Genomic DNA, 72089 nt, shown 5'->3' with positions numbered 1-72089 from the left:
CCTGTTTTATCCTAACACCTATAAAATTATAAAATTAATTATCTATTTAAATATACAACTAAAAGAAAGCCCAGCAGCCCTGTCCCTCACCTGCCCCCAGAAAATCGAACATTTGCTCGGTTAAGTTAAATAATTAAAAACCTATCCAAGGTAAAGCCAAAACATTGTTCAATAAGTCTGATCACAATCTTCCGTCATGAAGGGGTTAAGAGTATATAGTATTGTCAGCACATAGGATTATTACACATTTAAGTTATATGTTTTATAGTTCTCCCATAATTATAAGTATTATGTTCTTCTTCTCTATACATCTTGTACTGTAGTTTTGTAGATGATATCCACTAGAAAATAATGCAATTATCACCTTCAATCCTATTTTGTTTATGTCGTATATTAAGTTAAATCAGTAAGTATTTCTCTTCCAGATTTACTACTTAAAAACTGAATTGATGAATGTCACAAATCAAACTATGATGATCTACTTCATTATAAAGGGGATTTCTGACGCTCCGGAGCTGCAGGCTTTGATCTTCGTCCTGGTCCTTTTCATGTATCTCTTCATTCTTGGTGGGAATATGACTATTGTTCTATTAGTCTGTCTGGACCCTCAGCTCCACACTCCCATGTACTTCTTTCTGTGTAACCTGTCCATCTTGGACATGTCCTCAAGCACAGTCACACTGCATAAGATCCTTATTAGCTTCTTAACAGGGGATAACACAGTTTCTTTATATGCGTGTATGACTCAGATGTTCATCTTCATATCTCTAGTGTGCAATGAACTGTTGATGCTGACGGCCATGAGTTATGATCGTTTTGTTGCTGTCTGTAACCCATTGCATTATGCCACAGTCATGAGCCCTGGCTTATGTGCTTCTCTGGCCAGTGTCTGTTGGGCTTCAGGTTTCGTAGAATCTTTACCTCTTTTTGTTTTAATTTCCAGGTTCTCTTGTTATAAATCCAAGGAAATAAACCACTTTTTCTGTGATATTATGCCCATCATAACACTGACTTGCAGTGACACTACGCTCTCCAACCTCTTGATTTTTATCTGTGGCCTTTTCCTTTCCATTTTCCCCTTTCTACTCACCTTCATCCCTTACATCTTCATTATCCAGACCATACTGAGCATTCGTTCAAGTGCTGGAAAACATAAAGCTTTCTACACGTGTTCCTCACACCTCACAGTGGTCATTCTACTCTATGTGACTCTCATCTGTCAATACATGAGACCGACCTCGATGGACACTTTGGAATCTAGCAAGCTTTTCTCTTTGTTTAACACAGCTGCTGTCCCCATGCTTAACCCACTGATCTACAGCTTGAAAAATAAAGACGTAAAATCTGCATTGAAACGTCGGTGGTTTCAGATGACCACGTAACTCAACACAGATGGAAACATTTGTTTTAGTAGTCATTTATAACCTATACTGACCAGTTAGATATTAGCTTTGTTCAATCTAGGCTAAGTTAAATTCATTAAGGGTAATATCTGACTGCTAACAGTTACAGCCATTTGTTATTAAATCATACTTGCCAAATTTTCACCTCTGCCCTCTGGGAGTTCACAGAGGGGAAGTGAAGTTTGAGTACGGAGGGGAGCAGGCTGAAGTGAATCGTGTCATCACTAGGAAGTTGGCAGGATGCGGGAGAAAGGCCTGCTCTCCCAGGAGAGATGTACTAAATAAATAAGTAATTTAAATTATCGATATTTGTAAATTTCTGGCATCACCAACACAAGCATATCTTAATCTCTACAAGATATAGAACACATTGGTGTTAGTTTCTTAAGTTTATCTGAGACACATCGGAATTCATGAAAAATAGAACAGTGGGATCTCTGTGAGATCATACACACAAAGCAAGATACAAGTGTGCTCACAGTGCAGTACACTACATTTCTGTGACCTTAGTCCTGTATTATCTCAGAGAACTGCTCAGAGCGTTGGGAGATCACACACATGGTATGTACTTATTCAGTTGCATTCAACCTGCATCTGTGTGTATGTAAACATAGAAACACACTTTGATCTCACCTGCACTAATACAGATCTAAAGGCTTGGAACACTCGTAAGATAGACATCCTCCCTTTAGATCAGTAGGACAACAACTCTCTGGCTGCAGTCTATGAAAGTAGATATATAGTTGTTCTTGGAGGTGGTACTGTCACAAGAGTAGGTATTAAGTTGAAGACTGGTGGACAATTAAGAAGAAGCTCAGTAATACACTTGGTGTCCAGTAAAATACTCATGTAGAGTTGGGCGTAAGACTGTTTTGTTTGTGTAAAATATGCATTTTGGTATTGTGCATGAGAACCAAATAAACATACACATACATCCATATGCAGATTTTCTGGCATCTTACACTTACAACTCTTCAAGACTCAAGGGATAAAATGGGGTAGTAAGGGGCGGGCGGTGTAGGCCGAGTACAATAAGGACATGTTTACATAATAGCGACTGTGGTAGACCTGAATGCAGATCCATACACACCTATCAGGAGCCAAATCACTTGGAAGGCTGGTGCAGCAACATGCAATGATGTTGACAATGAGCAGAACTAGCTAGCTACTCCTGATTGGATGATTGTGAATTGATCCCTCCAGCTGTTGGTACATAATTTATTAGTGTGGATGCAATATTATTGTATTTATTGTTTTTTGGTGATTTTTTTTGCAAAAACAAATAAGCAAATCATCATCACCATTTATTTATATAGCACCACTGATTCCGCAGTGCTGTACTCAATCACATCAGTCCGTGCCCCATTGGAGCTTACAGTCTAAATTCCCTAACATACACACACACACAGAGAAAGAGAGACCAGGGTCAATTTTAATAGCAGCCAATTAACCTACTAGTATGTTTTTTGGAGTGTGCGAGAAAACCAGAGCACCTGGAGGAAAGCCATGCAAACACAGGGAGAACATACAAACTCCACACAGATAAGGCCATGGGAGGGGATTGAACTTATGAGCCCAGTGCTGTGAGGCAGAAGTGTTAACCACTTAGCCCCCGTGCTGCCAAACACCAAAACTAAACCCACACAGGAGCAATTAACAAGTGTCATATATACTAACATTGTAAAAACATAAAGAACTGTAGATGTAATAACGTCTCCTACATAAGAAATGTACATGCACATCGTGAGAGCATCATGAAAAACAGATAATGCAGATTACATCATGCAGGCAAGGTAATATATCACAATGAAAAATGGAAACATTTGAAATACACATAGGCAGGCAGTGACTGGGTGTCTGCCTGGCACGGATCACAGCAAGCAATTGCACCAGGCAGCTGACCCATCCATATGCTGTAGCTTACCCAGTCATTATTAAGCCAAAGGGGAGCTTCCAAATCATATCCAGAGTCAGAAGTAAGCTTGCAGCTCCTACAAAGGGTGATATTCTCTATTTGTACCAAATCTTTTCATACTTTTCCAACATATTTTGACTTGTATACATTAACCTTTCATGACCAACAGTGTCATTAACAAGGCTGACCCAGTCACAGAGATTCGGCTACTAATGTGCCATTCTCTTCCTAGATATAATAACTGTGGCCAACATGAACAAAGTGGACAGTAGCTGTCTAATAAGTTTATCCATCTTGCCTCCCAGAGCTAGGTCAAAGAGGCATACTCTAGGACTAATTGGGGGTTTACCCACTTCGAGTTTTAATATGCAGTCCATGACATCACTTCAGAAGTCAAACACCATCGGACAATCCCATATAAGATGCTAGAAGGTGCTCAGCTGGCTCTCACTCTTGAGACAAGTCATTCCACCAAATTTAGATAGCCATAGAGGAGTGAGATATACCCTATGGAGGATAAAGACCTGGATATGCCTAAATTTCACAGATGCAGTCACCTTATAGGCACTCTTAAGTATTTACCCCAGTCCTTATCACTAACCAGACCTAAATCAGGCGATTTGCAATCCCAGGAGGCTGCTGACACCAAAGCCATCTAAAAGAATCAAGTATATGGACGAGGTAAGGTTTTGGGGACCAAGTCTCACCAACATTAGTCTCAGTGGGTTATCAAGGGGATGGGGAACAGTCCCATCAAACTGTGAATCAAGAGCATGCTTGATTTGTAAATATCTATAAAAATAACCCCTGGGAACACCATGAGACAATCTAACTTGGTCAATGGATCGCAGAACACCTTCTTCATACAAATACCCAAAGTAATGAACCCCAAAATTGCATCAGGCAGCTAACCCATCCATATGCTGTAGCTTACCCAGTCATTATTAAGACAAAGGGGCGCTTCCAAATCATATCCAGAGTCAGAAGTAAGCTTAACCAAAAGGTGTTAGATTTTAATTGCCTGGGATACCAGCACAGTGCGTCTACCTGCCATGAGAATATGTACCCGGGACTGTGGGGATCCTGTGTCATTAAAAAAATAGTCATAAAGATCAGTACAGTCTCTTGACATCAACCACTGTCTAATATGCACCATTTGTGAGGCATAGTAATACAAACGAAGGTTCAGTAGAGCAAGTCCTCTTGTTCTCCTGTATCTACATTAAGTGGTAAACTTAATACGAGCTCGCTTGTCTGCCCATACAAGCAATGAATAATAATGATCTATTTTTTAAAGATATACCGTATATATCCTGGTGCTTGCTTTAAAACATACAAGAACTTTGGCTGCAACATAATTTTGACAAGATTGACTTGACCTGTAACAATGATTGGCAACAGTTTCCAAGCATGCATCCTTCTTTTTAAATAGTAAATTTGAGGCTGAACATTATATTCAATATAACGACCCATATCATTAGAGATCCAAATACCCAGGTACATAAATTTGGAGGGCAATTGCAGGGGTAGTTGGACATCAGGACCGATTGGGCAGGATCCCTTAAGTGGAGAGGTATTAGATTTATCCCAGTTGATCTGTAACCCAGAATATGTCCCAAACTTGGTCACTACAGATAAAGGAATGGCAAAGAGTACTGAGTGTCTGACAAAAATGTTAATAATGCAGGCGACAGAAGGCATATATTGTAATCTTTTTTATTGTTCAATATTTGTCAATTTTGAAAGGGTCATTCAGTGACATCTATATATAAAAAAGGGTGTTTGTGTGTGAGGGACAACGCAGCCGTACACCCCACAAAACGCTATATATTCTCATTTTTTTCTATTTTTCATTACTTGTTAATTGTGAAAGGGTCATTCAGTAACATCTATATTTAAAAAAGGGAGTTTGTGTATGAGGGTCAACATAGCTGCATACTCCAAAAAAATGCTATACATTGTAAACTTTTTTCTATTTTTCAATATTTGTAACTTTTGAAAGGGTCAGTCAGTGAATTCTATATTTAAGTTTAAGGAGTTTGCCTGTGAGGATTTTTTTTGTACATTCAGGAACCGCATGTACAACATCGCAGCGACTGCAAGAAATGCCATCTGTCATGTTACCAACTGAAGCAAGCACATTAGATAAATTAAACAGCAAAGGAAAAATAGTGTAAGGTGCAAGAGATAAAACTGTTGATACAATACGCACACACTAAATTTGGAACGTTAGTCAGCATGCATCATGGTTAGTGAAGAGGCAGCAACAATCAGATGTCATTAGAGGGACAGAGGCATCAATAGATATTTAGACAAGTAGATATCCAATTGGAAAGAGCTACCTAATTTGCTGTATATAAATAAATGTTGATGCTCATAGACAAAGGTGGCCTGCAAACATACTACAAAACTTCAAAGATTATGCACACAATACATTTTGAATATTACAGGGCATGCATCATAGATAGTGAAGCTACAGTAACAGGCAGAGGTCATTGGATGGACAGTGGTATGAATGAATAGAGTTTGACATTTATAAAAGTAAATCAATGAAGGTTGGCTGCACTCATACCAAAAGCTTCAAACAAAAACATGTCATGATTTACTTTATATATTATCTATAATTTAAATATTTTGCACCTGAATCCTAAAAATTTAACAGAATTATATACTTATAATAATAGTAATATATAGAAATACTAAACATGCTCTTGAATACAATCTCTTTTTTCTCTCTCTCTATTCTAATGTATCCAGTGCAGCTTTGAAACTTGTGCATGGAGACCAGCTTAGTGTCTGATAGGGGAGAATGGTCGCAGATGAGATACAGCAACAGGGGACTTCTGGCAGAAGAGAGGATCAATGTGTTGGTGGGGCCAGTGACAGCATGGGTTGTCTAGCAGCTGGGAGGGCAGTGAAGAAGATGGGGTGTCTGGCAGCAGCAAGGGGGGGTTGGAGCTGTCACAAATGGGTGCCTGGCAACAGGGAATGTGGCTGATGAGATGTTTGACAGCAGTTATGGGGGGGTTGTGGTAGATGGGTTGTCTGACAGCAGGGTGTGGGGGGGTGGTAGAAGGGGTATTTGGCAGTATGGATGGGGTGGAGGGAGTTGTGTAATAATATTGGGGTGTCTTGCATCAGGGAGGGGGAGTATGGCAGAGAGGGTATTTGGCAACATAGCAGGCTGGAGGGGGGTGACAGATGGGGTGTAAGAACACATAAATATAAGAAGGAAAACCGCAATGTACAGTCTGGGTGGGCGAGACATATACATATAAGGGGGAAGCACACTACAATGTAGAGCAGCCAGGGTGGGAGAACATATAGATATAAGGAAGAGCCTGTGGGCTGTGTATTCCCCAAAAGTGATCTCATGGATACAGATGCCCAAACTAACAACTCTATAGTACCTGTCAAACAAAGGTTATCTCTGACACACACACTCACTGTCTTGCACATACTGACAAACAAACACACACATACACACTGACTGCTCAGCTGATGAAGAATTAAGTTAGGTTGGGTGTGATGACATTTGGGGGTGACCTATACTTTGTTGCCAGTGAGTATAAGAGAACCAGCCGGGGTCCCATTGACAGAATGATAGCATCTATTGAAGAATGGAGCATCATCTGTACCCAGTGGATAATCAATATAAAACAAAAAGGTACCCCACACGGCCCTAAAGAGATGAATTATAATAAATCACTGATGAATAGAAATCAATACAAGATAGTACATATATAAAAATCAGCTTTCAACAAACATCAAGAATGACAGCTGTTACGAAATTAGAGCTAGGCCTATATGAATAGAGGGGGATGTGATTGCATAGATACAAGTATGAGTGGTAGATGTTCAAGAGTGCCTACAGTTTACCAAAGACATTCCGCTTGTATTAAGTATTGGCACTATGTTTTTGACACATTTACAGTACACATTTCTCATACACCTGGGAACACAAACACACTCCATCTCTCATATACACACACATACATTTTTCATACACTGACACATTTCTCATTCATACTGACTCACACTTTCTCTCAAACACACTGACACACCAGCTCCCATACACTTACCTCTTCCTGCTGTGCTGCCTCCATCTTCCTCTGTTGCAGTGTAAGTAGGGGGCGTGTCTATACTCCAATTGGTTGAGTGACTGTGCGACATCAGCCAATTGGAGCATAGCAGAGGCAATGAGTAGTTCCTGCATGAGCAGCAAACTGTACTAAAGAGCAGCTCAGACTTCTCCTGAACTTCTTCCATTGTGCACAGCAACAAATGAAAGATTGTGGGGGCCCTGGTGATCGCATTCTGTTCCTCAGCAGTGGGGTCCACCAAGGATCTCCCCGTAGGGCCAGTCTGATGATGTGTCAGTTCCTCATCTGGTCTACACACAACAGACCAGAGTGTGAGACAGTGGTGCTACAGGACACCTCTGATGTAGTATAATGGACAGTGTGCACTACACTTTAGCAGTCAATTTCAGGGGAAACTGTGAGGTTCACATATCAAGGCAAGTATGGGGGAAAGAACATTGCATTTCCTCTATTTCTTCCATATTTGCCATTGGAGGGCTGCTTTATATAGCCGTCCATCAGGGGTGGGGGTCCAGAACAAGAGTAAGGCAGATTATGGAGTGGACTCATGGTATGTGATTAATTATTACCATGCACTAAATCCTTCATCACCTCTGCGGTGGCAGAGATTAGCTCTGTTCCACTTATGGGCAGAGCTGTTATATGTTTTACCCAAGTATTATATATGTTGAAGCTCTTTTTCAAAAATGGAGCACCAGGGACCTATGTATGTTAGGCCTAGGGTTGTACACATAGCTTCTGAGTAAAGGCTTGCACAGCTGGGAGTAGGGGAGCAGGGGTTGTGAAAGGTTTATCACCTTAACGGTGGCTTGAAAAATATATTAAATGTTTCCTGGTCTTTCAAGAAAATGTAAGAGAAGAAATCACTGAGCACTAATACGCAATTGTTATTTACAGATGTTATTACACATATTAAAGTCATTTCATTATTCTAGATAATATCAGCGGGTTTTGTGTACATTCACAATGCGTCTCATAGAAAGAGAGGGTGGGGCTATCAGAACTAGAATGAATAAGGATTGCCCCGAGAGTCACAGTACCCAAACTTAAACCCTAGTTGGTGCTATTGGCTGTAATGTATAAAGTAAAGCTGCAATCACAATGGGTAGTGGGTATACCCGATTTAAATGACATATGAGATTTTGGAGAGGGTGTCTTCGGTAAAAACTAAAAGTAAGAGCGTAAAATATTAAAAATCACATTCCCTATTAAATAAAACAATATACCAAATTTAATAATATATCAATATAATATATTCATAAAAATAAAAATGAAAAATAGAAACATAAACAAAAAAATTATCTGTAAATAATGGCAAATGTATCTAATAATGACAGACAACTTATGCATACAAACTGACATTATTGTCATGTATTGCAAGTGATATACAGCTGGTTGGTTAATTTCTATCACTATGTGTATATTTTTAATGAACATATAGAAACACATGTTTTCTGTCAATATTAGATACACTTGGCATTATTTATTGATAATTTTTTGGTTTGTTTCTATTTTTCATTTTTTATTTTTATTTATGTATTATATTTATATATTATTAAATTTGGTATATTGTTTTATTAAATAGGGAATGTGACTTTTAATATTTTACACTCTTACTGTTATTGTTTACCGCAGACACCCCCTCCAATATCTCTTACAATGCGTCTCTTGTTTACTGGGTACTGAAGTTTAAAATTTACACAGAAACAGAGGTGGAGGAAACTTAGTTTGGCTTCCATGACACCAGATAAAGACCAACCAGACTAGTAATAGAAAGAGTTAAAAGTTAATTATTCTTGATTTATTCATCACCCATAATTCTTCCTTAACTCTATAACACCCCTTATAGTCTAATATTGTTGCATATAATATTATAATCTAAACTGTGTCGTGGAAAACTAAAGGAATTGAAATCATGAGAACCCAGAGAAAAGGTCTAGTACTGCTAGTAAATCTATACATGTGTTACCAAATTTTAATTATTCACTAGTATAGTCAAGTGAACACCCTATGGAAATAAACCAGTAACTGGTGTACTGGTCTCGGCACATGCCAGTAGCTGAGGCTGTTTATTTTTGAATTGTGTTCTACAACATAACGCATCATCCCACCTGAGATATTCAAACTGCCTCAGAGCTGATGAGCATCGTGGAAGTGATCGGACACAGAATCACCAGCTCCTTGTCTATCATCATATATACCGTCCAAAGCTGAATCCTAGTGGTTTTAGTCACAGAATATACAACACCTGTAGCTATATATACTACTTCCTTTGTACCAGTGAAAATACAGGTAAGTCCTAATAAGCATTTTAAGATTTGTCAGTTTAAACAACCTGGTTATTATAGAAAAGTAAAGGTAGGATGCTGGATTGATTTAAAGAAATAACATGAGCGGAAATTGTATTGATATTGTATTGTATTGTATTGAATTGTATTGATAGAGCATATATTGCTGGTACTCTATAATCAACTCTGAGTTACTTACACTATAGGGTGCTTGTTAAAGTGTTATTAAATTATAATTAATTATTAATATTATTAATAATATTATTTTTTTATTATTTTTATAGTGTCCACTACCTTTTGCTCTACTGTTTTACCCATAAATAGAATATTTGGAGGTTTTTTGTTGATACCCCTTTCAGCGCAATCATTCTTATTATAAATTCTTATCAGACCAGTAAATGATGTATAACCTTCTTTGGTTATAAATCTCACACTGCACTTGTGCTCCCCCATTGTGGCATTGCTGGTATTCACAAAGTATCCCTGTACTATTTTCTTACAAATTGGCTTTCCATATATGGCCGTATAGCTTTGCTAGTGTCCACACTGTACAACCAGTCCAGTAATACAAAGAGTTAAAAGTCAAACGTCCTTCATATATTCATCATGTCCACTTATTACTATAGCTCCATAATAACAAGTATTGCATTGTGTTGTATATATAACATTTTCATTTATACTCTGGCTGAGACACTGAAGGAACCAATACCCTAAGAACAACTTAACCCAGAGAAAAGGTCTGCTACTGGTGCGGAAAAGGCTATAATCTATAAATGTATTAATAAAACTTGAATTAATCACTGGTACAGGCAAGGGACAATAAATAACAGTATGATGTTACTAAAAATGTAATTAAGTTAGCAAGTAGCTTTTTTTTATAAAGAGTATGCCGTGACAAATGTAAGGGCTTAAAAAAACCACTTTATATAAGGGTTTAATAAAGGGGGATTATTTTTCCTCTACACACCTGACTTCCTGTCACTAAGCCCATTGAAGGACATTTTAAGGATTCCTTCTGAGGTGAATTCTTTGATATAAGAGGGTAAAAGCTTGTAGTGAGGTATTGGTTACATACAGGTGTCAGACAACTTAAACCTTGACATTAGATGGGAATACTTTCATACACAATGGGAATGCTTTCATACACAATGGGAATGCTTTCATACACAATGGGAATGCTTTCATACACAGTGGGAATGATTTCATACACAATGGGAATGATTTCATACACAATTTGGAATGTTTTCATACACAATGGGAATGATTTCATACACAATGGGAATGATTTCATACACAATGGGAATGATTTCATACACAATGGGAATGCTTTCATACACAATGGGAATGATTTCATACACAATGGGAATGCTTTCATACACAATGGGAATGATTTCATACAAATTTGTGAAAGTTACAAAATGTATTTCTATATTATGCAACTTGTATTCTATGATTATAAAGAAAAATACTGTCACTCCACGTTATTCTGACACAAAGACATTTAAAATTACTTAAGTTCATTGTAACTAAATAGAATATTAATCTCTCAATTTATTAATGCATATTTGCTAATATGGCCTGTTTCATAAAGTATACATTTTGTCTGGTACATTATATCTATAATTAATTCATTTGAAATGTAATGGGCAAATTCTGGGCTTTAGATAATTCGGAATTGCGTTTGGGGTATTTTTGGGGAATGGTTTATTTTGTTCCTATTTTTATTTTCACAATAGTGAGAGGTATGATATACAATGGATGCATCCATTGTGTGACCTGAGCTAACACTAATAATAATATAAACTTCCTATTTACTGACTCCCAGCCATAATCTTTATCAAATGGCTTCTTCCACTAAGTGATGGTGAGGGGCGAAGCTTTAACTTGGGCTCAGTTAGTTAGTTGATGGAACATGACAGCTGATTCCAGATTAATTCAGCCTAAAGTGTGGATACCAGCAAGTCACATATCTCCCAGAAGTAAAGGTTATAAATAATAGGTTGTATCTATATTTTTGAATATGGTGAAAGCTATAGAATACATTTTCCCTTCCTGTTCATAGAATGCATATATCACTATATGTACATGTATTAATATACATCTATAAATTATCGCAGAACTCATGTTATTGATCTATTATTTAGATTTAGATTTTTGATATGCATGTACCATACTGTATCTTCTATTTGACATTTGGATTTAGACCTAGAATTTATGTTATATTATTTATATCCATTTGTATTGGCATTCTATTACTTTATTAATACATTTTATTAAAGCTTAATAAGTTTATTGCAATGAAAATTATGGTCATAAAGGGATAGAAAGTTGGACTTTGATGTAATGTTCACACGTTTGTACAATCTTCACCTCCCTGCAAAACTAGGCACAGTGTAAACGAGTTAGTCATTATCATTAAAGTGCACCTATTAGCTACACACAGAGGAAGCTGCTATTTTGTGGCAGAACCATTATTCATGAGGCTTATCAACTAGATATGGATGAACTTACAGCAAAATTTTACACAAATTGAATTTCACGTTTCAACAGGAGTTTCTGCAAAAGACCAAAGTAACAATGATAAAATCTGTGAGTTTTGTTTTTTTTCCCCTATTCATGGTAAAGTAATGTTACATTGTATTTACAAAGTAACATTTTGCCAAATTTATAGATATATCAGAAAGACAGTTAATTCATTCTGCTGTTTGGTATGATTGGGGTAAAACAAAACATGCTTAAATGCATAGACAGATGTCGGAATGAGACAAATATTTCCTGAATATCAATTCAATTTATAGGAGCCAGTGACAGCACTCTGCACATTATCATAATGGCCGTCTGTAGATGATGGATGCAATTTAAAATGTTTAATTTGTGCATGAACCTCTATACTGAGATGCTGTGTTCAAGAATACAACTGTAGACATAACAATGCATTCAAATTCAACCATATGGGACGCAAGCCTACAGGAAATGTATATATAAAGGTTTCCTTGATGTGGCTTCAATCAGATGTGTATGAAACTCCAGACATCATATTTCATCTGTTCAGCAAATGGCTTGTACCTTTATGGGGAAGTTATAAAACACAGCATCCCTACCCTCCCAGAGGGTACCAGCCCCCTGCTGAACAATGATGGCGCTCCTCCTGATCGCCCTAGGCTATGACCCAAAATGCCAACTATGACATCTCAGTGATCCAACAGAATGGACATGAGTCGCTAAGACCCTTGTCCATTATACCAAAAAAGTTTAAAAAAAATAAAAAGCAGAACTTTTTTTTTTTAGAGATTTTTATTTGCATAAGCATTTGTGGTCTCCCATTCATAGAGGAAATTGGCCCAAGCTGTCTAGCACAGGGGCTAATCCAGGATATTGAGAGGGTGTCCCTTTCTTTATTTTAAAGTGAATGGTCCTTTGTAACCTGGACCAGCAATGATGCCTATTGGGGTGGGGATGGTCCCATTACCATTATCAATATTACAGTATTATAGTTAAAAAATCTACATTTTTCAATAGAATTTAAATATTGGAAAAGTAAAATGCGCAGAGTACTGTCATTCCAAATCTCAATTATTGTACATGGATATTCGCATCAGCTAGAATATGATTACCAGAATCACATGCACCACACTATGGAGTAAATGTATCAAGCTGAGAGTTTTCTGGTGGGTTTGAAAAGTGGAGATGTTGCCTATAGCAACCAATCAGATTCTAGCTGTCATTTTATAGAATGTACTAAATAAATGGTAGCTAGAATCTGATTGGTTTTTCAAACCCGCCGGAAAACTCTCAGCTTGATACATTTACCCATATGTGTCAGTTAGATATTTTAAATATAATATCTACAGCCCCTATGACCCTGCAATTACAAACTGCTAACAATAGTGAAGAACCAATGACAGTGAATCAAAAAACATTTAATTTTAAAGCCCCAAGTGAAAACAGAGATGGGACAGTAAATAAATTGTTTTCTAATCAAATGTCAATTCACATTACAGGTGATGTTTTTGTTCTAGGAACACATGTTTGGAAGGACTACAATGTTTGTATAAATAATATTAAACTAAACTGTAATCTAATTTTATTATTCACAGTCCAGTACTTCGTTCTGTTACGCATCTTCGGCCTGATATGAAGCTAAAGGATTGTGTGCGCTATACTGTAGGAGAAAGGATAAAAACGAGTGAAGCTGATCGTAAGATCTACAAGATGGCTAAGAAGTAAGTTTTTCTCCCTAAACTAGCATAACAATAGAATATCCACTTTATCAGCCCATTTCTGAACTAATTTTGTGTGGTTTAGGTTCATACAATTGGAGAAAGAGGAAGCAATGCAGATAGAGGCATCTATCCAGTGGCAGGCAGAAGCAAGAAAACCATATGACGATGATATGGAGACAGAAGGGTCATCAGAAGCTGGCATACATGAAGAGATAACTGCAAGGACTGAAACTGCAGTACAAGTGGACATCTATGACGAGCAAGCTAAAAACAAAGCACAATTAGTGATGAAAATGAAGATCAATGCAAACTCTGAGAGTCCAGTACAGGCTAGTATAAACAAAATGAGCACTGTGCACACTAATAGACGTGTGCGAGCAGGTATGTAGAAAGAAGAATTCTCTTATCAAGTGTTTGACCTGGGCCCTACAATGAGTTTATATAGACGTGGCTTTTACATCCTGTGTACTGTGACTGTATAGAATTTTATTGACAGGCCTTCACTAATCTGTTTCTAGACCCTCTTCTTCTCCCAACAGGTAACTGGAAAATAAAACATAAAAGACGTCATCTATGCTTTGAAAGACAGAAGAAATTGCTGGAGAGTCAACATCAGAAGATCGCCCCAGGCTACATGGAGACACTAATTTGGCCACGTGGTGTAAAGCTCCCAAAGAGAGTAGAAGAACGTCCATCGGAGGACTCACCTGAAACACCAATGGAGGTGAGTAACTTACACTTAAATGTTTTAAACTTATAACAATTTATTCCCTAATGTGGGCTTGGGAAAACCATGGTTATCTGATTGTTGTAGAACTATAAGTGCCAGCATTCTGATACATGAAATTCTCTATGACTTGTATCACATTTGTATATTTTCATTTTTATTAATCTTGTTATTTGTGGGTATAAAAATGCTCTGTTCTTCATAAAATGTACCCAGTTTCACCAAAAGTCTTTTTGTTGAAAGTACAGGCTGACATCTGTTCCCCACCTCTGCCTATATGTAAATATAATGTCATTTTGAGTGGGCAAAGGGACTCTTCAGCCATCTACTAAAAGTGAAAAACCCCCAGAAGCTCATTTTTACTATTAATCTATACTATCCAGTCTGTTAGGCTGGTATGTTTCCAGCCTATCAGAGACTGGGATCTGTCGCAAAGCTGGGATATTTTTTTAAGTTTAATTCAAAGGGGTGGGCAGGCAGGTCACAGTGGGCTCCCTTGGCAGTCTTGGCCCCTTGTCAGTGCCCCCCGTCCATCAGATCCCCTGATGGTGACCCTGCCCTGACCAAACATACAAAACGCACAGACGTAACATTGAATTTCTGGATCACTCCCGTATTTAATAACAACTTTTACAATGTTTATCTCCTTGAAAACTCATTTCTATCTTAGTAAGATGAGATAATAGTAAGATGATATTGGTTCTTTATTACTATCCATTTAAAGATAGTATTCTGTGATATATATCTGGTTTTACATGTGAGGAGATTGAAGTGCTGTTTTGTACTCAGTCCAAGTTGAAAATGGAACTTCCCAATCCCCCAGCTCCTCATATCAGAAGGAGCACAGTATTACACCCCTGCAGTCACCACCATCTAGTAGCAACAATCCCTAGAAGAACCTGTATAAACAGGCGCAATCATAGGTATATGACATCATAACAGTAATTTCTCTGCAGGGCCGCAGCTTTGCACATACACAAATAATCCTTAATTACTATGTCCAAGATACATTTATGTGCACTCGCACCAGTTAAATCCTGACATTTACACAGTGATTATGAATCTGTTCCTAGGTTGAAGAAATCATTCATCCGGCATTATTAGACACAGATCTGTCCCCAGACATAGATATGGATTTCCAGACCCTCATTGATGAACTGCAACAAGAAGAGGACGTGTTACCGATGGAGGTGAGGAAATGACACTTAAATGATTTTAACTTATAACAATTTATTCCTTATAGTGGGCTTGGGTAAGTCATGGTTATTTGATTGTTGTAAAACTATAAGTGCCAGCATTCAGATACATGTAATTCTCAATGACTTGTATCACATTTGTATATTTTCATTTTTATTAATCTTGTTATTTGTGGCTATAAAAATGTTCTGTTCTTCATAAAATGTACCCAGTTTCACCAAAAGTCTTTTCATTGAAAGTACAGGCTGACATCTGTTCCCCACCTCTGCCTATATGTAAATATAATGTCATTTTGAGTGGGCAAAGGGACTCTTCAACCATCTACTAAAAGTGAAATAACCTAGAAGCTCATTTATACTATTAATCTATACTATCCAGTCATTGATAGGCTGGTATGTTTCCAGCCTATCAGAGACTGGGATCTATCGCAAAGCTGGGGGTTTTTTACTTATTTTTTTTTGTTAAGTTTAATTCAAAGGGGTGGGCAGGCAGGTCACAGTGGGCTCCCTTGGCAGTCTTGGCACCTTGTCAGTGCCCCCATCTAAAGCACCCCCGGTTTTCACCAGGGACCCCCGCAAGGAGGTTTGGTCTTGGCTGCGTGAGGTGCGCAGGTCACAGTTCTCCAAGCTAGTTATCAGAACAGCGGATAGAAAACAGGAATGGTCGTGCAATCTGGTTCAGATACCAAAGGATAGCGTAGTACACAGGGAAAATCCAAAGAGTAGGTCAGAGACGAGCCAAAGGTCAAGATTCAGACAGCATATAGTATCAAATCGTAGGACAAGAGTGTAGTCAGGAACAAGCCAGGAGTCAGGACCAAAGTAGCAAACAACAGGAAGCAGGAAACTGGAGTCAGGAACGCTGGAGCTGGTGAAACCAACACGCTGGCACCAGAATTATGAAAAGTGGTACCTTATATACTAATATGTGGCGCCTGATTGGAAGGACGTGATTTCAGCGGTAAGATGCACCTGACCACCGACATACAGGAGATAGAAGGACTTACTGCGCATGCGCACACAGCGAAAGCCGGAAGTACGTCCCGTTGACTTACGCGGCTCGGCACAGGAGACATCCCCGGCATGTATGGACAGTGTGGGGACAGTGCCTGACACCTTCTTGATTATTGGGCAGCACAGTGGCTTAGTGTTTAGCACTTCTGTCTCACAGAACTGGGGTCATGAGTTTGACTCCCGGCCATGGCCTTATCTATGTAAAGTTTGTATGTTTTCCCCGTGTTTGCGTGGGTTTCCTCCAGGTGATCCGGTTTCCTCCCACACTCCAAAAAACATGCAGGTAGGTTAACTGGCTGCTATTAAATTGCCCTTAGTCTCTCTCGGTCTCTGTGTGTATGTTAGGGGATTTATATTGTAAGTTCCAATTGGGCAGGGACTGAAGTGAGTGAGCTCTCTGTACAGCGCTGCGGAATTAGTGGCGCTATATAAATAAATAGACGATGATGATGATGACTATGTCCTAGATACATTCATATCTACCCAAACCAGTCAAGTCTTGACATTTACACAGTCATTATTAATCTGTTCCTAGGTTGAAGAAAACATCAAACCAGCATTCTTAGACAGAGATCTGTTCGTAGATACATATGAAGATTTCCATACCCTTAATAATAAACCGAAGCGAGTAAACAAATTGTTACCATTGGAGGTGAGGAAAAGACACTTATATTCTTTTAACAGTTTATTCTTAAAGCAGGCTTGGGTAACCTGCGATTCTTCAATTGTTGTAGAATTGTAAAAGTGTCAGCATTATGATACATGTAATTCTGCAACAGTTGGAGAACCACAGGTTGCCTGTTTATGCCTTAAAAATGATTTACAACTTTGAGATGATCAACTTAATTCAAAATCAATGATGGTCTTCTACTGTTTATATATCCGCAGTTCATGGAAATAAGAGAAAACCATTCTAAAGCAAAGAAACCAATTGTGTTGCCAGAGGAGAAAGATGCACCTTCTTCTAAGTTCACTTCTAATTCTCATAAGACCAAACAAACGATTCCTGACATGAAAATACTGGAGATGCCCAACTACACCGCTGGCACCAGGAAAACAAAGGAACTTCCTCAATCAACACAATCCAAAGGCTATACAATCATTAATGATGTTATAGTAATAGATGATGACTGACTAATATAAAAGATAATATAAAAGATATAAATATAATATAAAAGATATTACCAATCAGTCCTAATATAATATTATTTCATAAAACTACCAGTTAAAATATTTGAATAAATAACGTTTTTAGACTTTTACCGCAGCATTGATAGTAGTTTTTTTATTTGTATTTTTATTCCACAGAAAAAACATAAGCAATGAACAGAAATGGTAAAGATAGTTGCCATTGTAACAAGAAAATCAACCTTATTCACTTCACTTTTATTAGTTTAATGTTATGGCTGAATGGTGTATATATACATTCTATTAATTTGTAAAAGTATTTAGTTCTTCAGTAAATATAACCCCAGTCCATAATAATGATCTCCATTAAATTTGTGCTGTATATAGATAGAAAATGAGCAGTTAGGAGCCAGCTGTTGATAATACCATGGTTTGTGTATTTAATGCGCCAAGAAAACAGTGTGTTCTGGCAGTAACGAGGCAGAGTAATACAATACCAGTGTCAGCGATGTCAGGCCGTTCTACACAAACAAGAGACTTCAGAACCATGAGAGGATCCAGATACTACCTGGCTATGTCCCTTTTTTGCTCCTCATGTAAAAGAGCAGATACCCCTCAATTCACTTACCTTGATGTTTCTTTGCCTACGCTCTTCCTCTACAGCTCTCTCCCTCTTTGATGTGATGCAGCAGCAACCATTCACTGATAGACTGGTAGCGCACCGCATGCTAATGAGGTCACTGAGCGGTATGTTTACAGCCTATCAGAGACTGGGATCTGTCGCAAAGCTGAGATTTTTTTTTTTTAAGTTTAATTCAAAGGGGTGGGTAGGCAAGTCAAAGTGGGCACCCTTGGCAGTCTTGGCCCCTTGTCAATGCCTCCTGCCCATCAGATCCCCTGATGGTGAACCTGCCCTGACCAAACATACAAACACCACAGACATAACATGGAATACACACACATAAATTATATATGGCTCCCAGCTATTTTGTCCTACAAAGTTTGTCTTTTCCAAAGTGTCACAATGCTCTTGTCACCCCTGCCCCTTATATTACGAATGACAACACTACACCCATGTCATTAAAATCTGCTACTCCCTTGTCTTATGTCCACCCCCAACCTCCATTTATCTATCCTTCCTTCATTATTTCCTCATGTCTTGTGTCTTTCTAGTGCCCCTCCCTCCTTACCACCTCCTGCTATCTGCCCTCCATGACCACCTATTATTTATTTATTTTACTTCAGTTAACATTATTTTGTGGGGTGTTAGAGGGGGGAGCACTCCCACGTCTTATTCTCCCACCTCCTCTATTTGCCAAAGTGCCACCTTTATGCCTGGCCTGTTCACATTCCTGAGCTGTTGGGGCTGTGGGAGATAGGTGATTGTCATTCTCCCACTTGTGCTGACATCATCTTCATCACTGTCTCCCATACAGTCTTCACCCCAGGAAACAAACAGGCCAAGGCTTCATAAGTGAACCAAGTAGGGAAAATTGTAGAGGAAGGGACAAGGGGCAGAGCAAGTAGTACTACTCCCTACAACTCTCCGTTCCAGACTCCTGTCAGGACCATCTGCCCCTTGAAACAGTTCTGGAGGTGTGAACCTATAATGTAGCAATATAAGACAGCTGCCACTGGCAACCGATTTTGGAAGGGCATACAAAGCAAAGTTTCTTTAAATGTTTAAATAAATAAGTAAATAATTTAAGAAAGAATGAATGTGCCTCCTCCAATCAATGACCAGCATCAGTACTAAAGCCTGAGGCTTGTTCCCACTAAAACAGGAAGACAACCTACACACTACTAGGATGCATCTCTAAAGGGGGTATGCTTGACTTGCCTTTTATGCCTCTACAGTACTGAATGTGCACATGAATGCTCTAATCCACCTCTCCAGGTGCAAGGCGCTGTAAGTGTAAATAAAGTGTAAATCTAATTTTGGTATAAGTTTTGGCTCATGTGCAGTGCATTAAAGAATATTTTAGAAGACACAGACATATTTATGTCCACCTCTAAATCACGTCCATATTGTTCATTTTGAACACTATGGTTAGAGATCAAGGGATAGAAACTTGACAGCAGGAGTAGATGCCGGTGCACTCAAGTAAAGTGCATCTTTAATTAGAAGATATGGGAAAGCTATATATAAATGGCCGTACAGTAAGGGGTACTGTACAAATATAGTGGCATTGTGCCATCACTGCTTACTCTTTACTCTCTAGGAAAAGAGTTTTAATACTTGTGAAACACATCTCATTATTTTATCTGACCATCCAGGAAGTGTTTGTTACATTGTTCCTCTCCCCCTCCTAGTGGCGGAACTACCATTCGTGCGGCAGGTGCTGTGCACCGGGGCCCATAGAGATAATGGGGCCCGCTGCATGGCAGATGCAGAGGGTCGGGCCTGCTGTTGCCTCTTCCCCAGCCATCTGCCCCCTGCACCAGGGCCCACAGCTCGCTAGTTCCGCCTCTGCCCCCTCCCCTAAGTATAAGTAGAGAGCTATCTGACATATTATAATACTGCGGAAGCAGAGATCCTAAAATACTGGAATTTTAAAACTAGTCCACCTATAACGGAGTGGATTTCCAAAATAAACTTTACTATGCAGATAGCAGAAATCACATATGGGGGCAGAGATGTGTACATCAAATGCGCGGATAGTTTTTTTCACTTTGTTAGTTGATAGTGTACATCAAATGCGTCTGGCTACCCTGGTGGGAGTTTAAATACTCTGAGGCAGACAAGGACCTCCTGATACCTCCCAATATACTGTGTAAGAAATAGCTACACAAGTGAATGGCCAGAAAATGTTTGTATTAGAGAACAGTATTAGGAGGTCCTGATTGCTTGGAATGTTAGGAGTTTTGTCCCACTCACTTGTAGCTGTGCAAGGGTGTTATCATGTAAGAGAAGGGGGTTTAGGCAGCCTATCGCTTCAGAGTGATGTCTAAATATGTGACATGTAACAGCATAAAAATACCAAATGCATACATCAACATATAATCAATAAACTAAAAATCAATGATCAATTAAAAGACAGAGGATGTTACAGCAGATCTTGCTGAGCAGACAAACAATGTGGCAACTGAACCCTATATAACTTCCTGATTACTACACAAGTTAAAGTAAGGTAGCTACTAAAGGACAATGTTATCATATAATGCTGGTTTATGGTGAATACCCAGCAGCAAGAGACAAAAATGAATCAATGCAAACAAAGCAATAGGAAATATTCACTAAAGTCATAACAGTTCTTTTCACGCATTTCCCTCTTTCTTATGTACTTTGTGCTATATGTTTATTTGATAATGTGGGGCCAACACACAATGTTTTACAATCCTACTAATAGCTGTGATCTTCTGTCAGGACTCTGGAACACAAAAACATTGAGGACTGTTATAGATAGATGGCTGCATGCGCCTGCTAATGTGTTTTCCACTGATCGGTTCCCATTACAAGTAATGGCCTTTTCATTTATTTTTACTTTAAACAATACTGGCTCTGTCATATTAGCTCTGAAGATGGAAAGGGAGGTATTTTGCTATAATTTTGAAATTCGACCAGCACCTCTATTTATCCAAGAGGTAATCTGACCTCTCCCTCTGGGCAGACAGCCATCGAAGTATATCAGGTTTAAAAATGGGAGGTTATATATACTTCCTCCAAGTGTTGGTCCTCCCGTTCCAATTCCTCACCTTTCAGTCTGGACCCTGGTGTAGAGGAGTTGACACTAGAGATAATGGATCCCCTCAGGAAGGCTTTAAAAGCATCCCAAAGAATGGGGGTACCCACTGTATGTACATTAGTAGCAAAATATTCCTCCCACTGAGACACCAGATCAGATCCATCACCCAGCAGAGTTAGCCAGAAGGGATTCAATTTCCAAAATGTTTGTCCCTTGGAGCTGTGGAGATTGATAGTAAGGGCCAGTGGGGAGAGGTCAGAAATCCCCCGAGGTAAATAAATCACATCAACATTGGCCGGCACCAGCCTTGTGGACAAGAGGCCCTTATTAATGCTGGAGAAGGCATGATAGGAGGCTGTGAAACAGGAGAACTGGTCATCCCTCAGATGTCTTAGATCCCATACATCTTCCAACCCCATTTTACACTCTAATTGGGCATATTTTGTTTTCCCCCCGAGTGACAGACCACAGCCACTCCTGCCATCTAATAGTAATAGTCATCAAAGCAGAGTAATGGAGTTTCAGGGCTTAAGGACATAAAGTTACTACGTTTTTAAAACAAATCACGATTGTAAGGAGGTGGAAAATATATCACCAGCAGAGGCAGCAGGGCAGAGTTAAACATACCCCTTATGTATACAAATTGGCCCAGTGGGTCTGATTGGACTGTATCCAGAATAAAATGAACTTGTTTCCATATGAACAGTGACATTCCCCTAGAGCTAAAGGCATTGATTGCTTCATCTGGCCACCCAAACCACTGTTTTTTAAGTGCGCACAATTTACCACCAAGCAATTGAGTTTCAGTAAGACAAATTACATCTGCATCATACTTTTTTAGTTGAGATATAAGGAACGATCTCTTAACCTTGTAATTGAGGTCCTGACATTCCAAGATAATAAACGAAGGGACCTGCTCCCAGGTGGCCTAGCCACCATAGTAGAAAATAACACATGGGGACACATCAAAGGCTGTGCTACAAGCACTGCTAACCCAAGCCGACACAGACTACTTGACACCCATTTCCAGCAAAAGAAACAGCAGTACATGACACATTACCTAATTCTACAAACAGACATAAAAAATTAAACATCCAAACTGTTTCCCAATACCACCCTGTATACCCAAAACCAACTAAGGCATACCTGGATCCCAAACATTCCAACAAAACATCTTCCAACAAAAACTCTCCTAGGGGGCAGAGTCAAACAAAAAAGAAGAAACCTGAAAAAAAGGGGACTAGAACTAGAAAAAGGGAGTGAAGGAAGGAGGTGGTAGACCCTGACATCATGGTATTCCCAGTAAAATGGTCAAAGTGAAATGATAGAAAGAAAATGATTCAAAATGCTTTGCCGACAGAAAATAAAACACAACAACAGATGGACATAGAGAATATCAGGCATATATAAAACACCATCAGAGCAGAGCTGGATTAAGGCTCTAGGGGGCCCGGGGCTCTTAAGTTGGGGGGCCACTGATGTTATATGGTTATCATTTTAGACAAATTCTATACAAATACACAGGCAATACTGTGTGCACTACTGTTAGAAACACACAGCTCTGCCTTCATGACCAGTACGATGTGAAGCAGGACATACCTCCCAACTGTCCTTGCAGTTGGACAAAATCCTGACTAAGTGAGACAGTCACGCAAATTCAGGACTGCCCCACCAGATCAGGACAGTTGGCAGATTGTCCTGCTCTCTCCTACCTGTTCTTGTCACTTTCCCCACCTGTGGCTGCTGGTGTCTTTAGCTCAGTTCCTTCTTGTCTTGATCCTGGAATATTGGATGCCCTATTTTGAAAACAAAAATGGGTACATGAGATTTAGAAAATTCCAATCAGCCCCGGTGTTAAAACAATAGCACTCATGTTTATAATTAGGCCTCTCTCCCACAATAATAATATTCACATTTAATAAGTAGACCTATTTCCCTCTAACCAGCCCCAACATTAAATTAACAGTATACCTGTTATGACTCGCTGGGCTCTGAGGACTAGTTCAAATTCATTTTTATATTTAGATAATATGACTCCAATTTATAATTTCATTATTTTTAAAATGATTGTTAATGATTTATGGGTTGCCACCATATATATAAAAGAGCTTCGAGAAAGTAGGCAAGTATGCCAGACACGCAGTCCATATCATACAACAAGTTAACCCGTGCATGATACTCATGCATTCTTGTCAAATCAAGCTACTTAAGGTGTTAAAAAGGTTCTTGTCATGCATTTGGGCCTAGCCCAGGCCTCCTCAGGGGAAGAGCGTTACTTCCCGACGCAAGCGCCCTTTTTTAACGTGGTTTTGTCCACATGTCACCACCTCATCATTTTTCTCCATCACCTCATCCTTCATCTTCATCGCCACATTCTTCATCAAGCTACTTAAGGTGTTAAAAACTCCCCACTGTCACCCCCGGCAACCACCAACCACTCCCAACTGTCACTTCTCCTTCAAGAAATATATAGGTCAGTGTATAACTCTGCCCAGCAGGTGGCCCTGCAGCTTGGTTTTTTTTTCTCCCACACACGCCACTAGGCATTTATATAGTAGATAAGTTATCACTTCCTATTTCCTGTGGTGGAAGGTGGTTCCAGCCACAGTGAGTTGCCATTTTCATTTCCTGGCAATTTATATAGTGGTCAGCAATGATAATAAGTTCAGTCAGTGGCTTATTTTGCCATCCTACAGCAAAGGTGTGTATTTGACTCTGTACAATAGTCAGTTTCAGAGTAAGACCTCACAAAAAAAATACACACATGAAAACGGATTAGTAACACACTGATTGGTGGAAGGTGCTGGCCAGTCATTAATCAGAGTAGTGGGTGGTCTCCACACTCTGATTAGTGAATGGCTAGAACTATCCACCAAACAGAGTGCAGGATATTGTCACATGATCTGTACAGAACGAAAGCCAGCGATGGACTACAGCAAGTAAATTAATAAGGTCTCTGAATTTTTATTGCAACAAAGACTACGCTGGTCATCAGGGGTGGACCTAGAAAAGTTAGATCCTCCTATGGTGACCAGCCAAGCCTGGCAAAGCCTTAAAGTGACATGTGAATCTTTGCACATATGACACGCTGGGTGTCAGATTAATGCTTGCTACATCTGTACCTTATTTGTGTAACATTCTGTAGTTTAGGGAAAGTTATATGGACTAAAAATGTTTTTTTCACTACTTTTTAATATTTTTGTTTTCACTTTAATTATTTTCTATTAGAATGTCCCCCTGTAGATCAGACCTTGGGGAACACTACAATTATATTTACAGGTTTACAGGAACTGCTTGATTGCTTTAAGAGGAGCCAACATATTATCTCCAGTTACAGGTGACCTTTTCTTTTCTTTACTATAACAGGCAATCTGGGTCTTCGTAGACCCAGCGGTATATTTACTGAACTGCGGATTTGAAAAAGTGGAGATGTTGCCTATAGCAACCAATCAGATTCTAGTTATCATTCATTTAGTACATTCTACAAAATGACAGATCCATTGGTTGCTATAGGCAACATCTCCACTTTTTCAGACCCGCAGTTTAGTAAATATACCCCCCCTTCCCCAGTGTCTCTCTTTCCAGCATTGAGGGGAACAGTGTGATCATATGATCCCCAGGATACCGGATGCAAAGGTTCCATATCATGCATACACTACACGGTGAAATAACGTGCGGTCTCTCTGCTGTACCATCCAGCTCCAGATGAGCAGCTGCCATTCTATGGCCATTTCCACTTTTGACAGGCGTTTATGGGGTAACTGAGTTCATTTGCAGAATGAAGACTGCAGACAGTACCAAAACAAAACCAGAAGCATGTTGAGATAGAACAACAGGGCGAGATTTAGGGGTATATTTACTAAACTGCGGGTTTGCCTATAGCAACCAATCAGATTTTAGCTATCATTTATTTAGTACATTCTACAAAATGACAGCTAGAATCTGATTGGTTGCTATAGGCAACATCTCCACTTTTTCAAACCAGCAAGTTTAGTAAATATACCCCTTAATGTTGTTTGAGTGACTACACTGGAGAGACAGCAGGTGGCGCTGTTACTAAATGTGGTAACGTGTTACCACTCTGTATTATATAAATGTACTCTGTTGTACAGGAATGTTCTAGAAAAGTTGTTCATGTAAAACCTGTCATGTCTGCGTCTCTCCCAACTGTCCCGATTTGAGGGCTCTGTCTCGCCATCCCGATCAGGACAGATTTGTCCTGATTGGTGGGAAAGGTGGGAGGTATTCTGTTCACTGCTGCTCTGCATGTCAGAGCAGTGGTGAATGGGTGGCGGATATGGTGTTTGGAGGGGAGCACAGGTTACCCTGGCACCAGGGTTGCCAACTTTGAAATGAAAAACAAGCAGCCGCTTAGTGAAAAACAAGCCCAAACCAATCTTAAAAAGACCAAAAAAAAGCCCAACTTACAGGGGACCGTCCTTTTCTATAACCAGGCCCGGCGCTCCCATTAGGCAAGGTTAGGCAGTTGCCTAGGGCGCCGGGCTCTGCAGGGCGCCTCAGAATTAAAAAGCAATTACTATTGTAGTTTAAAACTGTGCGGCGAACGCGGAGCACACCTTAAACGGCTGCCGCACAGCTTGAGATCGATCCATGGGGAGGGGGAGGGGCTATGGAGCACCACTGCCGCCCTCCCCTCCAACAGCTGATGGGGCGCTCCGTCTCCTCCCCTCCAATCACTGACTGTCGGGCGTGACATCATCATCGCGGCCCGACAGTGTCAGTGAGGGACGGGACCCGGCAGAGAGGACCAGCTTTATGGAGCCATGGTAAGGAAAGATGGGGGGGAGTTTTTTACATTGTGCCTAGGGCGCCGAGGACCCTAGCACCGGCCCTGTCTATAACACTAATCTCTACACTGAATCTCCCTTTAGAAAACCTTTATAAACACAAGAGGACACATTTATACACTGATAGGGCAAAAGAAGAAGAAAATGCAGTAAATTAACCTTATGAAATGGGGGAAAGTGACATGGCTGCAGATTTAATAATCATCCCCAAATACACAGAGATTCTTATTAACCATAATTACACCACAGCATTGCCCCAGCAAGTAAAAATCCACAACACAGGTCTGTCTATCCCACACAGCCCCATGATATAACAGTATAAGCAGTCTTCTGACAAGAGCAGCTTACTGAATGGGAGGGGAGGGTGTTATATAGCAGTGTTACCTCTATAAGTGCAGCCATCGTACAGACACAGCACTTATCTCAGCAGGTTGTTGCAGATCCGTCTTCCTGTTGATTTATTCCATGTCCTCCTCTGACTCTGCCCACCCATCAACAAAGCGCCACTTCATTGGAGGAATTAACTGCACAACCCGCCCACGAAAAAAAAAAATTAATGCACTAATCATAAAATGGTAACAGACAGAACCCCCCCCCCCCCCCAAAAAAAAACGATTATACAGCCTGAGAACTTGGAGAACGTGTCCAAGCCCAAAAACAAGCTACCCGCGGCAGTGAAAAAAATCCGCAACTTGACAAAAAATAGAAGCCCGATTCCGCTTGTTATAAGCGGAATTGACAACTATGCTTGGCACCTCAAAATGGCTAGGCATGCCCCGGAGGTATGACCACACCCTATTGTGCCATGGTCACGCCCCCATTGTGCTGTGGTCATGCCCCCATTGTTCAGTGGCCACCCCCCGTCCCGCTGTCAGAGAGACTAATGATAGGTGGTACGTGTATGTATACTTATAACTAAATAGTTTATTATAAATAGTTATACCACAAAGAACTTCCCAATGTGTGCCTACTGTCAGTGTATGAAAGAAGCGTTAATCTGATAAAGTATTGGCTCCTGGGCAGTGGCGGATCCAGGGGGGGGCGATCGGGGCGATCGCCCCCCCTAGCAGGGGCTTGCTGCCGACGGCTGCACACTGTGCAGGTCCGTTCAGCATTGACAGTGTGCTGCCCGGCTGCTCTGATTGTGTTTTAAACACAATCAGAGCAGCGGGACAGCACACTGCCAATGCTGAACGGACCTGCACATACTGTGCAGCCGTCAGCAGCCTTAGAAATTAGAAAGGGGGCGGGGCCTAAATAGCCCCCCCCTAAAATCGCCCCGGGTAGAGCAGTTGCCTAGATCCGCCCCTGCTCCTGGGACATGTAGTTTTGCTCTGGTGGTCACGTTGGCAGCGGTGGTAGTCAGCATATCAATGCTTACTCCGATGCTGCGACCCCGACCGGCTACTTCACGACCTGGCTCCAGGACGACTGCTGTGACCGCCGACTGCCAGGGATCACGACCAATAAAGATTCCGTCCACTCTGCATGACGTCACTGCCGACCGCGACGCTCATCTCCTTGCTCTTAAAGTGGAAATGTAAATATGCGCCCATTGACAATGTACTTTGCTTAGCATTGTACATTGTCTATGGGAGCATACATACATTTCTACCTTAACAGCAAGGAGAAGAGCGTCGCGGTCGCCAGTGACGTCATGCAGAGTGGCCGTATTCTTCATTGGTCATGATCCCTGGCAGTTGGCGGTCACAGCAGTCGCCCTAGAGCCAGGTCGTGAAGTAGCCGTTCAGGGTCGCCGCGCTTGGATTAGTATTGTGGGAATAATGGCAGCCATTATTCCGTACCCCACCCGTTGGCAGTATATGAGCTGTCAAACCACATTTCCCATTAACTTCCTGATATAAGTTCCAAACATCATAATGGCCTCAACCTATCAGTGAACTTAAACTGATCTATTGTCAATATATGGAACATATGGTAATAGAATGTACTGTCCAGTTGAAACTGTGAATTGTTCTGTTTTAATACTAGACTTATATATAGCAGTAACATTGTGATGCACCTAGACAACTGTACAGGACAGGTAGGGAACTTGTGGCTTGCCAATTGTTGTGGAACGTGTAGTTTGCAAGGCATGCTTGAGCTTATAGTTCAACAAAAGCTGTATAGAGCCCCAGCTTGTCGAAATTAGGTAAATATAATTACATGTTAAACACATAGGGCTCTAAGCATATTCATACATAGAATCTGTTTTGGAGCAAAGCAGCAACACATATACGGAGTTATTACATACCTCCCAACTGTCCGGATTTAGGCAGGACAGTCCTGATTTGAGGCCTCTGTCCCGCCATCCCAGCTTTGCCCCGTGGGTAGGAAATATGTGAGGTATGTCTCATTCACTGCTGCCCTACATTATTTTTCTTTGCTTTAAGATTGGTGTTCTCGTACCCCAAGTGAAAAAAAAAGGTAGAAAACAAAAAGAAAGCTTAGGGGGCGACAAAATTCAGGCCCCGTAAAAGAAGAAGGGCCCCCTCTATCCCTAACCCTTGAGACCAAAAGGTCCCTTAGGGGGCAAGAGCTTCGCCACAAGGCTAGGGTGGGTATCTTTACCCTGGGATCTGCTGAAGCTTCACTCAAGGACCAGAACTTGCCTTCCCCCCACACATACCCATCAGAGTTTTCAGGGTAGTGGGAGCATGAGAAGGCTTTCTCTGGAGGGGGCACTTAACAAGGTGCTCGGCCTATATACCCGTCTCTTGTGCGCTCCCCCGGAGTGTATCTTCGGGAGACGTGGTCCGCTCCAGTTCGGGTTCGGGTGACCGGCACGGACTGCCTATTATAGACTTCCTCAGCCAGAGAAATAAAAAGGCGGGCTGACAGTGTGGTTCGACCCCAGTGCTGAGCCACCTGTCTGTTTACCCTGAAAAATGTGCAGCTGGACAAGTACATAACGCCTGGTTAGTAGTCTTATAGGCATAACGCACCTCTTGCTGCTCTGAAGATATATACTGTTCGCTACCTACAGGACCCACAGTGGTGTAAACAACTGTCCGGGACTTTAAAGTGTGTCTGCCACAAAAAGGTACATTCCCTTCAAACCAGCATGCATTCTCTTATTGTTACCTGAACTGACTCTAATACACTGCTGACATCTATTGGCCATTTTGTATATTGCACCTGCAGCCTAACTTTACAGACTCCAGGGGGTAAATGTATCAAGCTGCGCATTCTGACAGTCGCCCATATTCGGCGACTTTGCAGGGCAGATTTAAAACGGCAATGTCTTTACAGGCAAGCTGTTATATGCCAGTATTAAGTGATATAATTACTGTCAGACTCTTACAATTCAGGATACAATCATTGAAATTATCCCAATATAAAACATAGAGTACAGCTTTTTAAATACTTGATGACCTTATTAGATAAACTCTGAATAACAGCTCTACTGTAAGCTAAAATACAATGATTTGATTATTATTATAAAGAGACAACATAAGAATTAATTACGAAATATATAACATAACGAGGCATGGAGGTTAAACTGCCATTTTAATTCACAATTCTATCACGCATCATTCTCATAACTCTTTCACTTTAATTATTTCGCTACTAGTGATATTTAGGAAATTAATGGTAATCTCTTTTCTTCACTTTTAACAAATTTTAATAAAGGTTTAGGTTTTAATATATGAAGTAAGCAATCATAGAGTGTCCCATACATGACATGCTACTTTCCTTTATGAATATGAGTTTACACCACATGTCCTGGGTGCACCACCTGATCCACAATATTGCTTTTACAAATAAAGTTGATGAGAAATTGTGGATGTGATTACTTAGTGCACTGGTAATTTGCATAGTTAAGCTGACACTGTGGTTCTCAGATATGTCTCCTAGGGATCCTCGCTAATTTGACAAATCCAAACTTCTATGTAGTCCCTACATTCAGGCTACAACCATGGTTGCCTAGACCACAAATGGGGGACAGTGGCCAGTGACAATCCCTACAGCCAAAATTGTACTTTTTCTACCTGGGGGAGCGTCTCCTTGCAGCTTAATTTGTTTATTATCCGTGAGCCTAAATGGACAGGGACAGGAAAAGTTCTGCCTAAACTGATTCCAGGAAATCATTGACTACGCACCAACAATCTGATCTATGTGCCTTTCTTGAAATCGTCTTCAGCTACAAACATGAGTGATACCATTTCATTGAGCCAATCCTCCCAACAGAATCTGATCAGCCAGTCACACAGCCTCCGGCCGCAGACCAACCAAACCTGACGCACAATTTACAAATCCCCAGGTCCCTGCTGACTAAACAGGATCTGCCCTCGAAAAAGGACTTTGAGATGCTAAAGGCCAAACTTCAGGAAGTGGTAAGACATGATGTAACTCCACTAAAGGCTGATCTTGCCCATCTGGAACACCGCCCTACAGGAGGGTAAAGAGGTGGCTGAAGAACACCTTACAAGCTCTTCAATGAGATTTTGGAACAAGAACCAGACAACCTAATTACTTTTGATAGGGCTCACTCGGCTTTGTGCCCTAGAGGAGCACCATAATATTGCCCTAGGGATGTTGTCTGCCGGCTGCACGATTTCTCGCAAAACGATGGGATTTTTCAGAAGGTGCGATGCCTTCAGGGCCTTGAATTTGACGGCCATAAGGTTCAGGTGTTTCAAAACCTTTTGTGGCATACTCTTCAATAGCTGAGAATGTTGCGACCCCTCACAGATGAATTAGGAAAGAACAATAAAAAGTACAGCTGGGGTTTCCACTTCCAACTACAGATCACCCCCAACGGGAAATCAGCTGTTCTTCGAGAGCCGTCAGATGTTTCTACCTTTTGTTCCACCTTAGAAATTGAAATGACCCGGCTTCCAGAGTGGCAGGAGTCCTGTTCCTGCTAACTTCCAGCAGCTGTACCCTGTGGGAAGAAAGGTTCCAGCAGGCTAGCGACAAAATACTAAGAACCGGGAAGACACCTGAACTGCTAGGACTGATGTGTCACACACCAGCCCCGCAAACGGGCACCGGTGTCCTTACCCTCTCCCTGCAGTCGGTGATCCCGGCGTTTCGGCCGCATCCTCTGATGGTGACTACCATCTTGCTGTCAGGTCTGGGCAGGTGTAGATCCGCTCTTCCTTCTTCAGACCTCCCACTCGCTCCTCATTGGCCACAGAATCATGGAGGGGTATTTAAACCACCTGGTTTCTCCTGTCAGATGCCTGTTTTTCATGCTCACTCCTGCAGCATTAAGGACCTGGCTTTCTTCTGTCTATATTGAACTACTGCTGTTCCTGTGACTCCATTACTACTACTATCCAGAGTTACCACGATCGTGTCAGCTGCGATTCTACCTCTCCACGCCGCAGTCTATATTAAACTACCGCTGTTCCAGTGACTCCATTACTACTACTATCCAAAGTTACCACCATTGTGTTAACTACGGTTCTACCTCTCCACGTCACGGTCTATATTGAACTATCGCTGTTCCAGTGACTCCATTACTACTACTATCCAGCGTTACCACCATTGTGTAAGCTATGGTTCTACATCTCCATGCCGCAGTCTATATCGAACTACTAGTATTGAACATAAGAGCACTCCGGTCCTTTATTAAGAAGTAGAGATAAAATTAATCTTTATTAATAACTTCTTAAAAAGCACGCATAAGTGTATTATAGATAGGCGAGTTATCTTTAAAACAATATAGGTGAAAAAGAGAAAAGAAATATTGTGTGAAAGAATTAAGGTCTATTGTCTCTATCTGGGATACAAACTTGTGGTCTATTCTGGATGTTTATCCAAGATTAGAGTGCACACACATACACACATGGACACACTAATAAATCGGAGGCTATCTTAATTTACTTTGTTTGTTCCCATTTTGAGCGGCGATGCGCCGTAAACAGTCCCCCCTCACACTTCCAGGTCTATCGTCACATGATATGACGTATAACCCGACGTACACAGGAGCGCTCAGAGAAGAAAGACAAATGTCCTAATTGACATTTCCCATTTAGTCTCTAGGATCTTTCCAAGTCTCAGTGCTTCTCTGAGCTGATCAAGAATTCGTACATTCATAATTTTTGTATGTCCCTTTCAATTGTTTTATTGAAACTTAAGTCAAGTGTTACAATGTTGTGATTACTAGTCCCTAAATGCCCCGTCACTTGGACAATAAACACAATATCTGTTCTATAAGAAAGTACCAAGTCCAGCAGCACTATCCATCTAGTTGACTCTTCTACAACTTGTGAAATGCAGTTGCCTTTTAAAATAGATCAAAATCAATTGACATTTCTCTATGCTGCCCTTTCATTTTGTAATAATAATTTTAATATAACTGTTTATGCTAGTAACAAGCCATTTCTACAGAAATGCTCTGGTCACTGCCAAACAATTATCTTATCTCATCTGCGCTCAGGCTTCTAACCCCAAAAGCAACTTTAAATACATTTAATCCCTTCTCAACCATCCCATACAAACCCCTCCCCCCACCATCACTGCCCAAGAGTTTGCTGGTATTAAATTGACAAAATCTTATTTTCATAAATCATATCTCTTCCCCTGAGCAACAACCGAGCAACGTCCTTTCCTTCACCCTCTGGCACCGTCTTTTCATTTGATCACATAACTGAAGGTGAAGTATCTTCTTCTGTTCCCAGTCTACTTGAGCCTATCCCCTCACAAATCAGTAGATCACTGTCTCCTGATATCATCCCAACCTTAACTAACATCTATAATCTCTCTCTCCATTGATATCCTTCTCTCACCATTCAAGCATGCAGTTATTACTACTATTCTGAAGAAAACAAATTCTGACCTAAACGCTCTCTCAGATCACCGTCTCATCTCTCAACTCCCATGGCCTTTCAAACTTCTTGAGAAGTTTGAGATGATACAAACAAATTACACACAATGACATGAAACAAAAGCTAAGAAAGTCAGTAAGTAGTAGCGCTTTGCGTACCCTTTATAATGCATGTTCATATCAGTACCACTATTAAGTGGGAGCCAAACTTTGCTCTGAAACGCCGTTTGTTTTTTGCCTTTAACAAATCTGTCAACAGCAATTGTTAGTGAGGCTCTTTTCTATATTGTGGTACTTCTGCCATAAGACTAGTGCAACAACGCAAACTATTCCAAAGTTTCTGGGGAACCTGAAAAATACTCATCTGCTGAAAGGCCAAATGTTGTTACACACGAGGGCTGTAATGACTGTATTTTGGGTATAACTAGCTATTATAATTAATTTTATTTTTGGACATGTATAAAGCATTGATGAGATATAGGGAATGCTTATTCGCTATGTGGATAGGGAATGTTATTGGATAGGAGAATCAGTTAAACATAAATTGTTATATGACACCTATTAAACAATGGGCTGTTTTCCTAATACCTTGGCTAATTTTAGCAGTTACCCTCATTTTGTACTTACTGTACTGTAGATGATCTCCAGCTCTGGGCCAGTCAGCTGATCCATGTAGTGCTTCCCACCTGAGCAGGTGATGCTGTGATAGTTACATTGACACTACCAGGTTCTGTGAGGTGACATTGGTATTGTGACATCACATAATCTGTAGGTCATGTGACCAACCTAGCAGTGAGCTCAATACATTAACTTGACAGATATAAACTCAAAAATATAGGCAAATTGGGAGAATTCAAATTTCCTTAGTAACCTCTTAAATAAGACTAATTTGTCAGTAGGAGCCAAATAATATATATTTATTATAAAATATATAAGACTATACGAAGTATGGGTATGTATTAATATAAACAATTAATTCATTACCATGTTACCTAGAAGGAATGTACGCAGAATTATTACAGTACAAATATGTACGTAATTGTTGTTACTAATAATGTTATAAATACAGATATTAATCAGTGCAGAGGTCAGTTAGAAATGAGAAATTAGGTACCAAATTCACAATCTATAGGATGGGTCAGCCCAAAACAGAAGAGAAAACTAGACAGGCAAAGTACAAAAAAAAACAAAAAAACAGAATTGAAAATGCTGGAAAGAAGGATCTTTCAATTACTTCAATCAATAAAACAATGGTAACGGCAGAAGTATCCTTAACAAGGAAAACCAATATTATTTAAAATACAGACAATTTATTAGAAATTAAAATGATCAAATGTAATACTTTAAAATCTCTCTTTGTAATATACAAATGTAAGTAATAAACACATAAAACAGTCTTTCAGTGGACAAATAGTTATCTGATCATTCTTAAACACACATATCAACCACAGCTCATATTCTGTGAGGGGATGAATAAACCCATATAGTTGGGTACACAAAAAATTACCACTACATAATAAATAACTTGATGAACCTTAGAAGACAAACCGCTCCCACCTGATAATCCAAACCCAACAAGTCCATATGTTAATACACAGATAGCGGGTACAGTACACAAATGAAGCTTACAGTGCAATGATGGAAGATAGACCAATAGAAAGGCTATGTAATCCCTTTTAGGAGATAGTTGTCCACTGTAGTCTAGAAAAGGTCAGAGTCTTAGGACTAGATTTACTAAAGGACGGTTTGATGAAACCACCAGATTACAGTTTTAAAACCACTGGATTTACCAAAGGCCAAACCACCAGTAACCACCTAAAAAAACAGCATTACAAAGCACCACTTTACATATCGCCATCCTGATTATTAACATGATAACAATACAAACCATTTACTAAGCAGAGGTTTAACAAATTGCAGGAAAACTGCCAGCAAAACAAAAGAGGGGATTGTGAGAGGCGAGATTGCTCAAATATCATGTTGTTTAAGCTATTTTTCCATTCATAACATAAGAGGAGGCTGCACTAACATCTGAATTATTGTGAAAATCATTATTGATTGATTATGAGCACAAAATTCATTTATAATTACCCTATTGGGCAATTATTATTTTTCATTATATTAAGTGGGCAAGATCATCATCATCATCATCATTTATTTATATAGCGCCAGCAAATTCCGTAGCGCTTTACAAGATTATTGCATTATTATATTATGGGGACAATATGAGTATATAATTATATTAAGGTGTAATAATATTTCATTGCCAACAGGGATGATAATAATTTATGACAGGGCAACACTTATTATATGGCACTACAAGTGCCAGCATACACTTGCACCTATGTGCAATACTGGGATCTGCACTATGTCTGATGGAGATTTTAGGACCAAGGGCTTAAATTAAGAATATTTAAATAAGAAGATCAGCAGTATAAAGCATTGATGAGATATAGGGAATGCCTATTCGCTATGTGGATAGGGAATGTTATTGGATGGGAGAATCAGCAGATTTAAATTGTTATATGACACCTATTAAACAATGGGCTGTTTTCCTAAAACGTTGGCTAATTTTAGCAGTTACCCTCATTTTGTACTTACTGTACTGTAGATCATCTCCAGCTCTGGGCCAGGCAGCTGATCCATGTAGTGCTTCCCACATACTGAGCAGGTCATGCTGTGACAGTTACATTGACACTTACCAGGGTTCTGTGAGGTAACATTGGTATTGTGACATCACATAATCTGTAGGTCATGTGACCAACCTAGCAGTGAGCTGAATACATTAAGTTGACAGATATTAACTCAAAAATATAGGCAAATTGGGAGAATTCAAAGTACAGTTTTAAATAAGTCTCATATGTCTGTAAGAGACAAATAATATATTTATTATATAATATATGAGAATATATGAAGTAGGGATATATATTAATATAAACACTTAATAACGTATAATGATGTCTAGAAGAAAATGTTTGCAGAATTATTACAGTACAAATATGTAAGCCCCTTGTTGTTACTAATGTCATAAACTTAAACTTAATCAAAGTCAGAGCCCGATGGGCTTTGTCTTTAATAAAAGTTACGTTTTAAAACATGCTTTCAAAGGGCCGAGAATCAGCGATTCTATGTAACCACTGCATAGTAAATATACTCCTAAGGCTAAGAGGTAGATTTACTAAGAATTGAGTTTGGTGGTGGTTTGAAACAGCCACACAGCGTCGGCGGTTTAGTGGTCCAAACCACCACATTTACTATAGGGGGATTTGCGGCTGCGATTTAAAATCAATGGCGATGTCTGGCGGATTGAAAAAGCTAAACCGCCAGCGGTTTGGTTAAAACCGCCATCAAAACCGCCACCCAAAAGACAGGACAGGACAGTTTTAATACCTGTTTCTGAATGGCTTGATAGTTCAAACATGCTGTTTGAGCTATTTTGTCATTCAGAACATAAGAGGAAGCAACAATCATATTATTGAGGCAATCATCATTTATTTATTAAGGTGCAAAATTAATTTATGATTTACTTATCAGGGGAAAAGAATGTAAAAAAATTTAAGGTGGCAAAATTATTGAATTATTATATTAATCTGGCACTATGTAATGCCAAATTGTGTAATCAAAACAAACATATTCACTACTAGCAATCACTTAATATTATTAATATTATATTTGTTGCACAATTTGGCATTACATAGTGCCAGAGCAATATAATAATCAATCATTTTGTCCCTTAAAATATTTTACAAAAATGGTTTTCCTAATAAATAAATTATAATTAATTTTGTACCTTAATCAATAAATAGTGATTGCCTCAATCATTTATATATGATTGATGCTTCCTCTTATGTTCTGAATGGCAAAATAGCTCAAACAGCAGCAGTTTGAGCAATCTCACCACTCACAACCACCTCTTTCATTTTGGCAGTGTGGATGGCTGTTTTGCGGCGGTTTTGAAAAAAATAAAACCCCCATCTTAGTAAATCTGGTGGTTTGTATGTTCATCATTGTTAAAATCGGGGTGGTGGTTTGTAAAGTGGTGGTTTTGAAAAATGTCAATTCTGGCCGTTTTAATGGTGGGTTGGGCTTTAGTAAATCCGGCGCTTTCAAAACTGCCAGAAAAATAGCCAAAAACCATACCTCCCTTCAGTAAATCTAGCCCTAAGGGTTTTATTTATTATGTAGACAAAAGTGTTGTCTCCAGTGAAAACAGGTGTTTTTTTCAGGAGATAGTGCTTCTCCCTATTTATCAAAGGCTTGCCCCCACCGGCGAAGAGATTCACCTATTTTTTCCACTGCACATGCAAGACTGCTCGTACCGCTGTCAGCCGTTATCAGCCAGGTAGCTGAGTATCACTCAGCTGCTCCTGCAATATTTTCTTGTTAAATTGTGAAAATTGTGCCGATTCACAGCCAAATAAAATCTTGTTATCGCCACATAATAATAAATATGGGACTAAGGCAAGGATTCCGATATATTAGATACAAAGAAGGCTGGACACAGACGCATGCCACAAAATCAACCTGCTATATGTAGGGGGGAATTCACTTAGCCGCGTTACTTGAAAACCGTTATTACGGCGGCTTAGAATTACCGTAATAACGGTACTAGTTTTAACGCCACGTTACATTTGCAAGTAACGTGGCTAATTGAATTCCCCCCGTAGCGTTTTAGCAGGCCTAATATAGGACTGGAGATTGCTGGAAACTAATTGTTAGGACAGAAACAGAAGGTGGAGACCTACCATAGTACCAGATATTTTTTTCTATTGAGCAGACCTAAAACAGATCTTTTCACTCATGAGGGTTGTGGTAATAATATTTTGACATTTTCCCTCATTAGCAAACAAAATAAAAAAAATCCCAGTTTTGAGCAGTTTTTGTACAATATTTGCTCATTTTTATGACTATGTTTTCCTAAAACTAGCGCAGCTGGCTTTGCCCCTGCAGTTTCAGCTCTTCTAGTAAATTCAGAGGGCCTGATTCATCAAGGCACATATTAGGCGCGTAACACGTGTTTAGTATTAAACGCACGTATTTAGGCTTTCGTACTCATCAAAGCACGGGTCTCAAGAAACGTTGTTGAAATCGGGGACAGGTCCGATGTGCTGTACTACACGGGTGCTGCTGGATACGTCCAATATCTATGTGGATTATAAATTCTTAAAAGAACGCACAGGAAGAAAAAAAATATGGAATTAGTTTCACCTGTTATTACTATAGCCATTAGCAATAAAACAGGGGTGTTTTTAAAAAAAAAGGGGGGTCATTTTTCTTTCTCCATAAAATACATTTATTAGGATGTTGTTAATGTCTACTGAGCAACTGAGCTTAAAATACATTTTCACAGTTGCAGGTGATTGTAAACACATAGCATGTATGTTATAGCATTAATACAAGACTGTCATCACTACTGATCAAGACGTAGACTAGACCTTTAGCTGGAGCAAGAGATACGGCAGAAAAACAAGTAATTTTGAGATACCCAGAGCTTGAATCAGACATGGCTGCGGGCACGTGAGCTTGGCACACCCTCACTGTAAATTGATAAGGCAAAATGCCCCGTCCCCGCCCCGCTCACTCCCATTATAGGCTGTAGTAAGTGTCCTTTGCGTTCCAAGACACAGCGGACAGGGCTGTGTTCAGACAGACAATAATTATTTACCGAATCAACATAATGTTGATTTCAGGACAGATATATTAAAAGTATGTATATATTCTTAAGTATACTTTGCAATTTTTGTTGTGCAAACAATATATGAGTTTAGTTGTTTACAATGCAAACCTAGCTGTTATACTTAGAAAAGAATCTACTGCCCATATTACATAAGGATTCATTTTAATGTAAGGAAAACGATTATATAGGTTTGGCAATGATCCTCTTTATACATTTCTGGTGAAATATGAAGATTAGGTTCACATTGAACCCAAGCATTGCTGTGTCTGGTATGGAAGACTAATAAAGTAATTGAGGAGTATTCTGGAGTGCCGCTGTCTTTTTGTTATTAAGTGATTATATATCATCACTAGTTCTTACTTGAATCTGCTGTACATAGGTTAACAATTTATTAACGTAGGCGTCAGAACCAAAACAAGCTATTTATAATGGTTCCTTAGCATTCTCTCTCTGTAATAGCATCTAATAAACTATTTGTTTGAGTCTCACATTTCCTATTCAATATCTTTTTAACAATCATATATTTATTTTTAGATAACAGTACAGTGACTAAAGGAAATAGATAGGGCAGCTTGTTAATAACTTCAATAGTGTGGTAAAAAAATGAATGATGCATAATTATTGGGTCTTTGAAATGTAATTAAATCTCCTGATTGAAGCTGTGGAGAAACAATGTAATTTAAGACCGCTTTTTAGAGTGGAATCAGCTTTTAATAAAAATCTGGGGTACAAGGCTGATTTACAAATATAGCTTGCTTCACAACTGCAAAATACTTCTGAACTTTGCACAGAATCACCAGTAAATGAACTTAAAGACAAAAAGTAATCTAAAATAGCAATCTGTTTATTATATTTTGTTCATATGATTTACATTAGTACTTGAACAATACATGCATTCCCCTTTTAATCATGCCCATTTGTTTCTTTGTAAAATGAGACTTAAACAACATGGGGCTTTGCAGCTGCTGTGCAACTACAAGTCCCAGCAGACACTGCCAGCTAGGAGTCATGTATATATATACACATTTACAAGTAAAATGCACTTAATATTAACATATAATGTATGTGGGTTGGTGATGAATTAATGGATACACCTTAATACATGCAAAGCATAAAGCCAGCTGCTTTCTGGTGTCTCATTCACATTATCTGTTTGTACATCTGAAACAAAGATGCAGTTTTATTAAATTATTTAAAGCAACATCCTTTCAGGAAGTATAAGCTAGAAGCAAGACAAAGGTCTGATTGGTAGGATCTTATGATATGTCATCAAAGCAGCAGTTCTGCTGAGAAGTCTGGGAGATGTAGTTCTCTGGTGAGCCGCATGTGTTCAGACAAAAGCAAAAAAGAACTACATATCCCAGAAGTCTCTGCTTCCTGCCCTATACCCTCCACCGGAGGTCAGCCAATGAGTGTGGAGAGATTATCATATCTCTCCGCCCACCAGCACAAACAGGGTCCTTGATTACAATAAGGTACGTTAAGAATTATGTTGTTCTGTTTATAATTTGACACATTGTAACAATACAGGACAATAAAGAGCAGGCAACAAATCAGTATCTGTGGTTTAATCTGTGTCCTTTGAACATGTGCAGTAGCTGCATGCCAGGAATTCAGATCTATCAGGGTCTAAGTTACAGTTAATATGCATTGGAATGTAGATCTGATAGGCTGAGTATGATTGAAGAGGGATTGCTGTAATAAACTGATATATTCCAAATAAAATACATATATGTTACAGCTGTAAACTGTATACTTTGGTGTAGTTTTTCCTCATTGGTGCTTGTGCTCTGTACAGTAAGTGGTACTCCATCAGCTTTTAGCTGGGACCCCAAAAGAGGTAGTTTACAATTGAACATATTATGTATCAGTCAGTTTCTGCTACCTTATGTGGTGGATTGTTGGATATTTTTTAAACTATCTTTTAAATATAGTCTCTTTAAAAATAAAATATACCTTTATTTACTTACTTCAAACCTATTGCCTTACTAATATGTTACTGTTGATGGAACAATAGCCGTTATACAGCATATTCTGCTAAGTCCTGGAGACTGTTGCTGTATCTCACTGACCATGGCAACCGACTGTCAGAGTATGTATGTTGGACTCTTGTTGCTAGGGTCAGAGCGACAAAGAAAAGACCCAACAGAATTTAAATGTAAGACATGTTAGTTAAATGAGTTCTATTATTTCCTCAACAGTAATACATTGATAATGCTTATAAATTAGAAAATGTTTTGAAATTCTGAAGGAGATCCATATATTATAGTAAAAAGTTGGGTGGATATATTGTTTATGAGTCTCCCAACAACCAGTGAACACAAGTATGAATTGCCTTAGGTATTGCAGGCTGTACATAATAATCACATTGTGATAATCATCTATTTACTGCAGACATACATCATGACAAAGTGCATTGTGAAGGATTGTCACAGTGACCCAGGGAGTGACAGTGGGGTCAAACTTCATTGTTTCCCAAACACCATTCAGTTGATAAAGCTGTGGCTTCAACAGACTGGTAACACATCCAGTGATATAGAGGTATTTGCACAGAATGTTCTACATTCCAGGACAACTGGACTCTATCAGATCTGCTCTAAACATTTCTCACCAAACAGTTACATCTTTAATGGCACAGAGATGATTCTGAAACCCGATGCCATTCCTACAATTTTTCAAAGAGTACCAAAAACCCAAGTGGTAGAAGACGTCTTCGAAGTTTCACCCTGCAAGGAATTTGAAGTTGTCACACGAGTGAATTCCGTCCCGCCCCATCCTCGTGTACAGGCTTCCTCTCCCCTGAAGGGACACAGACACAAAGATGTATGTACAGAGGACCCAGAAATCATCGACCTCAGGGAAACAAAACACGATTCGACATTCACAGCTAAATTGATGGTGGATAAAGCAATTGGTACAGAACCACACAGTGGTAAGGTTAATGAGCGTGGAAACTGGCCGACCGCACAGGCATGAAACGCTTGTTCTAATGTGTCACTTCTTTACACAGATATCACCGAGAGCAAGAACGAGAGGTTAATGAATAAAAGACTTTTAAACCTTGCCATGGAAATAATCTCTCTGCTCACTGGAGAGGTGAGTCATTGTCTATGATATTCTACTGCTATGGGACCACTAAACTCTTAATACAAGTCACTATATATATATATAAGTAAATAATAACATTCATATTTTAGATAGGGACCTCCCTTTTATATGTTCATCAGTACAGGAAGTCTTTCCCATATAGCAAAAATATCTTTCTCCTCAGTAATAGCTAAATATTGTCACTTCTGAGAAGCTTGTGAAAACATAGACAGTTATAGCTTTTATTAGTTCGTCCACAGTCATTTCCAAAAGTTTTGAGAATGACACAAGTATTGGTTGTAACAAAGTTTGCTGCTTCAGTGTTTTGAGACCTTTTTGTCAGATGTTGCTATGGTATACTGAAGTAAAATTACAAGCATTTCATAAGTGTTAAAGGCTTTTATTGACAAATACATGAAGTTTATAGTCAATATTTGCAGTGTTGATCCTTCTTTTTGAAGACCTCTGCAATTTGCCCTGGCATGCTGTCAATCAACTTCTGGGCCACATACAGACTGATGGCCGCCCATTCTTGTCTAATCAATGCTTGGAGTTTGTCAGAATTTGTGGGTTTTTGTTTGTCCACCCGTCTCTTGAGAATTGACCACAAGTTCTCAATGGGATTAAGGTCTGGGGAGTTTCCTGGCCATGGACCCAAAATTTTGATGTTTTGATCCCCGATCCACTTAGTTATCACTTTTGCCTTATGGCAAGGTGCTCCATCATGCTGGAAAAGGCATTGCCCATCTCCAAACTGTTCTTGGATGGTTGGGAGAAGTTGCTCTTGGAGGATGTTTTGGTACCATTCTTTATTCATGGCTGTGTTCTTAGGCAAAATCTGTATTATGATGTATAAACCCATTTTTATTAAAACAAATGTGTTTTTTAAATAAGTGTTTTTGGAACCAGAGGGGTGGGCTTTGTGTGTGTATTTTGTTCAAATACATTTTATTTGCAGAAGAGGTGTGGTTGTGTATTATTGACTTATAACGGACCATGTATAGTTTAGGACCCCTCATCCATTTTGCTGGCACCAGAAAGTTGTCACAAAAATTGTTATTAAAAACGTGATCCCACATTGTCTATCACAGACAAATTGTTACCTACTCAGTCCCAAAATAAGGGATTGAGTAGATAAATCTTCTGTTCTTGGTCCATCAGAGTCTAGCACTGACTTTTCTTCACCCGAAAAGAAACCTTAAAAAAGAAACCTGATAGCATTGTATGAAACCGAGACATTATGTGTCTGTCCTGCTATTGTGCAGTTACCAGTCTGCTGGAACTTGTAGTTCTGCAACCGCTGAAGAGTCTCCGTTCACCTAATTGCTTAGGCAGCCTGTGGCTCTCTATCTGTTGTGAAAACTACAAGTCTCAGCAATCCAGCATAGGATATGACATTACTAAACCCACCTTCCACTTTCATTATATTGGGTCAACTCTTGTGATCTTATACTATATAGTCAGCTGGGTGGGGGGCAGTTGAGTATAAGACAGCCCACAGAAAGTTAAATACATAGAACATGTAACAAAAAAAACCCAATAACACTATATAAATAAAGGTGAATAATAAAAATAATTATATACTATGCATACACTATAGTCCAAAGCATTATTAGCATATTGATTCAAGGAAGACATAGCCCCATCTAGTATTTCAATGCTTGTTGGTCTACAACGCTGTGAATGCCGATGATGGAGAGAGAGAGCTCTGACCAGCTTTGGTATTAGTATACTGGTGTGCTACTTTCCAGATACTTTTCCGGGTGAACAGTGGTGGGTATCAGTTTTTATTGTGTATTGTAGCTTTTTGTAGATATAAATGTACAATTGTGTTTAACTTCAATATACAATTAAGGGCCATGTTACAATCCAATTGTTTTTGTTAGTGATTTTAGCAGTGGCAGAATATTACTGTGCCTAGATTTTACTAGGAAGAGGCATTGGAGCTTTTAGTGGTGATATTGCTCACTTTGATCATTTGACAGTGTGCTAATGTGTCTGACAAAGGGAGTTCAGGTGTTCAGTAACAGCAGCCATAAATACTAGTAAAATGAATGTTTGTACATATGAATCCTATTTTAGGTCCCATCACAATATTTATGTCCTAATCAAGATAGTGGTCTGGAAATGTGTGTTTTTCTCATTCTATAGGAATACATGATGGTGAAAAAGAATTGTAGCCTGCCCACAACCCCACTAACAGGAGAGGTGAGCACTGCTGGGCTATACAGTATAACATTCAATACTTAACATAGTGGGGTACATTTATAATAAATGGTGCTGTAACCTGTACCAATCATTGAGACACTTGCTTTCATCTTCTATACTGTAAAAAATAATCACAATCAAGTTAGTTACTGTGGGTTATAGCAGCTTGTTTTGCATGCTTGCCTGTGTACCAGCTGTCAGAAATATTACCAATGTTATGTATAGAATTTCCTGTTGAATAAAACAGAGGTACTCACATGTCTGTGGGATGGTTGCTCAAAAGTTATTATTTGCTAAAGCCAAGCTAGCGTTCTACTTTATTGCTGGGATAATTTTGGCCATTAGTGTCCCTATACTGTTAGAGACTATGACTGGTATTTCATGTCACCTTTGACTTGGTTGTATTGCAACTTTCATTCATGCTAATAAATTCAGAATTGATCAATCAGAATGATTTACGCCCTATATTTTTTAAAATAATTATTAAAACCTTACATACCCTTTAAAATCTAGATACAGACTACTGTAGACTCCTCTGGTACTTAGATCTCTAGGCAGCTCAGCCTTTAGATCTAAACTAGGAGGAAAGGGAAGACAGCACCTGATTGGAATGTTATGTCCATCCAATCAGGGGCTCTCTTGCATCTGACCCAATTCTCCACACTAAGCTCTTTGGCATTCCCAGCTTATTGATGTTTGTTGAGAGGTACAACCAGGGGCATGTCTGCTTGTGGCTGGACATCCACTTGAACAAACGGATAATTCTTTGATTTCAGGTCCCTATAAAATGTGGTGATGTCTCCATTTATTTCTCCATGGAGGAGTGGGACTATATAGAAGATCACAAGGACCTTTACCAGAAAGTGATGTTGGAGAAAGATCAAAGACCAAGCAGTCCTTCACCACCAGCGGAACCAGGTGACAGTGTGCTTGGAATTAGCTCTAATACTATTTCAAGATACATAGGTCAGAAAGGAACAGCATAAAGAGGAGATTTAATGTAAACCATTATACTTTCATGTGGTGATCGGAATGGGGGGGCTCGGGGCTCTTATTCTAAAGTTATTGAAAAACACTTTGTATTTATTATTAATGCAAAGCATTTTGCCTATATGTTCTTCATAGATGTCAATAATATCCAGCACAATCTGCAACACAATGGTTTATCTGAACATCTGTTACGAAGTAACACCCACCCTGTGCCCCATGGTAAATCACTTTTGAATGAAAGTTAATGAATTGTTTAAAAAACAAGACTTTAGAAATTAATGCAAAATAAATAGTAAAAATGTTTTGTCTATTTCAAATGACAGAGCCACCTGTGGAAAATGTAAGCGCTGTTTTGGTTACTGAGGAACAAGATGATAGCCAAAGCGGAGAGGACGTTGAACAGGCGGACCTGTCAACCAACACCTGTGACGGTGAGTGATACATAATATAGTTGGGGTACACCTTTACTGGTGATAAGAACACTGCTCTACAGATGAATCTTAATGTCTGTATATGGATATATTATTATAGTGTTTATTGATTTTATATAGAGGAAATCAATGCAGATGTTGTACCAAGTGGACAAGCAATAGAGGAGCCATATGAGATTAACTCTTGGGAAACTCCTGAAGTCCATGAGGATACCTGTACAGGTGAGTAACTAGCAATGACTTGGCCCGATGTCAAGTTTTAAAGGACCCCGCACTTCTCAAAACATCATTACTAATACAAACACCCATGAATATCTTCTTCTGTATTCAACACTCTAATAAATAAATTACATCCACCACACCACTATGCAAATCCCTACATAAGCTCCCTCCAGAATACAATTTAAATGCACTCACCCTCACCTACAAAGTCCTCAACACCACCTCTTCATACATCTGAAACCTCATCTCAAAATACTGTCCCTCACACCCTCTTCACCCTGTCTCTGACTTGCTCCTTGCCTACTCGCTAATCAAATCATCTCTCACTCTCGTCTCTAAGACTTTTATCACTACGCACTTAAGGAATTCCCTACAACTCATGATCATACTCTTTCCTAGTCTTCAGTGCTTTAAATGTTCTCTGAAAATCCAAGCACTTTATTAGATCATACCAAACTGCCACCAATACTACTCATACGAGTAGACCCTCGCTACTGTCCTGATTCATAATGCAGGTGGACTCATTACGTACAGAGCACAATTCATGCATCCATGTGCTGAACAGAGGGGGAAGTACATGAAAGTTATGGCGTTGTTCAAAAGATGGCAATCCCCCCTTTCGATGTTAATGTTATGCACTTATTGCTAAGAACTTATTGTGAATATATTTTCAACAGATGAATTCAAGAACAGTGATTTGCAAGGAGATTCCTACATCATGACTTGTTCACCAGGTGAGAGGGTGGAAGATAACAAAACCGAATTTCATGTGTCTGAAGTAGAGGACAGTGGAGGAAATTTTCCCGTTGAGTCACCTAGGCATGTTATGGAAAACTTTGTATATACTTCTACATTTGATCAATGTGAAGATCAGTCATGGACTGCGTATGACAAGTTTGTTGGCGACCCCAATTACATACCGAAGGAACATCCGCAAATTAAGGAAGAGAGCAACCAATATAATTATACATTTGATGAAGAACCACCATATGTCGATCATAATCTGGTTCGCGCTTGTGAAGAACGTGGTCAACTGTTTGAAACCATGAACAATCTTCTCGTCCATCAGATAACACATGGTCAGTCTTCTTCAGTTGATAAGCCTTATGCTTGTAACCACTGTGAGAAACGCTTTGCCAAAAGGTCACATTTGGGAATGCATCTTAAAACGCACACAGGAGAAAAGCCGTACGCTTGTCCTGACTGCGGGAAACGGTTTAGCAGAAGATCAAATATGGCGACACACTACAGAACACACACCGGGGAGAAGCCATTTGCTTGTCCTAAATGTGGCAAGCGTTTCACTCAGAGTTCACACATGGTGACACACCAAAGGACGCATTCTACAGACAAGCTTTTCACTTGTCCTGAGTGTAGGAAGTGCTTTACGAAGTGGTCATATCTAAACTTTCATCTCCGAACTCACGGAATAGAGAAACTGAGTGTGCCCTGACTGTGGAATTGACTTGCTGATGACCGTTTTGAAAAGCAGCAGGCATAAACAATATCCATTGACTATCTAAAGACATAGACAATATCAATTGACTGTGTAAATCCTAAACCTAACTTAAAGTTCAGTATTTTGTTGACAGGATCATATGTACATATCCAAAAATACAAAGTTACATAGAAAAACATAAAAGTCGCTGCAAACTGCCTCGCAGGCAAAGATTCAGAGTTGCTCATGTGTCGAGAACAAGTAGACCAATCAGAATAATGCGGTCACATTAATCGGCCAATAGGAATGCCTTTATTGGATGATGTCACAAGCCAGTTTCCCTTTCCACACGTCAGAAAATGTGTATATTAAGTGAGAATTTTTAATGTTTTAAAATTTTATGCTGTTTGGTGTCACCAACTGTTCCTAAGATGCAGACCTACATCATTTTAGTTTTGGTTTCAATTGCATTGCAAAACATTATTTCGTTTTGGTATGCTTTTTAGTTCATCATTGCTTAATTACTTATTAGCCCTTTGTCATGTGACCCAGATTCTTGGAACTTTCAGGCATTGTAGGAGTGGTGACTGCGCTTCACTTTTGTGACCTACAAGTGTGGAGCAATCAGATTTTTAGGATTTGTAGTCACGGATGGTTTAATAGCTGTTCGTGGTGGGTTGGTCTTCTCTCGTGTATCATGTCCACAGCTTCGAATGCTTGTAAAAATTGAATATTTTCCCCGTGTTTGCATGCATTTCCACTTTTCTCCCACAGTCCAAAAACATTCTGGTAGGGTACTTGGCTTTTGATGAAATATAGTCGCCTAACGTTTCTTTGACCTAGAATATGGTGGCATCGCTGCCTCACAGCACCGAGGGTACAATTCCAACCTATGTGACGTTTGTAGGAGTTCATCATTTTGCATACATTTCCTCTGGGCGCTCCCTTTTCCCCCCCACAGGCTTCTGAGAGCCAATAACATTGATGGACTGAAGTGGTCTACAAGCATTCCCCACTATTGCTGCCTACACAATTCTGGGGAAAACTGTGATCAGTGTGATGTTCTGTTCACATTCACAGTTTTAATTCTACAACTTATGAATGATGCGGTAAAGTGAAGGCCCATGGTTTAAGTGCAAATGGGATATCGGTTGGCAGCTTGAAACCCCTGTCATCAGTGAGTGTAGGGAGGGAGGATCTAGCACCACTGCAAAAAGCTAACGCCTGGTTTTCCAAGATAATCAGTAAGAAGATTGAAGATAATTTAGAATGTTGTATGTAACTGCTTGTAACTTGGTTAGGAGAGCAGGTAGGTTTGGTTGTTAGGGTAGTGGAGCAGAGCCCTCTTCTCTCTTGTTCTCATTAGCTATAACATTTGCTCACCAGCTACACTGAGCACCTCCTGCTTGGGCTCTCTGCCCATTTACTCCACTCCATTATCTTTGTACTTCTGTCAGTGCCTCTAAACCTGTTACTTGCACCCTCGCTTTTGGGCACAGGTTTCAGCTTGAGCTGAATATACCCTTGCACTCCGTTACCCATCCAGCCTATCAGTAGCTGAGTTATAGTGTTATTTGTTTATTGTACTGTACTGTTATACCATGTACTGTCTTGTTGTTTGTCCTCTGTACAGAGCTGTGGACCACATGTGGCTCCCTATAAAGGCTAGTAATAATAATACTGCAATACTAAATGTTAGTAATTAGTGGAGCTAGTTTTTAAAGTGATTGTCCTAGTGATGTGTCGGTCACTACTATGCAAGCATTTAAGTTGTGGACATAATCATCATCTATTTATATAGCGCTACTAATTTCGCAGCGCTGTACAGAGAACTCACTCACATCAGTCCCTGCCCCATTGGGGCTTACAGTCTAAGTTCCCTAACATACACACACAGACAGACAGAGAGACTAGGGTCAATTTGAAAGCAGCCAATTACCCTACCAGTATGTTTTTGGAATGTGGGATTGCTGAGCCAAATGTCACCACTCTGATGTAAAACTGTGGCATGCAAACAAAGCAGCCACATAGACTTGCCATACTCAACCTCTATTAGACGTCAAAATGATCCTGTCTTCTTTCTAGAATTACTTTATTGCTGCTTTTGTTTTATTATCTCACAGTACACAGTAAGCACCATTAACTCCTTTTCACTTGACACTTGTATATTAAACGCTATGGAGCTAACCCCCCATCACAATATTTATGTTATGATTGGCTGGGAGGCTCGGCAGGACAGACTGTGAGCTAATCATGTGACACGTGCATCCAGTCCTAGGCCCCTCCTTCTGTGGCCCGCAGCTGCTTCGCCTCTTGGCCAATCGCGATAACTCTTGCAAAGACCGGTTGTTTCCGTCATTTTACAGAACCTTTTGTTTGTCATCTTCTCACCCACTTATTATGCTGTCCTGTGGAAATACTTCCCATAATCTTGAGAAATCCATCTCCTTCTGATTTATATTTTCCTTTAGTGAATTATGTATTTTCATTGATACTCTGCCTGTCCCCTCACTCGCCTACTCACTCCCATTTTCTTTTTCCTTTAGATTGTAAGCTCATATAGGCAGGCATGGCTACAACTCTTGTTTCACTGTCTGTTTGTTACATGTTTTATTGCAGCTGTGGAATATGTTGGTGCTTTATAAGTATTGTTTTACCTTGATAATACTATGCCAGGGATAATATCAACAATTTAACATATATCACAAATAATTTAATCCTCACTTGTTATTTACGATATAGCAAAAAGAAGATTGTCAACCGAATCTTTGTTCTTTTTCCACTCTTGTCTAATTCACATATACTTACCACCAGGTCTAACACCACAATCATAGGAATGCCAGGTTAGCTAATCTTTGTAAATATGACTGAATATTTGTTGTTTTTAATATTTATTTTTTTCCATATATAAAAGTTGTTGTATCTGTGCTGAAGAGATCATAGTTACTCTGCCAAATTTAAGAAAGATCTTTTCAGTCTGGATTAACACATTCAAGAAAGTTCTATTTATCTTACTTCAAATGATAATAAGAAAGATCTTTTTTCTGTCACATTTTACTACAAAAATAAAAAAATAAATCTGCTTTTGTGAATATGGCTTATAGTATTTTTTTATCTTTTCTTTTTTTTTTACAAATATTGCTTATTTTTGCATTGTGAACAGTTATATGAATCACTAGTTTAACCAATTTGATATATCCACCCGTAATCCTGTCAGTAGAACTACACAACATGCACTATGGGTGTGTCTGGAGGACTACTAGTCAACTTAATGTTTATGTCAACATGGCTCCTTTTTGTGTTATAGTAGTAGTATGTTTTTGTACTTGTTTCTAATATCCATTATTTGATTAAAAAAAAAAACTTTCAGAATTGCTACTTATGCAGCCAAGGCTCTTGTATTGAAGTTGGAAAATAATTTGGGGAAAGCAGAAGCACACTATTATCACACGGTGAAAATCAGTCAGAATGACAGGAATGCTTTTCTAAAACTAACAATTAAACGGAGAATAATGTTTCACATACTGTAGATAATAATATTAGAGGTCACTGAGGACGTTGTCATCACTGCAGTATTCAACAGGAAAAACTTTGAATTATAGGAAAAACATACCCCCTACTGTCAATTATTACAGATATTTGAAGTCCCCTCGGGTTTTTGTGGACTGTATCACTAACCATACAGCCTTGATCCTACCTCCCAATTGTCACTATTTAGGAGGGACAATCACGTTTTAAGAGCTCTGTACTGCTCTCCCACGCACAGTTTTCCCCACAGTGGGAATGTTGGGACTTATGTCCTATTCTCTGCTATTCTGCATAATAACTGTAACAACACCAGCCATGGTGGGTATGGGGCTGAATTCCCTATGTGGAGTGGGCCCCCCCAAAAAAAATCAGCCACCAAGGGCCTACTGGGACCTGTAGTGCACCAGGGAAAAATGTTAGAAACACAGCAGGAAAAAAAATCTTTATTCTAAATATTGTTTTTAGACAAGTCCAGTTAGTAGTATATCAGTTTTCTAGGAACCGGTGATATCGCTGAAGGCACTGCCTCACTAATATTTGTGAGGTTTGACTCACAGTGACAAGGGATTGGGCCATAAAAACTTGATAGACTGCATTTTCATGAATATTGCTACATCTGCATAAAAACGAGCAGAAGCTGACAACCAACTTACATAAAAATAACAATACAATTTTGAATTCACAATTGTGCATTGTTTAGTGTCATTGTTCTGTAACTTGGAGATCTGCTCCTCCTGGGGGTTTTTAATAACAAATCAAAGGACGTTTAACAGATACCTCTGCATCCACATTTGAACGATGATAGATATTTGTGTCAGTATAAAATGCCTATGGTACATTGTGCTGGATAAAGAGACCAATGTGGTCTAGAAAGCTTGCAACTTATAGGAAATCAGTTTGTCAGTAAAGAGCTGACTGCACACAAGCAGATCCTTACATCCTCCCATTCCCGGCTACAGGACTTTTTTCAGGCTGCACCCACTCTATGGGATTTTCTCCCTAGCACAATAAGACTCTCCTTTGGTCTACAAACTATCAAGCGTTCTCTGAAAACCTACCTCTTCAGACAAGCTTATAATATTCCTCAACCACCCTCTTAACCTCATTTCATTACCACCCTAGTACCACTTGTTACACCATTTCACACAAGACAACTACCTCCTGACCAAGATTGTTGTGTGACAGGATCATTTAGCGTATGAGTCACTTTTATCTTTGCAGTCTGGCTGGGCCGAAATGCAAAATGTAGATTTAACCTCATGTATCAAACTCCCATTTTCCCATAGATTGTAAGCTTGTGAGCAGGGCCTTCTCACCTCTTTGTCCATTTTACCCAGTTTGTTTATAAGTTTACTGTGTTTGTCCCCAATTGTAAAGCGCTATGGAATATGTTGGCGCTATATAAATAAATGACGATGATCCTGCACCCTTGTGTGAGCTGTGGCTAAGCTAGACAAGATCCAGATGTGTGGCCCCTTGGGGCCAGTCCTTGCTGTCAGAAGATGACCGCACACACACAGGCCAATAGCTGTTACCTTCCAACTTATCAACAATCCCAATAATGATGTGCTTTATTTTGATCAGATTGATCAGGTATAAGATATTATTAGCTTATAATGTAATATTGGATAGTGCCTGCGACACTATAAACATCCTATTTCACTAGTGGTAAGAGAGGAAGAGGATATACTGAAATTGCAAGGTGGTAATTCTACAATATCTGTAACCAAAAGGAATCAAGTACAGCAGAAATTTTAATGACTAATAATATGATATAAATATATTTTTACCTCACACAATTGAACAAGTGACAGCAGTTTCTGGTTTTCAGTATGTAATTGAGATGCTGCATCTAAGAGGTTAACAAACTGCAAATCTCAGCTAACAAGGTTTGTTAATCAAATGAGGTGCAGAGGCAACGGAGAAGTCAAATGAATCCAAAACAGCAGCTAATGACATCCCGTTAATTCCAGGTTTTTATTGTATACAATAAGGACAACCGACATATCTATGCCAGTGTTCATAATAATCAGTCTAAACAATTGGTAATAGGATACCTGTAGGGATCAGGGGTGAATTATTAATACATAAGACATATGCTTTTAAAAATGAACTGTACCAGTACAAAGCACCCCACCCTCCCCCACCTCTGTGTCCGTCTGCTGGTTTTGCATGGGAAGGAAGAGCCGTTTTCTCTATGTATGTGAGAAGAGGAGCTCAGCTTCATATGCAAACTACCAGGACATTCAAATTATTCCAAACAAATAAAAGGACCCTATACATTCTTAAATCCCCACATACAGAAGATTTCATCCTAAGAGCATCTCCTCACTGACTGATTGGTCTTTCTGCTGGAAGATAATTAGGATTGATCCAACCAGGTAGGTTAGTCAGATAGAGAAGCAGGGTGCCCTACAACTTCTCCAGACAGCAGCTGGAGAGCCACTGTTGGTCTACCTTTGTCCTACAACATAGATAAAGAAATTTAGTTCAAGTCTATAACCTCTATTTTCCTAGTCAGTCCCTAGTCTAAGGCTGGGTACACACTACAGATTTTTTTTCAGGCAATTATGAAGCCAATCACACAATAATCGACTGCTCGGCCCGATATCACATTAGTGTGTACGCTCCATCGATGAATGATTATCATTCCAAAGCACATCGTATTGTTTCATTTAATTTTTAAACTGGGCTAAAAATCTCGTTCAATGACGGAACAATGTCGTTCCAACTCTGCAGTGCGTATACGCTCACGACCAGTGGTGTCCATAGATTTCTCCGTCACAATCTTTTCAGACGATGGTTATAACAGATGAAGAGCACAGATCTGAAGGTAAACCTTGTAAAACGTGTTTACTGTGTACACATGAATCAGCATGCTGATCAGGACTTTTTCTCTTTTCAGTCGATGGTAAAATCGTTCTAGATGACACATCAGGAGACATTTTCTGTACTGTGTACCCAGCCTAATGCCCAACTACAGTAATGTAGTAGATATTTAATTGCCAATTTATACTCTATGTTCTCAGCTTTGTTTTCCAAAGTGTAAAAAGAAATACAGACCTTCCTTATTCAAAAGAGTAAGACCATTCCCCCGAAAAACCTATGTCACCAATCGTTTTGGGAAATGGACTTGAATTAAGATTTTAAGGAACTTTTCAATTCTGAACCTTTTACCTCCAGGGATATGCCCCGTTCGTTCTTGGTGAAGAGACAGCGGACTGTTATGGGGGTGACAGGATGGAGGCATCTTGTGGATGCTGAAAGAGGGGACTTGTATATTCCAGGTAGGTTAAATTCAAAATTCTTAAAATAACAGTGTTCATTATTATTTTCATTAACCAGTTTAAAGCTGCATTCCTGGTTAATCATGTTATTGTATCTGCTCTGCTCCTTCCTCTTAACAGAGCCCCAGGAAATGAACACAAATGTTTTTTTCTGGGGCTTCATCTGCTTCTAAAATACAGCACTGGAGCTGCATGTATGACCGTGCAGAACAATAACAAGCTTGAAGCTTAGTACCGGTCCTCTCACACCATCAAAGCGGCCATTTTAGAATTGTAAATTAGCCCCTTTTACTGGTGTTATGTTACAGAAACGGGTGAGCTCCGGGAACTGCAGGCTGAAACCGTTTTTCCCGGGACTCGTGTGCTTCTAATAACGATAGTGAAAATTGAACAATTAATGACATTTTTAAATGAATGTTGCTTTATGTGTATTTTTGAGGGAAAAATATTTCCAGCAATCAATCTGGTCAAAAGATTTGGTGTAAAAAAAAAATCAAAAAAAAAAAAATCAAGCATGTAAGAATATCTCCTGAGGTAATATGGCACTACAAGAGGGCATTTATTAACAGAGGGCCTGATTCATTAAGGATCTTAACTTGAGAAACTTATTTCAGTATCCTGGACAAAACCATGTTACAATGCAAGGGGTGCAAATTAGTATTCTGTTTTGCACATAAATTAAATACTGACTGTTTTTTTCATGTAGCGCACAAATACTTGATAGCTTATTTGTACACTGAAATTTAAAGTTGATATTTGTGTGCTACATGAAAAATCAGTCAGTATTAAACTTATGTGCAAAACAGAATACTAATTTGCACCCCTTGCATTGTAACATGGTTTTGTCCAGGAGACTGAAATAAGAAGTTTCTCAAGTTAAGATACTTAATGAATCAGGCCCAGAATGTGCAATAAACCAATGCAACCAGACACTTGTTTTCATTGTCTGGATTGAGCAAAGATAATTGGTGACTGAGTACATCTGCACAAGTGTACCCAAGTTGGCTACCTTTTTTGTGCCAAGCTCATAGTTGCATCCTATCAGTAAATCACCCCCAGTGCCAGCAGGTAGGTAGGTCTTCAAAGAAATGGCTCCAAACTTTATACAAATTCCAGATTTAAGGGTACCCCGGTTGAAATGTTAGACTACATGCAAAATTATTTTTTAAACAATGTAAAAGTAAAAATTTCCTACACAGCAGAAAAAAATGCCAGTGTGGAAGTAGCCTGAGAGTCAGCATCTTAAAAGATGCTCTACTGAGCAGGAAGCCGGTCTCTAATGGCGAGTGAGCCCAACATGGCCGCCCATTATGTGCTGAGGTGATTTAAAAAATAGAGCAGCACGGGTGTTTAAATTACTTTGTCCATTGCTACAAACAGGTAAGAGAAAACCATTGTTGCTATTACTTTGGTGAGGCAAATCCATACAAAACATCCATTTACATAACATTTTATTTCGGTAGTGGTTTCTAAGAAAATATTTAAAAAAACAGTCTACACTGACATAACACAATTGCCAGTCTGGTTATAAAATTCTATAAAAAGTTTATATGATTTAATAATATGGATACAGCAGCTATTCCCCTGCTCACAATAGTGTACTTGTTTTTAATATCTACATTTCTGCTTTAATACATTGTTGTGCTATATCTTACCGTAGATGATGAAATAATGTACAAATGACGACGTAGTTAAGTTCTCGTACACACTGGCATTGATAAAGCATCTGCAGTGTGTTGCATCATGGGTAAAAATAATGGTTCATTAAACGCTTTGGCAGAAGCTCACTCCATGCACACAGACATTGGTTGTGAATGCAGGACAGTCTTCAGATTTATTGTTACCCATGTGTTTGTGGTTTTACTCTGCAGTCTTTAAGCTGTTATTTCAAGACAAATCCTAGCAGTCTCTACCAAATAAATATAATTGACAGACAAAGGGATATCAATGTTAGAGTCAAATGAGCTGATATGCCAGCTATTCACCCTTCCAACTGATCTAGCCCTTTATTCTTGCTTTTTAACTCCTCTACAACCTGAGGATTCTAAACAAGAAAGGAAACTATTCAATGAGTTCAGACAAAGACTTCTGTTTGCATAGAGAGATTAACAACTATGAACATACCCATCCCAGTTCATTTCTCTCCCGGCTGTGTAAATCAGATCGCTTGAATTAGTTCAGCCATGCAAATATAAAATAAATACTTGGCACTGACTGTTTTTGCTGGAGTAATAAAAAATCATTAAGAAATACTACATAATCGGGGCTGTTATTATGAAGAGACTTACATGGGCATGATTTTACTTTTAGTCCTTTTTATTTAAAGAACTTTCATTTAAAGAGAAGTAGGTACATCAAAGTGTACATTTAAATACTCGGCATCTTATTTCTAGCATTCAAAAGATCTGTAGTGAAGGAATAATGAAATGAGTAATATTCACCCTAACCCAGTGTTTGGAGAGGTGGCACATGATTTTACATGTAAAAAAAAAAGATTTAGTGCAATTATACAATGGTGGTATAATTCTCAGCATCTATATTCTATTCTGTATGTATACACAACTGGATAGTGTCATTTCTCTCCTGTACCTGGGCTATTAGGCTTCATACTCACAGGCATTTATTGTGTTTAAAAAAAAAAAAACACATAAAAACATGAATGAAACCAAATGTCAAACTAAGATGGGTGGGGGCATGGGTGTAATAACAAAACTATGGCCGGGTTGCAATCACTCCTAACTACAACGCTTTCTTTCAACGAGACATATAAGAAGCCTAAATCATGACTAACATAATAATTTGTAATATAGAGGTATTTTGCTAGTAGAACTAGACAAATCCAGCACATGCCAAACAATAGCACTGGTTACATTATCATAACTGGCTAAATTAGACCACTGCATTGATATGTTGGTATAAACAAATTGTTGTCTAAAATATTCAAAAAGGGATAAATGTCCATGTTTAGCAAGTACTGTCTATAAGTTTTACAATAGTGGTGAAGATAGTTGAGTGATTGTTAACCTTTTTACTACAGCCCACTGGTGAGAGCGAGAGTTAAATTTGTATATAACTGGTATAGAAATTTGTATTTAAAGGATGATTCTTATGTTTGCAATTGGAACTAAAGTATGTAGTGTGATGTAAAGTAATTACTGTGGTATCTACAGCAAAAAATACACGAAAGAGAGAGAGATCAACCACAACTTTAAAACCACCTGCCTAATATTGTGTAGGTCCCCCTCGTGCCACCAACACAACTCTGACCCGTCAAGGCCTGGACTCCACAAGACCTCTGAAGGTGTCCTGTGGTATCTGGCATAAAGACATTAGAAGACTGCAGAAAAAGTTAATGCTATGATAGAAACGTGTCAGATCACACAGTGCATGGCAGCTTGCTGACCCCTGTCCACCTACGAAAGTGCCTAGAAACGGGCATGTGAGTGCCAGAACTGGACCATGGAGCAATGGAAGAAGGTGGCCTGGTCTGATGAATCACGTTTTTTTTAGTTGTCGGCTGGCATCCATATTGATGTTACTTTGACACGTTCCACCTACCTAAACATTATTGCAGACTAAGTACACCCCTTCATGGCAACGGTATTCCCTGATGGTTTGAGAAACATGACCAAGAAGTTCAAGGTTTTGACTTGGCCTCCAAATTCCCCAGATCTCAACCCAAACAAACATCTATGGGATGTGTTGGAAAAACAAGTCCGAGCCATGGAGGCACCTCACAACTTACAGGACTTAATGGATCTTCTACTAACGTTTTGGTGCCAGATATACACAGGACACCTTCAGAGGTGTTGTGGAGTTCATAAATCGACAGACAGAGCTGTTTTGGCGACACAAGGAAGGCCTACACAATATTAGGCAGGTGTATACACACATCTCCAGATTTTGACCCTCTATAAAGTAATTGTCAGCAGTTTTACTTCACAAAGAGCGCACATACGACCAGGAGGAAGTATGGAAAAATGTCACTAAATTAATAAAAAGCCTAGAAAGATCTTTTATGAGGAAAATGTCTGAACTAGATTTATTTACAGTGAGATTCTTAAGGGGAATATGATCACTATGTAGAAACATTATTGGCCTGTACAGAAATCTAAGAAACTCTTCTATATTATGTCGCACATAGAGGCCACACCGCCCACCCCTTCTTATTGGAAGAGGAGATATTTAAATATGCTGCCCGTTCATGAAAGAGTGAAGTAATAGTCTTTAGAAGTGACTGAGGACACTATGTATAGAGTAAACAGATATGACTTTCTTTTAATAGCTTTTTAAAAAAAAATATTTGTTTTCATAATTCTGCCAATCACATGTGCCCCAAGACTTATACTCAATTTATTCTGTCTTTCTCCCATTTAGGTACCAGATTTATTTTCAGTGTATCCCTCACTAGGTCACAATACACCGGGGGGCACCAATTCATGTCGCTATAACATTAGATTAATGTCTGTGGACTGCACAACTGCAATAGTCAAGTTGCACCTAAAACATTCTACACTACAACATGTAACACTGCACTATATGATAAATAGCCACACTAACCACTGGACACTGCACATACAAGGCTATTAGAGTTTGCTTAAAAAAAAACTCAAGTATGCCTAGGTTTTAACAATTGAGAATGAGATATTAGGTGTTTGCTGCTGCTCTTTAATTCTTATGGTCTTTTCAATCCTGCAGATTCCATATTTTGGCCTTACCCACATGAGCAACCACCGACCACTCCAATAGCCGCTGAGGTACGCAAGTAGTTTGTCTCAAGGAAAATTTGCAGTAATTCTGCAGAGGCCAGGAGCGTCTTGTGTGGGAAAGAAGCACTATCCAGCCCATGTATGTGACACCACTGCCTTACATTCACAAAACTTACAATACTATCCTTTCTCCCGCCCAGGGACCATTCCACTGCCGTGCCTGTCGGAAGACCTTTCCTCTTCAGCGTATGCTAACCCGTCACCTGAAGTGTCACAGCATCCAGAAGAGACACCGCTGTCCCTGCTGCACTAAAGGCTTTAATGACACATTTGATCTGAAACGTCATATGAGAACGCACACTGGTGAGCAGGGTGGTGTAAAAATCATTTGTACTGGTTCAGCTATTCTCGTTCAGTATTTACAAGTTCCTGTAAAACAGTGATTCATTCCCAACACCCCAGAGACTAAGGTGGTCAATATCTGATCACTACTAAATCTAAAAACTACTACTTCTCATTGACCTCTGCTGCATTTGACACGGTCAACCAATCGCTTCTCATACAAATTCTGCATTCCCCATGTCTTCAGGACACTCTCCTGGTTGTCCTCCTACTTATCCAAATTAAGTGTCCATTTCTGGTACGTGCTCCTCTCATTTCTCTATCAGTTGGAGTACCACAAGGCTCTGACCTACGCCCAATTCTTTGGATTTCAGTATCACACCTTAATGTATCTACCGTCTCCAGATATTCCCCCATCTGTGTTAAACTTTTATAGTCGTCTAGCCTCAAACGCAATCTTTTAAGAACTAAGCTATTAACCTTTCCACCAGTCAACAGAAGCTACCTATCTAACATCTATTTCTGTTATCAAAGAAACAAAACCTACTCCTCATGTTTTCTGCCTAGGTGTCATCCTACAATAATACAAAAAAAATGGACTATGCATAATGGGTCAAATATAAATCAATTCTATTAAATATCAAATAGATACAATAAAAAAAATAGGATCTAAATAAAAATGTGCTTACTCCAATTCAAAGTTTTTTTCAGACTGCACATAATCTGTGAAATTCCCTCCCTCGTACGAGACTTTCCACTAACCTCCAAAGCGTTCTTCCCTATAAACACATCTGTTCAGGCAAACTTATTAAATTCCTGAACCACTTAACCTCCCTAAAATATTCTACCCCACTACCACCCCCCTAGACAGTTAATGTATTGTAATTCTATACGCAAACAACCTGACTCCCCCCCCCCCCCCGGGTCATATAGCCCCCACCAACCTCTTCCCACTGCAATCTGACTGGACCAATGTGCAATCTGTGGCATCTAACCTCATGTATTAAACTTCTATATTCTTGTAGATTGGAAGTTTGCAAGTAGGGTTCCCTGTTAATACCCAGACTTGTGTTACTACTGTGTTCCCAACACTGCTGAGTATACCATGTATAAATATGTATCTCATCTTCCATCCCCTTACAGGGATCAGACCATACAAGTGTCCAGCCTGTGACAAATGCTTCACTCAGCGTTGCTCTCTAGAGTCCCATTTGCGCAAGATCCACGGTGTCCTACAGAGTTATGCCTACCGCCAACGCCGCTCCAAGATCTACGTCTGTGAGGACTGCGGCTTTACTTCCCCGAGTTCAGACACCTACACACTGCACATGCTGGAGGTCCATCCCAGCAACCCAATGCTCTCCAAACATCTGCGGAAACGAGGAGCTGGAGTATCGAGAGCGGACATGGGTGTTCTGCTACATCCAACTCCATGCTACCGTCCACATCTTCTCCCAACAAGATGACTAATGGGAGCTTTGAAGATTCTTAATCATTGAGTAACAGACCAGTGAACAATGACTCTCCGTGGAAAATAATTCACACAAATATTTGCAAGATTTAAATAAAAAAATGACATTTATTCAAAATAAAAACCTCTAACTAAACATCCAAGGAGATCACTCAGTCCAGCGATGACCGCAGTGGGGTGCAGTACAGACATAATATAGTCTCATGGCGTCCTAAAAGATAAAAATCAAATTAAATTCTTAATTTAAGTGAAAGAAAGCTATTTATATACATTTGAAGTGTTCACCTATTATAGACTGAAGGGGCCTGATTCATTAAGGATCTTAAATGAAGAGGTATCTTATTTCAGTCTCCTGGACAAAACCATGTTACAATGTAAGGGGTGCAAATTAGTTTTCTGTTTTGCACATATGTTAAATACTGACCGTTTTTTCATGCAGCACACAAATACTTGATAGCTTATTTGTACACTGAAATTTAAAGTTGATATTTGTGTGCTACATGAAAAAAACAGTCAGTATTTAACTTCTGTGCAAAACAGAAAACTAGTTTGCACCCCTTGCATTGTAACATGGTTTTGTCCAGGAGACTGAAATAAGATACCTCTTCATTTAAGATCCTTAATGAATCAGGCCCAAGGTTTTTAAAAACACATTTTCACAATATACTGCACTACACGCTATATCATAAAAAACTTAACTCCTTGAACTGCACATAAGATTTTAGTTTTGGCTGCAGTTCATCTTTAATGGCTTGTACGTGTATTTCTACTAAATACACTGCTGTATTTTCTGTGCTTTTCAGCCACGCATTTATATCAGAGCTGTTTATTTTAGATTTCCCACTGAATACAACACAGGTCAGCACAGGATAGAATTGCACCCACAGAGCAGCTGTACCCTTTATCTTCTGCCTTTACATATTGAAAAAGTTACTTATTCACTGAGTATTGAAAGACGTATCAATCAATAAATTAAAGTCACTTGAAGAAATCATATTTAAAGTATGGGAATACTTTGGCAACAAAAATGCTGATGGTAAGGTGTGTGTGTGTAGAAGCTAGTAAATATTATTCAATAAGACATTTATACATTGACCATCAAACAACATCCTGCAGAGCCAGAACCATCACAATATATATTTGTCAATGTAGCAAAGAGACTAATTGCTGTCTGTGGCAAGATGATCGTAATCAAACCCTAAACTCAATCCCACAAACGCACAGACCCAAGTTAGTTCTCCGCTATAGCATTCAGACACATTTAAGGTAAAGCAATAGCTAACAAAATGCAGAACAAAAGGAACAGAGGGAAAAGAAATACAAAAATATAAGAGTCAATGGTCAGGACCTAAAGCAGTGTTGGCTAACCTGTGACACTCCAAGTGTTGTGAAACTAAGTCCCAGCATGCTTTGCCCATATATAGCAGCTTATTGCTGGAAAGGTATGCTGGGACTTGTAGTTTTACAACATCTGGAGTGTCACAGGTTAGCCAACACTGACCTAAAGTGATACATAACTGTTTTCTATGCATTATAAACTCTAACCAATGAGCATTACACTGCTCATACCAGACCTTCTTAAATATTACGAAGTGCAAAACAGCATAGTATTCATACACATTTTGTAGGTTGAGGTACAATGGTATTTAAGTGGAATACGATACCTCAGCTCGCGCACTGTGAGACTGGAAAAACACGGCTTCTTTATGTCCGCACCTGCACGAGAGAAGTGGAAAACAATATAAGAGAGGGTGGAAAGGGCTCAGGGGTGGGAGGATGTAGGTGTGATGAGGACACTTACTTGGAACAGGGATGATCCTCAGTACGAGGTAATGTGGGGTCTTGAGACACATCAGCAATAATCTGAGTTAGCTCACTGGGAAAGAAATGGACATCAGTTACAGGAGAACAGTTACATGATACCCAATAGCATCAATCCACTGATTCTTACACACAGGAGTTCGTTGTGGAGGAGTTTAGGGCATTTACCTGCTTCAATGCCACACAGCTCAGTCCAGGCCATACAGACAAAAACTGCCATTATTTCATGTTACAACCATCTATTGGGTACATGACCATCCACAAACTTGTCCTGTATGTTTACTATAGTGCATAGTGACCAGAGATGACAATACATGTGCATTAAATGTATGGAGGCTGCACAAAACCAATATGGTTTACTTACAAATAAACTTATATTTATAGTCATTATCTGTTACAAAAAAACAAATATTTTATGTAGCACTGGGGGTATATCACAATACTATACATAACACACATGCCAAGATACTCACTCTACTTCATGCGTAATCTTATTAACATATATACAGCTGTTATCTGCCTCTTGCTGGTAGTCACAATTCCGGCACTGCAAATAAAAAGAGGTGGATTAAAGCAGCTGTCTTGTTAGGAAAGCAGAGAGAATGAATCCACTATGACCTATATGGATAAAACAGTCAGGCCCCAAGATATAATTTATCTATAATAAACCCTACCAGGAGGCTTTACTTTACAAGATGAAAGCAGCATTAAGGTGACTGTAGAGGCTGGAAGCTCTGGTCATGGGATCCTCCTGATCACCTCTACTTACATTCTATCACTGTGCAGAAACTCTGAAGACGCCACAAGACAGCGGCATTAGACAAAGGTTTTATCTTGGCAACCAGCAGAAGCCATAAACAGTAGACAGCTGTTACTAATAAGTCCTGTATCTGCTAAACACCAGGTAGGGAGTTCAATTAGATAAGTTTATCCTTATGAGATTGGACATTGATGTAACATTTCCATCAGCACAGTGCACCACTGCACTGATAGTTTTAAGCGGCACCTAATAAGACCGAGTATACATCTTGAAGCCACTGGGCGGACCATCCAGGAGCTCTGGTGCACAAAGGCCATACATAAATGATGTCTACTGGAGGCATGTAGGCTTACTATTAAAATGCACACTGGTGACAGTCTCATGTAGTGCTGCACCCAATAGAAACTTAGCTGCCAGAGTAGCAGTAGAGATGAGGCTTAGGGCATTAATATGATGTTATCTAAGTTTGGACACCAGCATTATGACTAATAGTGGAATTAAATGATGTCACCACGTGCACATCAACAGCCCTAGACTGAATATGAATTTATCTTACCGCATAAAGGAGGATTCGATTCTCTTTGTCTTCTTTAGGATACAACATGTTGTTGCTACAAAAGAAAAAGAAAATGTATGAGCAGAGCCCTCTTTATTAATATACAATTTGTAGGAGGAAAAATGAAATTAAACCATAAGTGACATTGTAACAAAATAATCAATGTTATTCACATCATTTGTCAGTGGTTTTAATGTTGTGGCTGATCACTGTATATACCATTATATGCAACTTGGTACCAATTGAGACAAAATTAAGCTGCTTATTTGTATGAGAGGGGTACACATTTGTATTACCAAGAGAGCAAAAAAGAATACTTGACTGATCCTTCTCTTTTGTGCACTATTGATATGTGAGGGCCAGCTACCAACTACATTTGTTGTACAGCGCTGTGAAATATGTCACCACTATATAGACAATGAATGAGACAAATCATGCAGTACTATTGCCTCCTTTTCAGGCACTCACAGCAAATATAAAAAAATAACAATTAGTGCCACAGACAAATAATCAGCCACATCATGTAAATATACTTAAAGGAATGATTGCAGTGTAAGCCACTTAACTTTATGTTTGTAAATAAGTTTCCCCCATTACTGCATTAGAGATAATGACAGCAGTACAAGGAAGCTTTCACTGAAAAGATCTGCACCCCATCATCATCACAATTTATTTATATAGCGCCACTAATTCCGCAGCGCTGTACAGAGAACTCACTCACATCAGTCCCTGCCCCAATGGGGCTTACAGTCTAAATTCCCCCACACACATACACACACACAGACACGTGTTAATTTGATAGCAGCCACTTAACCTACCAGTATGTTTTTGGAGTGTGGGAGGAAACCGGAGCACCCGGAGGAAACCCACGCAAACACAGGGAGAACATACAAACTTCTCACAGATAAGGCCATGGTCGGGAATTGAACTCATGAGCCCAGTGCCCACCCCAACCTCTTCTAGTTAAACCCACAGGAGAAACATAACCCAGGAATCTAACATACCCCCATATACAGGGCAGAGACACATGGTAGGATTAGACATGACCATTGCTGTGTTTTATTACCCCTTCATCACCCAGTCATAGGAAACCCTCATACACTCACTGCATCACTCTGTACCACTAACATGCAGCATAATAATCATTCCAGATGTTGTATGTGTGTAACTGCCACCATCTAGGGCAGGCCCGTCCAACCTGCGGCCCTCCAGGTGTTGTGAAATTACAAGCCCCAGCATGCTTTGCCAGTAGACAACCTGTTGATAGCTGGAAGGGCATGTTGGGACTTGTAGTTTCACAATACCTGGCGTGTCACAGGTTAGCCAACACTGATCTAGGGCATACAGTGCTCCTACAGGGATCCCAGGTCTGTAATGACTGATACTACAGCGCACACTGTGCAGAACCTCTCACCATTCCTGGCAGAACCGGATCCCTACAAACCCCGGCTCGTAAGAACCTTCTACGTCCATCCTTTGCTCCGGAAACACATCAGGAAACATGATTGACCCGGATGTTACGCACACTGACAAACCAGCGACATTCCCCACTGACCGGCGTTTATGAGCAATGGAATGCGCTCAAACCACGCCCTATTTCAGCTACGTAACTATCACGCCACGCCCAGACGTCACCGAGACACGCCTTCAGCTGGTAAGTGCGCATGGGTGCTAGAGGCTTCCGTTTTGTGTCGCCAATATGGAAAAAAACGGGGCCATTTTATTGGAGGAAACTAAGTTAATGCATCGCTTCAATAAATATTGTAACGATTTTCAACTTTTCTCACTATTTTTTCAATACAGATATCCAGTGCTGAATCTAAAAACAACTTTAACATCAGTGAATTCATTCTGTCAGTGTTTTTTGTTATTTGAAGTTAAATTGGAAAAGCAGTAGCACTTGGGCAGTGTACAAAAATGGACCTGAGAGAAGAACTGTATAGTGCTATATTTTTTAACACATTTACTGACCAACTCCTCAGTATTATTCAGTATGTTGCATGTAGATTTATCTTTACTCATTCTGAGGGCTTTACATTTATATTGAATAAGAGAGAAAGCAGACTTAAGCGAAATGCGCTTCGGCGTCCTCGTTGTCTGCACTATTTGTATCTTATTGAAACTGGCAGCTTATTTCTATTTTTTTATGAAACTCCGATATATCCAGATTTAATTCGGAAGTATCATCTAGGCAGATAGCAATGCATCCTCCATATTATAAGCAGGAATTGGCTAATAAGGCACTTTACAGACAACGCTCATGTTGCTAGAGTACATATAGGGCTACCCTGATACGGAGCTCATCTATGCACTTCCAAATACATGCGGGCAACTGCCTATCAAGGCATTGTACAGATAACGTTTCTCACTGTTATAACAAGTATAGGGTTACCCTGAAACGGAGCTCATCTGTGCATATATATTAAAATTAATGCTTGCATGAATTATATACTTGAATGCTAATCTAGTAAATTACCTGCAATTTGGTTATCATTATATCTGCCAACAGCATAAGTCCTATATTTAATAAAGAAGATATTTGTGTAGACAGCATTTGATTTTAAATTATTTTATATTTCGCTCATTTTAATCAATCTTTGAAGAAAAGTTATATTTTAATAACACAGAAGCTATGTGCACCTACAAATAAACTTCCTTCCTTTTCTTGATATTTCTAATACATACAATATTGCAGGTAATAGCAAGGGCAAAATATACCTAATAACATAAAATAATAATACACATAATACACTGATGCGTAGCAGCTCCGTTTCTTCAGCGCTGTCCTATACAGCAGCCGCGGCGCTGTCTAAGAAGCGTCCGCGGCGGTGCTGTATACACTACAGCACCGCCGCGGACGCTTCTTTGACAGCGCCGCGGCTGCTGTATAGGACAGTGCAGCTATAGCGGCCACTTCGTTAGCGCGGGGGGGGGGGTTTCTGGAGACTCAGAAACCCCCCCTGCGTGCGCCACTGGACTGGGCCAAGCATTAAAAAGTACATTAAACTGAGAAACGGGTAATGAATAAAAAGTTCTCAGTCCAGTAGCACCCCGTTTCTTGACATCCAAACAGAGGGATAATAACCTCAATTATCAATTAATATTGTCTATAACACTAATAAATAATAAATGCCAATAACAATAGTAATATGATGTATAGATAAATATCTTGGCAATTACATGGTATATACAAAATGTTTAATAAAACAACTTACACTCTTCTTGTAGATTGTATTTAGTCAGCTAGCTCAGTACTATCAAAGAAAGTGTAATTTGAAAAATTATTTAAAAAAAAATATTTGTTTTAAAAATATGCATTACATTGATAACCACGTCTAGTAAAAATTGTTCCCCTTGATAGTCACTTTGTTGAAAAGTTTTAAAATTCAATGTAAGCTTTCTACCACTGGGTGGTACTGCTGTATGACGGGACACCAACACACAGGACTTCATTTACACCCAGGCGCTGTGCACAAATTACTGTGATAGCCATGTGCCCCATTTTGCGCACATGCTCCTATATTTCTGCCAAAGCACATAGCAGGAAGATTTCATCACCCCTCAGAAGCCGTTTGGGGGAGTTAGCATGTGCCTTGCAAAGTATGGAGTACGCACAGATTAGTTTTGCAGGGCAGGGCATAAACATGATTACAATTTAGGGAGCATGATTGTTAAAATGAGATACAGAGGGGGAGCGGGTACACTTTTAGGGGCATTCCTTTCGATGCAAAGTGGTAGTCACCCATTTCCACTCCACATTGGATAAAATGTATTTTTGAAATTTTTACTATAGGTATGCAATCATTTTACTGTAGGAGGATTAATAAATGCGCTTAATTACGTAAAATATTTGAAATAAAATCTTGCTTTTTAAACGTTATTATGGTCAATCTGTGAATATTTCTTTTAATTGAAATACTTCAAAGGTATAATACTCTACCACAACCTCTGCATTGCTCAGGCAAAGTTAGTTTCAGCTGTATTGCAATTTGCATTGTATGTACAGTACATATGCATCAGAGGCTGCTCTGAAAGTGCATTATAAATAGAGATGGTCACTGACCCCCGTGTTTTGGTTTTGGATTCGGTTTTGGATCTGGATTACCGTCGTGTTTTGGTTTTGGTTTTGGTTTTGCAAAACCGCCATTGCGTGTTTTGGTTTTGGTTTTGATTTTGTTTGGTTTTGTTTTGCTATTTTTTTGGAAAATCCATGTTTTTGGGCCTAAATTAACCCAATTTAGTGCTCCAACTGTTTTAGAGACAAGTAATCTAATTGTTGAGTAATAAATCATCCAAAAAAACAGTTTAATTCTTCGTTGGTAGGCCTATTCTACACACAAAACAGATTGTCTTTCTCTCCATCTATGCATATTGGCAATGCAGCCATCGTCTTTGAATGTATATTACACCCTACACTTATAGTTAAATATGTAAAGAAATGGAAAAAGCCAGTTTGGTTTCTGTCTCTCAAGGCCCCCCTCCACTTGTATAAAATACCAAAAAATTCAGCCATTATAGACTGTACAATATTAATTGACATGGAGAAAGCCAGTTTGGTTTCTGTCTCTCTAGGCCCCCCTCCACTTGTATAAAATACTAAAAAATTCAGCCATTATAGACTGTACAATATAAATTGAAATGGACAAAGGCAGTTTGGTATCTGTCTGCATCAGATCCTCTCTCCACTAGGAGTAAAATAGAAAACTATTCAGCCGTTATATAATCTAGAATATAAATAGAAATTGAGAAAGGCAATTTGGTATCTGTCTGCATCATAATCATCAACATCATCATTAGCGCCCTCGTCGCCTACACAAATCTCCCCCTCATCCTCTTCTAATTCCAAAGTGGCATCCTCAATTTGGGTATCACCGGCTACACTCGGGCTATTAAGGCACACATCAGCAGAATGCTCACGATTAGACATCCCACTGTTGGATGGACTCTCCACAGGGATTGTTGTCATTTGTGAATCAGAGCAAATATTCTCCTGTAATGCCTCACTGTTATCTTGCAGCTCGGCTTTGACGCGTAACAGTAGTTGTGCACCAATTGTAGGCTGGGTAACTTTTTGGGATCTGCCACTAATAGCCAAAGGTGAAGGCCTCATTCTCTCTTTGCCACTGCGTGTGTAGAATGGCATGCTTGCAATTTTTTTTTTATCGTCACTTAACTTTTGCTCAGTTACACTTCTTTTTCGCTTCAATACAGTAAAATTTTTTTGGGTTTTTGTTTTTTGCACTAATTTGAAAACACTCTGTTGTTTGACATCGCCTTGGCCAGATGACGTACTGGGAACACTGACATCAGGACTGGTGACAGAACCTGGTTGCTCATTCAGATCATATGTGGACTGCTTTGAATCCATTCTGAGCGCAAACCACTGGGGAGTGCTAAAAATTATTTAGTAGATTCTGCTGACAGTTATGACTTTTGACAGCCAGAAATATTAATGCACAATTAGGGAGGACACCCCAAAAGCACTGAGGAGTGCTACAAATTATTTAGTAGATACTGCTGACAGAAATGACTTTTGACAGCCAGAAATATTAATGCACAATTAGGGAGGACACCCCAAAAGCACTGAGGAGTGCTACAAATTATTTAGTAGATACTGCTGACAGAAATGACTTTTGACAGCCAGAAATATTAATGCACAATTAGGGAGGACACCCCAAAAGCACTGAGGAGTGCTAAAAATTATTTAGTAGATTCTGCTGACAGTTATGACTTTTGACAGCCAGAAATATTAATGCACAATTAGGGAGGACACCCCAAAAGCACTGAGGAGTGCTACAAATTATTTAGTAGATACTGCTGACAGATATGACTTTTGACAGCCAGAAATATTAATGCACAATTAGGGAGGACACCCCAAAAGCACTGAGGTGTGCTACAAATTATTTAGTAGATACTGCTGACAGATATGACTTTTGACAGCCAGAAATATTAATGCACAATTAGGGAGGACACCCCAAAAGCACTGAGGAGTGCTAAAAATTATTTAGTAGATACTGCTGACAGATATGACTTTTGACAGCCAGAAATATTAATGCACAATTAGGGAGGACACCCCAAAAGCACTGAGGAGTGCTAAAAATTATTTCACAAATCACAACTAGCACCAAGTCAATTAAAAATTTAAAATAACAATCACCACATGGAATACAGTGGATTGGTTAGGAGAGCTATCAATTAGCGATAGTTTCCCTTGTAATCTTTGCAATGTGTATAATAAAGTAGATAAATGATGACAAACCTATAACATGTTGCTCTACTTTTGTTGTATATTTAATTAAATCTGAGTGTGATTTACGTTATATTTGTAAGACAAAAAGAAGTCTCAAAATTAGTATACAAGAACATCTGTGTGATATAAAAATGGGGTTAAAAACACATAGCTTGCCTCATCATGTATCAGCAGCACATGGGAACAACACTAGCAGGGGCAGACAGACTTTCTTTTAGTTAGGGGGCCATTTTGCTTATCCACGCCCCTCCTCCACTCTGGTTGGTCCCGGTTGGTCCCCAATGATCAGACCTCTCCAACGCAATTTAATGGGATGAAGATTGCTGCTAGGGAGGGCGATTGTCCCGATTGCCCCCTTCTGGATCCACCAGTGAACACCAGTGGGCTAATTTTTAAAGGCATTGAACAAGTTCTACTGAATAGGAGAGGAGGAAAACGAGACTTAGTGTCACGCTTCGGTCCCGCATACAGGCACCTGTCTCGTTACCTGCCTCTCACAGACCATGAAACCGGCATACCCTGGTATCAGGCTCACACCATACGTTACTCTGCAGTCAGATCTGCGCAGGTGCAGAGTCTGTTCCCCTTCGAGACCTCCTCTCTTCTCTAATTGGCTATTTAAACCTCCTGGATTCACCTGTCTGATGCCTGTTCTTCAAGCTCAATTCCTGCAGCCTGTGGTTCTGGTTCCTGTTCTCCTTGTGGTTTGCATTTGCTCTTGACAGTCAGCTCTTAGCTTGTGGCCTGTGTTTAACTACTGCTGTTCCAAATATCTTTATTACCGTCTCCTGAGTACTACATCGTGACAGCTTCGGTTCTCTCATCGCTACCTCTCAGAGCTGCTACTGTTCCTGTGACTCCTGTTGTACCGAGTTACCACCGATACATCAGTCTGCTCTCAGCTAGTGGCCTGTGTGAAACTACTATGTTCCAAGTATCTCTATTACCGTCTCCTGAGTACTACATCGTGACAGCTTCGGTTCTCTGCATCGCTACCTCTCAGAGCTGCTACTGTTCCTGTGACTCCTCAGCTGTTGTTCCGAGTTACCTTAGTCTGTCCTCAGCTTGTGGCCAGTGTAGAATTACCGCTGTTCCAAGTATCTCGGTTATCATCTGCTGAGTACTACATTGTGTCAGCATCTGTTCTCTCTCTACTGCCTCTCAAGCCTCTACTGTTCCTGTGACTTCTCCATTGTTGTCTCGAGTTACCACCGCTGCACCCATCTCTGTGGCCGGCATTGTATTAGCACAGTTCCAGTGTCTCCACCACTTACCTTCTGGTACTAGTGTCCACCTTCTAGCCTCTCCTCCACACCACTCTGCTGTCCACTCACTCGCTGGACCGCGACCTGCAGGTTTGGTGCCGCTAAGACCATACTTCCTTGCGGGGGTTGCTGGTGAAAAACACCTTCCTGTTAGACTCCGCGCCCATGAGTGGGCCTAGCCATGTCCAGTAGCGCCTAGGGATCCAAAGTCCAGCCTTGTCAACCGTGACACTTATATTTAATTAAACAAGAATCATTTTGTAAGTTTGAATTAAATACAAGGTCTCTAGTTGGTTTAAATGAGGGGATTGATGTAGTGTGTTTTTAAAAAATGAATGGCATCTGTGGTAATTTGTATCTTTTTGTATTTTTTGTAAGGTGTTCCGTCATTCTCTGGCTCCAGTGCTAATAACAATATGGAAAAGATATTTTTTATGTATATGTTTATGTGCACTAAATGTATTAATTTCATTTATTGTTAATTTTTTTTTTTTACTTTCCTATAGAGAGAGAGAAGAATTTTTTTGTGTGTAGCACATAGCCAGCGAATAATTGTTTACCATGTTTTAAATTGTTTTGGAATATGTTATAAGAAATGTGTTGCATAACAAATTTTCAGAACCATTCCATATTATATCTTAAAAAAAAATGAATATGTTGTATATTGGATACATGTGCGGTTATTTAGCTAGAGGCCTGGTGGAGTATTGACTTGGTGACAGTTAATTGTGAAGATCTGTGCCAGCGCGTGTAATGTGATTTTCTTTCTTAAACTGAA

The 72089-nt window shown here is 39.4% G+C and overlaps 4 protein-coding genes and 1 long non-coding RNA gene across 5 annotated transcripts in view; 3 read left to right on the top strand and 2 right to left on the bottom strand.

Moving 5' to 3' along the window:
- The window catches only part of LOC142102353 (uncharacterized), a 281858-nt gene extending 254888 nt beyond the window's left edge, over positions 1 to 26970 (bottom strand). The window contains exons 1-2 of the long non-coding RNA XR_012679251.1: positions 26876 to 26970; positions 23396 to 23479 (exon numbers count right to left, since the gene is read on the bottom strand). This is a non-coding gene — a long non-coding RNA (uncharacterized LOC142102353). The remainder of the gene's footprint in view (positions 1 to 23395; positions 23480 to 26875) is intronic.
- Positions 450 to 14439, top strand: LOC142101406 (olfactory receptor 8U1-like). Its single transcript, XM_075185869.1, has 4 exons — positions 450 to 1378; positions 13807 to 13932; positions 14015 to 14313; positions 14429 to 14439. Exons 1-4 carry the CDS (start codon positions 450 to 452, stop codon positions 14437 to 14439), a joined length of 1365 nt encoding a protein of 454 aa, XP_075041970.1.
- A 13402-nt stretch (positions 26971 to 40372) lies between the features above and the next one.
- On the top strand, positions 40373 to 50386 carry LOC142102348 (uncharacterized). The gene is made up of 9 exons (XM_075187165.1): positions 40373 to 40421; positions 41341 to 41878; positions 41957 to 42042; positions 44185 to 44241; positions 45018 to 45159; positions 45367 to 45450; positions 45555 to 45662; positions 45783 to 45884; positions 46562 to 50386. The coding sequence occupies exons 2-9, from the start codon at positions 41350 to 41352 to the stop codon at positions 47335 to 47337; spliced, it is 1884 nt and encodes a 627-aa protein (XP_075043266.1). The 5' UTR covers positions 40373 to 40421; positions 41341 to 41349; the 3' UTR covers positions 47338 to 50386.
- Positions 50387 to 53698: 3312 nt separating this feature from the next.
- OVOL3 (ovo like zinc finger 3) lies at positions 53699 to 60830 on the top strand. Its single transcript, XM_075187157.1, has 4 exons — positions 53699 to 54137; positions 58836 to 58894; positions 59047 to 59209; positions 60332 to 60830. The coding sequence occupies exons 1-4, from the start codon at positions 54038 to 54040 to the stop codon at positions 60652 to 60654; spliced, it is 645 nt and encodes a 214-aa protein (XP_075043258.1). The 5' UTR covers positions 53699 to 54037; the 3' UTR covers positions 60655 to 60830.
- POLR2I (RNA polymerase II subunit I) lies at positions 60748 to 65349 on the bottom strand. Its single transcript, XM_075187159.1, has 6 exons — positions 65211 to 65349; positions 63797 to 63851; positions 62954 to 63027; positions 62461 to 62535; positions 62324 to 62375; positions 60748 to 60870 (listed from the first exon to the last, which is right to left on the bottom strand). Exons 1-6 carry the CDS (start codon positions 65297 to 65299, stop codon positions 60808 to 60810), a joined length of 408 nt encoding a protein of 135 aa, XP_075043260.1. The 5' UTR covers positions 65300 to 65349; the 3' UTR covers positions 60748 to 60807.
- Between the last annotated feature and the right edge of the window lie 6740 nt (positions 65350 to 72089).

This window comes from Mixophyes fleayi, chromosome 9 (assembly GCF_038048845.1).
Source record: "Mixophyes fleayi isolate aMixFle1 chromosome 9, aMixFle1.hap1, whole genome shotgun sequence".
NCBI lineage: Eukaryota > Metazoa > Chordata > Amphibia > Anura > Limnodynastidae > Mixophyes > Mixophyes fleayi.
Note: the sequence above shows the minus strand (reverse complement) of the source record. Positions and strands in the feature narration are given on the sequence as shown.

What these genes read in the sequence shown, in the direction of transcription:
- LOC142102348 (XM_075187165.1), top strand. Translation starts at nt 41,350, where the DNA reads ATGACAAAGTGCATTGTGAAGGATTGTCACAGTGACCCAGGGAGTGAC. An exon ending in TCTCTCTGCTCACTGGAGAG is followed by an intron (nt 42,043 to 44,184) that starts GTGAGTCATTGT and finishes CTCATTCTATAG; the next exon opens with GAATACATGATGGTGAAAAA. An exon ending in GTCAACCAACACCTGTGACG is followed by an intron (nt 45,663 to 45,782) that starts GTGAGTGATACA and finishes GATTTTATATAG; the next exon opens with AGGAAATCAATGCAGATGTT.
- LOC142101406 (XM_075185869.1), top strand. Translation starts at nt 450, where the DNA reads ATGAATGTCACAAATCAAACTATGATGATCTACTTCATTATAAAGGGG. An exon ending in CGGTGGTTTCAGATGACCAC is followed by an intron (nt 1,379 to 13,806) that starts GTAACTCAACAC and finishes TATTATTCACAG; the next exon opens with TCCAGTACTTCGTTCTGTTA. An exon ending in ATCTACAAGATGGCTAAGAA is followed by an intron (nt 13,933 to 14,014) that starts GTAAGTTTTTCT and finishes TGTGTGGTTTAG; the next exon opens with GTTCATACAATTGGAGAAAG.
- OVOL3 (XM_075187157.1), top strand. Translation starts at nt 54,038, where the DNA reads ATGCCCCGTTCGTTCTTGGTGAAGAGACAGCGGACTGTTATGGGGGTG. An exon ending in AGGGGACTTGTATATTCCAG is followed by an intron (nt 54,138 to 58,835) that starts GTAGGTTAAATT and finishes TCAATCCTGCAG; the next exon opens with ATTCCATATTTTGGCCTTAC. An exon ending in CCACTCCAATAGCCGCTGAG is followed by an intron (nt 58,895 to 59,046) that starts GTACGCAAGTAG and finishes TCTCCCGCCCAG; the next exon opens with GGACCATTCCACTGCCGTGC.
- POLR2I (XM_075187159.1), bottom strand. Translation starts at nt 65,299, where the DNA reads ATGTTTCCTGATGTGTTTCCGGAGCAAAGGATGGACGTAGAAGGTTCT. An exon ending in AAGATTACGCATGAAGTAGA is followed by an intron (nt 62,536 to 62,953) that starts GTGAGTATCTTG and finishes TTTCTTTCCCAG; the next exon opens with TGAGCTAACTCAGATTATTG. An exon ending in CTCACAGTGCGCGAGCTGAG is followed by an intron (nt 60,871 to 62,323) that starts GTATCGTATTCC and finishes TTTATCTTTTAG; the next exon opens with GACGCCATGAGACTATATTA.